Source organism: Carassius gibelio, chromosome B23, assembly GCF_023724105.1.
Source record: "Carassius gibelio isolate Cgi1373 ecotype wild population from Czech Republic chromosome B23, carGib1.2-hapl.c, whole genome shotgun sequence".
In the NCBI taxonomy this organism is placed as follows: Eukaryota; Metazoa; Chordata; class Actinopteri; order Cypriniformes; family Cyprinidae; genus Carassius; species Carassius gibelio.
In genome coordinates, this window is record NC_068418.1 from 5829279 (window position 1) to 5901367 (window position 72089).

The 72089-nt window shown below is 39.0% G+C and overlaps 1 protein-coding gene and 1 long non-coding RNA gene across 2 annotated transcripts; both read right to left on the reverse strand.

The window, feature by feature from the left end:
- Positions 1 to 415: 415 nt before the first annotated feature.
- si:dkey-9l20.3 (uncharacterized) lies at positions 416 to 34790 on the reverse strand. Its single transcript, XM_052594290.1, has 33 exons — positions 34780 to 34790; positions 34605 to 34731; positions 34325 to 34454; positions 34108 to 34235; positions 33648 to 33914; positions 33463 to 33558; positions 33119 to 33248; positions 32443 to 32570; positions 31935 to 32201; positions 31760 to 31855; positions 31480 to 31609; positions 31251 to 31378; positions 27892 to 28158; positions 27707 to 27802; positions 27363 to 27492; positions 26687 to 26814; positions 26147 to 26413; positions 22620 to 22715; positions 22340 to 22469; positions 20720 to 20847; positions 20341 to 20607; positions 20156 to 20251; positions 19833 to 19962; positions 19237 to 19364; positions 18661 to 18933; positions 18457 to 18552; positions 18298 to 18379; positions 13672 to 13773; positions 13378 to 13562; positions 13097 to 13251; positions 1797 to 2039; positions 1305 to 1467; positions 416 to 716 (listed from the first exon to the last, which is right to left on the reverse strand). Exons 1-33 carry the CDS (start codon positions 34788 to 34790, stop codon positions 627 to 629), a joined length of 4890 nt encoding a protein of 1629 aa, XP_052450250.1. The 3' UTR covers positions 416 to 626.
- A 539-nt stretch (positions 34791 to 35329) lies between these two features.
- On the reverse strand, positions 35330 to 36361 carry LOC128011192 (uncharacterized). The gene is made up of 3 exons (XR_008182504.1): positions 36348 to 36361; positions 36004 to 36133; positions 35330 to 35447 (listed from the first exon to the last, which is right to left on the reverse strand). It is a non-coding gene; the product is annotated as an uncharacterized LOC128011192 (long non-coding RNA).
- Positions 36362 to 72089: the final 35728 nt, after the last annotated feature.

Here is a 72089-nt window from a genome sequence, read left to right on the forward strand (position 1 = left end):
GATATGCTGTGTTGTTTTTGTTGTTTAGTAGCAGTAATATGCAGTTATTAGCCGTGTCCACTGTATTTTTTTTTGTTGGTTTTAATGAGAGCCCCCCTTGAAATGACCAGGACCCCCCATTGCCCCAAAAATTGCCCCTCAAAATTGTCTGGAGTCGCCACTGAACATACCTAACGTGCTGGATTTTTCAATAGGGAAACAAATCTTAGAGATTTAGAAATAAACATCTGCAATTTAAAACTCGCCCACCAACATCTCAATCTGAACTCTAAATCAAGCGTTCAGTGTCATTTCCATAGGCATCAGATTTTTTCATTAATATGGTATTTTGAATGGTTGACATACTTTAAATGATTTAATAGCATTATGAATCACATGTACAAAAACAAAACAATAAGTTCAATTGTAACCAGGTTTATTCAAGGTATTATTTAATGAACACCACCAAATATATATATATATATATTTATATATATATAAAATACTTATGATTTAATACAATTTTAGTCCAGTATAGAGTCATAATAGCCCCACCCTAAAAATGTTTACAGTTTTAAATAACACATTTTCAATAGTGACAAAAGTTTTCTTTCTGATATCATTCATCTTTCATCCAGCAGGGTTGCTTAGCTCTGATAAAAACCCATGGTGATCGCTGTAGTGTGATGGAAGTCCACAGATCTGCGCCTTCTGCGTCTACGTCCAGGGTTGCATGACTGAAAATGACAGATGTTTAACATTAATTACACAATTTATACAGTTCAGCACATCCTAAACCGTAGCCTAGGCTGTAGCCTGACGTGCACCTCTAACAGCAAATAAATCTAACAGCACGTCAGTTCTACACGGACCGCAAACGCTGTCATCGGTCTACTAGAATCCCTCCCCCCATATGTACTTGAGTTTTGTGTGTTTATATGCATTTTAATGCATTTTAATGTTACACCTTCTTATATAAAATAAAACAGCAAAGAACAAGTGTCTTATTTATTATACTACATAGCATTATACATCACTAGTTGTCCGCAACAAACAATGTTGATCTGCCGTTATACAAGTCCTTGTGGAGACTGAAAGTAGTTTTAATGACACAGAAGTATAAATGAAAACTGACACATAGCCTGTGGCTACAAAGGCTATGGCGTAGGTCTGACACATAAGTATAAATCAGCCTTTACATGCATCACCTGAGATCTTCTTTTTCAAATTTTTATATTTATACTGTAATTTATTTGAAGGTTACTGTTAAAGCAATGCAAGAAAGGGAAATTATTAAAAGAAGAAGAAAAAAAGGGATATGTTACCTGTGCACATCTGCCATTCCGTACTAGGCAGAGGTGAACTTGACAGTGCAAAAAGATTTGATCGGAACCCCCTGTGAAGGTAAACATCCTGAAGGAGAAACGGCTTGTTGTGTCAATACCATTCTGTAAAACCTCCACTGTACCATCCTCAGGGTTGGGACATCTAGATGGTGGAAATAATATGAATAAAGACTTTTACAAATTGCAGTGTTTCCAGTGCTCTAGCACACAATTCATCCAAAATAGATAGAACAATGTTTAAGCAGATTGTGTTGCTTATTTTCTTGTTCATGACAATCAATTGAGTCTTTGAATATATACATTACCTACGTTCCAAAAAAAGGAAAATTTTATAATACAAACTGCAGCACAACAACACATATGGAATGTTCTTCTCTCCAGATGTACTCTCAATTACACAATTCCCTTTCTAAGATAAGGGAATGGAACAACAAATGTATTCAGCACAGAAAAATCAAGTAAATTACTCACTCTCTAATAATCAGATTCCAGCGAATTTGATGATCAATATCATTAACCGGTGTGGCCCAGCAGTTGTCCAGAACTGTGGCAATCTGACTTCTATCCACTCCTCCCACTTCAACTGCAACATACATCTGCTGATTCACCTGCACTTCCGCATCTCCCTCATATGGGCTGCTAAACTGAGCATCATGGTAAAGAATCATCCGGATCTGGTATGTGCCCTGGCCAGGAAGGTCGATGCTTATCACACTGTGGGGAAAAAATGTAAGATTTAAACATCCCCTTTCTTTAGTGCCTACACAATGGGAAAAAAGAAAATAAAGACAGCAATCGTCACGATTTCCTGTTTTATGCCTTTGTACAGTATACACAGTTGTGTGGAGCAAAGCTGATATCTGCATATGTGTAGATGTTACTCACTGGGCATGGGGTACTATAATCTCCTGCCAGTTTTTTTTTATATTTTTATTTTTTTATTTTATTATTTTTTTATTGCCAGCCACCTCCAGCAATCTTGATAATTTTCACAAAATAAATAAATACATAAATAGATTCATGCCCCTAAGAGTAATTTTGTTGTATATCTTATGTATCTGAACCTGCAATATGCTAAAAGAAAGAGCAGAGTTTACACTTTTAAACAAACCATTTTATTTTAGAGTCATGTATTTTTTTTAACATTTGAATGTGGGCTAGTTTCATAAAAAAGCAATATTTTTAACAAAAAGCTGAGAAAATATTTTTTTTGTAAAAAACCGTGTCTGTATAAGGTTCGGAACAATGATCAAAACATAGATCAGGGGTGTCCAATTCTGCACCTGGACGGCTTTTAGAGTTTAAATCCAACCCCACTCAAACACACCTGAACCAGCTAATCAAGATCTTGCTAGGCATATTATTCTCTGTCCATATGAACCCTTGCTGCTTGACTGTAGGCTTGGAAAGCATCCTGGTATACCAGTTTGGGCTCTGCACACTATAGTATAAGCGTACTCATTTCAGTTCACTTGCTCCAAGGATGTGCTCCGAACTTTGATTCAGGACGATGATGCTCACATTCTCCACTCTGAAAATGCAGTGAATGGGGCCATTCAGGATGCTGAATTTTAAACAGATCCTTACGGACATTTGCCCAAGGGATTTTTTTCTATCAGTCAATCTGAAAGATGCTTACTTTAATAACCAAATAGTCCCTCATTACAGACGGTTATTGAGATTCACATTCGAATGGTGGTGGTTACCAATATACAGTCCTTCAACTTGGACTGTTTCTGGATACACATATTTGTTCTGCTCTGAGAAACATGGGAATCTGCATCATGAATCATGGGTAGAGTAAGATTTAGGGCAAGGGATAAGGTTAGGTCTATGTTGGACAATTATATCAGGCCTTACTTGGCAAAATCACGGTGATCCCCAGTAGTGGTGTGGATTGTCTTGGCTGAAAGCTCCAAAAGAAAGAGACTATTTAGATAGGGAACACTCAGATTACTAATGTATCCTTGGTTCTCTGAGATAACAGGAATGAGATACTATATACATCCATCCATCCATCCATATATGTCCATTCTGCTGTAACGAGCTTGAGAATTTGAAGCGGCAGACACATATGCGCTTAAAATAAACGGATTATATAATTCACTAGTGTAGACGCTAATATCGTTTTCTTTATAGTTGTCTTTCTTCGTGTGAACGGGCCTCTACACCCTTTAAGCATGGAGTTTGACTAGGGTTTTTTTTGTTAGGGCAGTGAAGTGATTCAATGATTTTTAATCTAATAAATGACTTGTTGTGCAGAAAAAATAACTAAATTAAATAATAAAAATAATTTCCACAATTGTGGCCAAGGAATTTCCTCACAAATTTTAATTCTGAGTGCTTTCAGAAATTAGTGAAGGCAGGATCCATATGCAAGTGAACTTTATTTAAATAATAAAAATAACATCCCAAATAAACCAACTGAGAAAACCATGAAGTAGAACATCAGAGAAACATCCAACAAAGGGCAATATCAGACTGTGATATTGTGACATATACAAAACCAGGCCACAAGTACAGGAAGAGCATGACATAAACCCCCATTTAAATAGTGGCTTCCCAATGCTCCACAAAACAAAACAAAAAAAGTCCAGGAGGGTGGTGGAGCAGAAGCAGGGGAACTGGAGAACAGTTCAGAGCCAGATGCCACCACACCAGAGCCGGAGGCCACAGCAGAAACGGAGGCCACAGCAGAGCCGGAGACCACAGTAGAGTTGGAGACAATGGTGGAGCTGGAGACCAAAGCATCGCCCGAGACAATGGCAGAGCTGGAGACCGTTGTGGAGCTGGAACAGAGAGCACAAAGAGTTTACTGACGGCCTCGATGGCCGTGACGGAGTTCGGAGAGTTCAGAGTTGAGCTCTGTGGCCATGACAGAGCTGACACGAAGAAGAAACCGCATTTGTGGAAATAACAGGACACGCAGTGGATTCAGAGATGCCTCCTTGGCCATGGCAAGACACATGGAGGATTCAGAGATGGCCTCCTTGGCCGAATCACTACAGGCTGAGTGTTCAGGCATGGATGCATCCACCTTGGGAGCAGTTATAGCAGTTGCCTCGGGAGGAGCTGTCAACATGTGTGAATCCTAGATACATAAGATTACGGTAGTTATCACTGGCAGCACTGATGATAGTGGAAGGAGTTCCGGGACCACTGGATTTAGGAAGTTTGATTTTGGGACCACCAGACTTGGGATTACCAGGACCACCGGACTTGGGACCAATGAACTTGGGTCCACCTGATTTGGGACCTCTGGGACCAATGGACTTGGGAGTGTTTAAGCTGTTTGCAAGATCTTAATAATAAAATCCAGTAGATCAAGTTCACAGTTCAGTGGTTCAGTCCCTCAAAGTATCCTTAAGACCCATCCAAAAAAAAAAAAATAGTTTGAGGGCATGCTCTTCCCACTGAGTTCTTGAGGCAGCTTCCCAAAACTCTAGACAGTAGAGTAGAATGTGCCGGTATTCGGTAATGCGATATATCATGATAATGATAATGATGACAATAATGATAATGATACCAGATGGTGGTGAAGGAACCACAGAAATGCAGCCGTTACCCTGGAAACCCCGTAAACAAAGTAGCTGTGCTACTATTTAATAACATTTTAAATTATTTAAACAGCCATTCAGATTTCTGTATTTTCTATGGTGTTCATAGTTTGTAAATACATTAGTTAACATAAACTGCCAATGAAAAATTATTCTTAGCATTCATTAATCTTTCAGTATGTAATAATATGTTGTTATAATTAAAAGTTGTTACTGTCACTGTGTTATTTAATGAATCCGAGCTAATATGAACTGTTAGTTGTGTTTTTATATTAAGAAATTCTGTAACATATATATATATATATATATATATATATATATATATATATATATATATATATATATATATATATATATTGCTCATTGTTAATGTTAATGCATTAACTAATGAGAACTTATTGTAAAGTGTTGGTCTTTTTAATTCTTTTGCACTTTAACCGATGTCATTTTTTTTTCTTTATATATTTTTTATGTGTATTGCTTTATTGGATTTAAATGTTCAGTTCTTTTTGTTATAAGAAAAAAGTTATGACCACTTTTTTGCAGCTAAACTTTCAGTTTTCAATATCATGATAATACCATATACCGTGATGAAAGCATTAAAGGGGTCATATGATGCTTTTTTAAAGATCATTATTTTTTTTTTTGTATTTGGTGTAACAGAATATGTTGACATCCTTTAATGTTCAAAAAACACATTATTTTTCAAATAATGTACATTATTGTAGGTCCTCTATGCCCAGCCTCTCTCAAACGCATTGCTTTCTACAAAGTCCATTCTTCCGACAAGCGCAGTCTGCTCTGATTGGCCAACTGACCAAGTGCATTGTGATTGGACAAACACTGCAAGCTCTTGTCGGAAATGCAATGCCTAATTTCCATAATTGCAAGCTTCATCTTTCAAAATAAATGTAAGGACAGTTAATAATGTCCTTAGTTTTACCATCAGTTAAAGCCTGAAAGGAGAACAGAGTGGTGTGATGGACACAGTGATGAAGCTCGTATGTGTTTGCAGTACACAAGCCACGGATGGTTAAAACATCTGACTCCACTGTGTGACACTATTTCTCTCTCACACACATACACAACGTACAAAACTGCGCATTTGAACAGTTAATAGCAAATACTTCAACTAATAACAAAACATACTTACAGTAGCTGATTCAGACGCACCAGATTGCCATAGCAGGGTCAGAATTACCTCCTTTCCCAGGTTGATGGAACGGTCGTCAATAAAATGCGTTGGTGTTCTGTTGAACGTCATCTTAAACATTCCTAAATGCATCTAATTTTGGAAGGCTAAATAAGGTGCTTTTGCTTTCGACACACAGCATCTCCCTGACATGGCTGCTTCAACGCTATCTGTGGTTACTGAAACCATGCCATCCTTCTTTGTGTGAACATTTGGGTGGCATTACACAAATATTTCCACACAGTGACATAGACATGTTTAAACAAGGTGTTTTAGGAGGGCGTGGCAGAGTCTTAACTAGGGCTGCACGATGTGTCATTTAAGCATCGATATCGCATATTGTACGAATCCACGATAGTCACATCGCAGGATGTGCGATGTAGGCTGTCGTAGTTGATCCATAATTAATTAACTGTATGGGCCAGCTGCTCCCCTGCCCTTGACGAATGTGATTCGCGGATTAATTGCACAGCTTAACCATCATAGAGTGAAAGTTTATCATGTTTATCAAACACATTATGCATGTGTTTTTAAGTCCTGTCACTTTAACAGGGCAGAGAGAGAGAGAGAGAGAGAGAGAGCGCGAGAGAGAGAGAGAGACAGAGGGCGAGAGCGAGCGAGCCCCGGCCGCAAGCTCACAGTCTTCAAACAACAGGAGCGCTGTCTTGCTCTCTCTCCCTCGCGCATATTAATCAATTAACACGATGGTGTCAATCATTTAAAATGAGAATGTAAGTGTGCTCACCCCATTTTTGTAAGAAAAAATTAGATTAGATTTCATATCGTAATATATATAGCAGAAAAATAAAATATCGCAAAGTCATTTTTTTCCCAATATCATGCAGCCCTAGTCTTAACTTTGATAAAGTATATCTTTTTGGATTTAATACTTTAGTCTTTGCAACTTTATAGGTGTTCTTCAAGCACCTCTGGATCTGCTAGTGTGGACAGACTGATTATTATTTATTAGGATTATACAACAATGAGTAGGTGGATTTTTACCAGTATGGGCTGGTTGTTTTCACACATTGTGGTCACACAACTGTGTTCAAATACCTTATAAAAACTCGATGATGGCTTATAGTGGGTAAGCAAATACATTAATAATTACATTTTCAAGTGTAGCTTGATTCTAATTGTACTTTTGATTGTATTTTAGGATGTGGCCTATTGTTGTATTTATTATAGATTGTTTGTTTCTAGTGTACATATATTGAACAGTTGATGATGTTAAATCCTTTTACAAGATACATATTTGAGGAATAATGCATTGTTGGTCGGCTTCACCTAGCGTGCGGATGTGAATTAGCAGAAGGCGAACTTTAAAGGGTTCATATGATGAGATTTCAATTTTTCCTTTCTGTTTGGAGTGTAACAAGCTCTTGGTGCATAAAGAAGATTTGTAAAGTTGCAAAGACTAATGTTTCAGATCCAAAGATATATTCTTTATAAAAGTTAAGTCAACCACCGCCACAGCCTCTTAAAATGGCTCAGTCTAACACACCCCCACATGTCTACGTCACAAATATGATACAGGGCAACATCTCCATAAATGCAGTTATGCCCTAAAAAATATGCCCCAAAAATATATTGGGGCAAAAAAAACCCTTTATGGGTTTTTGTCTCACATTTATATCATAAAATAATCAATATCACACCAGCAGTGAGAGCAATATCACAAGTCCTGCTTTTGTCATGTAGAACATGAGTGCAAATGTGATTTTTATACAACAGTTCGGTAAAAAATAAGTTATTTATAATATAATACTTTTTGACCTCTACTGCCCTGAAAGACAGCGGAGACCAGGACAACTAGAGCCCCAGATACAGATCCCCTGTAAAGACCTTGTCTCAGAGGAGCACCAGGACAAGACCACAGGAAACAGATGATTCTTCTGCACAATCTGACTTTGCTGCAGCCTGGAATTGAACTACTGGTTTTCGTCTGGTCAGAGGAGAACTGACCCCCCAACTGAGCCTGGTTTCTCCCAAGGTTTTTTTCTCCATTCTGTCACCGATGGAGTTTCGGTTCCTTGCCGCTGTCGCCTCTGGCTTGCTTAGTTGGGGTCACTTCATCTACAGCGATATCATTGACTTGATTGCAAGTAAAAACAGACACTATTTCAACTGAACAGAGATGACATAACTGAATTCAATGATGAACTGCCTTTAACTATCATTTTGCATTATTGAGACACTGTTTTCCAAATGAATGTTGTTCAGTGCTTTGACGCAATGTATTTTGTTTAAAGCACTATATAAATAAAGGTGACTTTTGGGTATGAGCTTTGCACATCAGCATTTGGAAATAATCTGCAATTCTTCTCGTCACCTCTTCACCTCTCAAACTCTGTCAGGTTGGATGGGGGCAGATGCACATTTTCAGGTTTCACCAGAATTATTTCATTTGATTAAATTCCAGGCTCTGGCTGGGCCACTAATGGACATTCACAGAGTTGTCTACAAGCCTTTCTTACTGTTTGTTTAGGGTCATTGTCCTGTTGGAGGCTCTGGACCAGGTTTTCATTAAGGCGATCTCAATATTTTGGTGCATTAAGCTTTCCTTCTACTCTGCCACTAAAATACAGCACCACAGCATGAGGCTGCTACCACCACACTTTAAGCACCAAAACGTTTTTAGCCAGCTTTTTTCAGTTGAGATTCTGTGGTTTCTATGATACAGAATATCCACACATGGCAAATTAAATGTTTCTCTTAAGCATTATTTTTCATAACAAAATATTTTAGTCCACAAATTCCATCTGTGAAAGACATAACTCAGAGACAAGCAATAAGAACTTCTCTCTTGTTGTTTAGTTGTAGTACAAGCAGGATGTGACAGTCGGTATTGGTCCTGCTCCTATCCACTGTGAGTGCTTAGCTGAACTAAAAGTGATAATGAGAGGCATTGTGTTTTACCCATAGTTGAACATTCTTCAACTCTCGACGCAGAGAGTTGAAGAACCCGACAGGAGCTTTTGGATATCAGTGGGGACTTTTCCAACAGTTTTATCACCAATCTTCGCCTCATCCCTTAGATTGACAGAACACCCAAGGCTACGCACTCTTCTGGCCGGGTGGAAGTGCTTGCAGGCGGTGTCGAGATCATTAACAAAGGCAGGGGGGCATGAAGGTCTAAGAGCTAAGCCAAAGCTAACACCGCTCCGGCTCTCTTTACCCAGCATTTTCCTCGTTAATGTGCGGTCACTGGTGAACAAAATGGATGAGTTACAACTTTGGATCACCCATGTATATATACCACCAGATGCTAATGCCAAGCTTGCTTGGAACGAACTTCATGCAGCCATTAGTAAACAATAGACTCCTCACCCAGAGGCTTTTTTTTTGTTTCTCATCCTTAGGGCCGATTCATAGTCAACTCTAGAAACGCGAGCAAGCAACGCGAGCAAGCAACGCGAGCGACACGCTCCCTTTCATAGTCTAAACAGTGAACGCAAGCGTCACGGGTGATGCGTGTATGCAATACACCGCTCACGCAACAGGGGGTAGTAGAGTCGGGTGATATTAGTAGAGTCTGGTCGCGTGATATTCAGATCACAATGGCATCTGAAGAGGAGTGTATTCTGTTGCTGATGAACTATCGTATAAATGTGGATGAATACGTATAAGTTCGCATAATTTTTCCTCTTCGTCCGCCAATGTATTCAAACCTTCTTCTTCTGTAAACACAATATACTTGAATTAATGTACAATATTTGCAATGTCGCCCCCACTGACAACGCATAGTATTGCGTGAATCGGCGCGTCGCATATCAAAAATTAGGACGACACATTTGGCTACGCACCGACGCATAATGGCGGCCGAAGCGTAATGATGCGTAGTCTCGGGGACGCGTATGCGTACAGATGCGTTGACTATGAAACGGCCCTTAAGCATTCACCCCTCATCAGCCGTGTGAAGCCATCAGTGAGGACCATCAAAGTGTGGCCAACTGGAGCAGACTCTTTACTTCAAGACAGGTTTCAACTCACTGAAGCCCCTTTCACACTGCACGTCGGACCCGGCATATTGCCGGAACATTGCCGGGTCGCCTTCTGTGTGAAAGCAACCACGTCCCAGGATTGATTCCCGCATTGAACCCGGGTCGGGGACCTAGTAACATTGCCAGATTCAACCCGGGATGAGCGCTGTGTAAACAAAAGCCAGATCTAATTCCGTGTCGAAGTGATGACGCACATTATCGCGTGACTCTTTTACCTGCTGTTTTGAATGAAGATCAACGTTCGCAACTAAAAAATATGTGCAAACTGTAATGAAGCAGAGATCAGTTAGTTCCCCACTTTCCGCGCTGATGCCGTGATCGTTCGCTTGCTTCAGTGAAAGTATAATGTGCCTAATGTTTTCAACTCGTACATTACACGTCACGCCATGATGTCACGTGTCATTACAGGATCTTCACGGGTTGTGTGAGAAAGCACGCATATATCCCGGGTCATCACTGGCAGTGTGAAAGTGCAAAATCTAGCGACCCGGGAAAAATTGCCGGAACACTTTACCCCTGTATTTGCCGGAATGGCAGTGTGAAAGGGGCTTGACTGGAGTATGTTTGCTTCTCAGACTGCCTGTGGCTCTCACACGGACATTGACAACTATACCTCCTCTGTACTGAATTACATCAACACCACCATTGACAGAGTTACAACAGAAAAACAGATAACAACATACCCTAATCAGAAGCCATGGATGAACAAGGAGGTTCGACACTGCCTTCAGGTCAGATGACGCACAGGCCTACAGTAAATCCAGGTTTAACCTGAAAAGGGGCATCAAAAAGGCGAAGTACTGCTACAAGCTGAAGGTAGAGGAACACTTTTCCAACTCTGACCCCCAACACATATGGCAGAGCATCCAGATCATCAGTGTCTACAAGTCAAGCAACTCCACTCCAACGGTCACAGACGTCTCCTTTCTTAAAGAGCTAAATTACTTTTATGCTCACTTCAAAAGCAACAGCAAGGAGACGACCACCAAAATCACACACTCAGCAGATCACCAAGCTCTCAAACTCACCTCCACAGATGTCCACATTGCATTAAGCCCTGTAGCACTCACACCCATCATTATGAAGTGCTTTGAGCAACTGGTCCTAGCACACCTCAAAGACTGCCTCCCACCCACACTGGACCCACACCAATTTGCCTACTGCAGCAATAGGAGCACAGAGGAAGCAATATGGCCAGTGCTGCACTCTGCACTCACACACCTGGACCATATCAACACGTATGTTAGGATGTTGTTTGTTGACTTCAGTTCAGCATTTAACACGGTCATTCCCTCCAAGCTGACCACAAAACTTGGAGACCTGGACATTAACACCTCCCTCTGCAGCTGGATTATGGACTTTCTGACCAACGGGCCCCAGCATGTTAGGTCAGGCCACACCCACTCCACCACTGCTTACTGTTCAGTGGCTGACCGCAAAGCACTGCAGAGGGTGGTGAAAACTGCCCAACGCATCACAGGGACACCACTTCCTGCTATTGAGGACATCCAGAGGAAACGCTGTCTACATCGAGCTCACAGCATTCTCAAGGACAACTCTCTGACCACAGCCTGTTTAACCTCCTGCCCTCCGGGAGGCGCTTCAGGAGCCTCTGGACAAGGACCACAAGATTCAGGAACTGCTTTTTCCCTACAACTGTCTCCTTGCTGGGGGTTTTAGGGGAAAACCCCCCACACCATACACACAGACTCCTCCCCCTCTTCATCACTACATCTGACTGATTTATTTATTTGTTTACAACAAGCAAAAAACAGTAAACTTGTTATTACTTGCACAACTGTCTGTTCATCCAGGAACACTGAATAATCCATTTGCACACTGAAATATTTTCTATGCACTTTATTGTCCATTGCAATAGTGTAAATTATGTTCATATGTTCATAGTTCTGCCTATAGTGTACATACACTTTTACATAATCCATCTGTATAGTATGTTCATAGCACACCTATCTGTATATCATGCTAATAGTATTTAATATCTCTAAATTATGTCCATAATACTTATCTGTACAGTTATTGTACATATTGTAGACCTTGTATATGCTGTACTTACTGTTTATTGCACTTCTGGTTAGATGCTAACTGCATTTCGTTGCCTTGTACCTTACATGTGCAGTGACAATGAAATTGAATCTAATCTAATCTAATAAAAAAAATAAAATAAAATAAAATAAAAAAGAAGACGCTCAGTGCTTGGCACGCTCCTGGAATAAAAAAATAAATAAAAAAAAAATACAAAAAACAGCACTCCCATTTTGCTCTGATATGTATTTTCTGCTGTTAGACCTTTTATTAAGATGTGTGTGCCTTTCCAAATCACATCCATTCAATTGAATTTGCCACAGAAGTTCACTCGTAGTGTATCTACAATAAATATAAATGCTCCTGAGGTAAATTTAAACTGTCCCAGTTAAGTGTATGCATACTTATGCAATGGAATAATTATTTTTTTTATTTACATTTTTTTATGTTGAAAACTTGTGTTTTGCTTTGCCATTATAGTGTATAAAGTGTAGACTTAAGTAATATAAAGCAGACCAACATAGGCAGCAACATAAAACGTGGAAAAATGAAGGGGTATAAATACTTTTGGCCGGTACTGTATATTTTGTACTTATAATACAAGCTTGTGAATAGAATTTTTAAGTACTGTATGATAATTTAGTTGCAACAATTCATGAAATGACTCAAGATTTGACTTGGACTTGTGATGAAAATCTTAAGACTTGTCTCAGACCCCAGGTTGACAACTTCAGACATGACTCTTGACTTTAGATGAAATACTTGAAAGACCATGCATGTTATACGGTATTTAAATGTTTTCAAAAAGCCATTTTTATATTCACTATAGTGTTCATCAAAAGACGTCAAATATAAGAGTAAAAGAGAGCTTGTTCCATATTTTTCCTGATATTCACTGTCTGACAATAAACATACTATGGCAGATATGGCAGATTACCAAAAAAGCATTTACAAAATGTTAGATTTAGCTCCTACCTCCATTCAGCTTGGATGTCCTTGGGCATAGAGAGGTTCTGGATCAGAGGGTATGCACAAGAAAATGCAATATTCATCCATCTCTCTCGTGTAATAACACCCACTGACAAGTTAGAATGAATGGCGTTTTGGTAGATGAAGTGAGTGCCATTGCTCTGTGAGGACATCAACAAATATCAACCTCAAGCCAGTTTTCTAATCAGCATAGATAATTAATATAATAATAAAATAAAAAATCAGAAGTGACATTGGTGAGGAAACCTTAATGAACCATGCATTACCATTAAAGTAGTACCACAGACGTGGCCATCATTGTCAAAATGAAATAGAACTCTGCCATTTTCTGAAATTCCTTTGCAACTGGGGTCATTTAGATGCAGGATCTCAGGAGGAAAACCAGATTCAAAGAGTTGGCAGCGTGAAAGAGATAAGGAGCTAGTGCTGCTGTCACAAAACTGCTTTGCATCTGAAAATAACAAAGAATCAGTGAATTATCAGTACCATTTGGAGTAACAGTCGATTTAAGTTATTTTGCTGTGCAGAGCATCTGCAACAGACAATATTGTAACACCTACCAAATGTTTCAGGATTATGTTTTTGTCCTTCCAAGCAACTACAGCCATAGGCATCTCTAAAACTGCAAACTTCTTGTCCAGTGCAGCCTAAGGTATCACAAACTACATGAAAAGAGAGGGAAAGTCAAAATATCATATTAGATGAGGTAAAACAAGACATGATGTGGTGTGCTATCAAATCCTAGTGAAAATCCATGGATCAACCCCCCACAATGTTTTGATGCTAGCGCTTTAAACATGCCAAACAATCATCGTTATAACATTTTTGCAATGTAGATAAAACAAACATAAAATAATGTATTAATACCCCTTGACGTGTTCTCTCCACCAGAATGCGTGTGTATGGAGCCACTTAATGTATGGAGCCACGAATGGAATACATAGTAGCCACGAATGAAATACATACTTAAAATACCTCTCATGTAATGTTGATTCTCTGTAAGATACTGTTTGCTAGCACATGTATGCCATAAGCCATGGCTATAAAAGCATGTTTTTTTTTTTTTTTTTTTTTTTATCAAACCCTGTCCCTGGATGACCTTCCTGCAAACCTTTTCTCCAATTCTAATTAAGCATGTCAAGCTAATCGAGGTTTTCCTGATCACTTTCTATTACAGGGATGTTTGGGAGCAGGGTCAAAACTAAACTCTGTCCCCCAAATGCATCGTTTGGCACACCTAATATCAGCGATCATGACAGCGAGAAAACCAACATAACAGTTTTAACAGTCCTTTCTCTTTTTCATCAAGATCTCCAACAGAAAACTAATATGGGAAAGACATGAGACATGCTGCAAAAAGAAGGTGCATGACATGCTGTGCAAGCTTTAGTTTCTAGTAAGAGATATAACTTTTTAGATTTCCAAATATTCCTTTTGCAAATACTTAATAATCCTAAAAGATGTTTGTGTGAATCTCCTATAACAGAAGCTATGATCCCTTTCTGGAATCCTGCAACAGAAGATATGATCTACAAAAATAGATTTAACTTCACCATCAAAAGCATTTGAGAAAGACCAAATCCATGTGACAACTGTCTATGATGTCTGTGTTTCCTAAGTCATTTTAATTTGGAGTATATTTCTTTTCTATAGATTTTATTTTTTACATTTAGTAATTTTTTCATCTGGTTTAGTTCCTTTATTTTACCAAAAAAGTGCAGTAGAACATGCATCCATAGTTGGCTAATGATGCTTTTGGGAAAGACATCCTGGGTTAATTGAATTTCTAACCCTTACTCCTCGGTGGCGGTCACAATTGAACATCATATTAATATTGTGTTGATTAAACCTCTTAGCCAGCACCCCAACGCCCTCGTCCTGAACGCCCTTCAACTCGCACGTGTCAGTGTTTATGAATAGATTAAATAAAACGGGACAAATTTAATCTTGACAAACTATGTTTCATTATAAAGATCTAAGCCTCAAGCATAAACGACAGATCGCTGTTTTTCAAGGGAAAGCTAATAAAGACACATCAAAACATGAACATTAGAAACGCGGTACATACCAGATCCGTCATAATAAAAGGTTATAAACCCATCCATAGCTGTAAATCCCGGTTTAGTTATAAATTAAGGGTCCACTGAACGACATCTCATGGAGCAGATTTGGTCCAATGAAGCAATAATGTTGTAATATGGATCATAATTCCTTTGTTTACGTTTCAGTTCTTCAGCGACAGAACTGTTTGCGTCCGTTATGGAATAACTCACGGTCGGAAACTGCTTCTTGGTAGTAAAAACACGGCATGGTTTTGCAGCGTACAGTGTCACAAACAGAATGAGACGATCCACCAGAAAAAAAGAATGAATAAAAGATAGGCGAAAGATAGTATATTTGAATTTTGGAGCTCTCGTGACGTGCTCTGACGCACCTGTCAGCTGATGGAGGCGGAACTTACAGCGATCGCCTTTTTCTTTGTTTCTTTTATTTTTCAACAGTTGTTATATATGTGAGAGTGTGTTTTATGTTGAATGTGAATGTATCTGCTAGGGGTGTCCATGGTTAACCGGTTAACCGATTAACCGTTAAAAATTGTGTAACCGAGTGAAACATTTTGCTCGGTTAAGTGACGTCAATGGCGTGCATTGAATTTAGTTGTAATACATTTTTAGCACCACCAGAGACCGCCAGAGCGCTCCCAGACATTTGTAATGTCCACAAGAAGAATTCATTTTTCTAATATGAAGCGGGCTAATACGAGTGACGGGGCAAAATGCAAGTATTGCAAAACAGTGCTAAGATATACTTCAAGTACAACCTCGTTGTTGTAATCTCAACAGCCAACACCCGGGCATCATTAGGCCAGTCAGGACACACTGGATGCGTGGCGAAAGCATCTCAGCTGCGTGGCGTGTCTGTTTTTAATTCGGTTCCCATGTTAACAGGTTAGAGCTTGCCGACTGCCTCCGTGAGACGCGCGGCTCAGGCGCGGCTCGACGCGTGCATGCTAGAAATAGAACCGACGCCTTGTTGGAAGCGTTTCCAGGCAAAGTATAATAGGAAAATATGTTTATATGTCATTTTGTACAAAAATACATATTAATTCATGACTTTTTTTATATTTGAAAGTCTATAGGTTGACATAAATTCAGATATAAATGTAATTTAAATAAATAAGTAAATAATTATCGATTTTCAAATATTGTACGTGTCAAACATAGTCATAGTCATAGCCTTAGCGAGGCGGCCGCGGAGTCTGCTTGTTACCTTTTGCCTTATACATTTTAGGCTTATTCTCAAATTCAGATTGTGTTAATGGGCGGCATTATTAGGCAGTGTTAATAGGACAATTTGACCGGAGAGATTAAATTTTGTCGGACATTCCTTTTTTTTTTTCGGCCAATGTCCGGAAATTACTATGGTTATGGTTACTATGGCACACTATGGTTAACCGAGTATTAACCGTTAAGGGTCTCGGTTAACGGTTAATGAAAAACTTGAGAACGTGCAGCCCTAGTATCTGCATGATTACCATCTGTTTGAGTGCAAATCAGCCCAAATCAGCTCGTTATTACTGTATGATCATGGCTATCAAAGTGAACGCGTCTACATGAATAGAGAGAGTGGATTATTTCCTTTATGGCACATTTGTGTTATTACCATCTGTATAAGTGGCCATCAGCACATCAGCACTTATTTGCATCATAATTCATTGTGCATATCTAGCAATCTCAGGATTTTGTGTAATTGTCAAACAAAGTTACATTTTTTTTTCATACTATTCTTATTTTTCTTACTCAAATTATTCTTATTGTATTTTTGTAGTGCTCAAATAAATCACTTATATGATGTCTAAGTTTCTGTCTAGTGTTTTATAATTGAAAAAAAAAAAAAAAAAACTATGCAGTGGTATGTTTACTGACTAAATAGTTTGTAGAAGCCTTCAATACTATTATGAATATTAGTATTAGTATTTTCTTATATTTGGGGGGTTGGTGTGTAGACATAGTCTCATAAAAATATTTGCAGGAGTCTCATTTTTCATGATATCTTATTCAGATTTGAAATAGAAACTCACGAGACATGTGGCTTTCAACCCATTACTTTTCTAGATTGCTCCAGGAAACATTTCATGTAATTTTACATCAAATAAAAAAATATTTAAGTGTGGCAAAAAAAAAAAAGTCAAGGCACTTCAGTGTCTATAACTTTTAATATTTGTGAGCATTATCAAATCTGGTGGATAAAAGTCCCATAATGGGGGGTGCTGGCTAACAGGTATATACCTTTAATCTTTATTTCTCTCCTGAAATCTGTTTCACCACAGTTGCTTTTAAAAGTTTTCCTCATGTTTACTTTGTTTATTATCTATAAGCAAAATTTACTGTGGGATGGAAACATAACAAAACAGATAAATTATATTCTATCTGTGCTTGATGGAATGTCATGCATTTTGACATTTCTGAGAATGTATTTTAGTTTGTTTTCATTTTTGTCTAAATTCAGCGTCTAACTGTAAATATTTTGATTAATTAAAACAGTAATTAAGTTTCTTTTCTTTTTTTACGATATTGTACCATTTCATATTGTAGTTTTACGGTATGTTGCATTTATTACTTTTGTTTTAATGTTTCATATAATGTTTCAAAAGTATACTGTACATTTCAATATATAAATCAGGTCTGGTTTTATAGAATAAACTTGCAATATTCAGATATTTAATTGTTATTTGAACATTTACAGTGGTAGAAATAAATGATCTAATCTTGGGCATAGAGAGGTTCTGGATCAGAGTGTATGCACGAGAAATCGATGTTAGAAATTGGCAAATATTGACCTATCATTCCAGTTGTTGTTTTGAATATATCTACTCTGTTATCATTATGATATAAACCTCCTGGTGATATTTACAAGTATGGCTCCACAATTATGATTAAGATATGATATTTTATCTCTGTTTGGCAGACCACAATTTTAAAAACAACATCTCAGACTGGGAATTTCGCTATCATATTTATCTAATCGAAAAACAATACATCCAATTGTTCTCCATGTCCATAATTCTATACGTATCAGTCCACAGGTGTAAAAATTAACTGAAAAATTTAAAAAAAGTACTCTTCAATGACCATACAGGGAATGCTGAAACATTATTTAAAAAAGGTGAAAAGATATTACATTACCATCATAAACATGAAAAACCCAGCGACCTTTAACGTTGACATTGCTGTTAGAGTTTGCAAAGTCCACTGTGTCATAGAGAGCCTGCAAACAAAAGACATGTAAACTGGAAGTTTGCAACTTGAATCTCTTTTTAATGCCAACAACACTTTGATTCTTACGAGCCATCGTTGTCTGGTTTCTGCGATGTTTCCGTAGTTAAACAGGATGAAGGAGTGATCAACATTGGAGATTAAGACCACTTGAAAAGTAACTACCTTTAATACACAGATATACAGCATTCAGAAACTTAAAAACAAACAAACAAACAAACACAGCAATGGATAATCAATACTTATAGAGAGCAAACAATCATTAGGACTTACCCCTTCACCAGAGAAGTACGGCACATTATCCCAGGTAGCTACAAACACTGATGTAGCGATGAATGGAAGGGCAAGGTTAGGGAAGTATTGATTAACAGCTGCAGTGACTACTATCAGTACAGAACTATTTGTGTCCTCTCTATAGGAGATAGTTCCACCATGAAGATTGTCAAGATGAGTCCAGAGAGGAGCAACAATGTCTCTTCCAGAATTCAGAAGGGGAATGTAGTCGGACAGCGGCTCAGTAAACGTTAGATGGCCATTGTTGTTGACCTAAAATTTAGAACAAGACATTTGCGCGTGTTGTGAGGAGAATTGTATGGTGAGAAAATGAAGTGGTAGAATTAGGCACCGTTCCTACTCACTAATTCTACAAATCAGCATTCCTCTGAATTTGACATTCACAAAAACTTGTATGGACGAGAAAAAAGATATTGACGTGTGAACAAAGTCAAGCTACTAGTTTTGATCAGATTACTCAAACTACTCTGTTTTTTGAACAGACTTGTTATTTCCAATGCAAGTAGATAATGCAACTTCATATAAATTAGGAGAACAACAACTAAAAATGCTTACAAAGGTCTGGTTGTGTGTGCGTCCAAAAAACTTGAAAGGCTGCAGCAATGTGATGGCTTCAGAGCTTCCATTCTCCAAACGAGGGGTTACTATTTCTCCGTTTCCAAATGGTAGGAAATTAGATGGCACTAGGACAAATGCAAGTCACAAAGAATCCTTTAGTTTATCACAGAAACATGAGCTCACAATCACTACCCTGGTTAATAGTTGGAAAGGGGAATTCACTAAGACTGAATTATGCTCTCTAATGGTATTTATTTTGCCATGAACCACAGTTTTTTTTTTTTCTGACCCGATTCATTGCATAAACTATGCAAAACAGGAAAATGAGCTAGAGTATCATGGCCACAAAATTACAGCTGATCAGAATTTGCCCAAGGCAGTCGCCCAGCTCGAAGGCTGCTTCTGAGTGCAAGGTTCTGGAGAATATTACAAGGCCGAAAGTAAACTCAAAGGGCAACGTGCCAAGTAAAGCTCAAATGAAAATAAGACTGAGGTTTTTGTGTTGAAGCACTACATGCTACAGTGGCACAAAACTTCAGTGAATTAACCTGTGAGAATCTTGTACTAAAGAAAAATACAAATCATGGACTTACAGTTTGGTGACCCATCAACATGGAAAGACCAGCAAGCATTCACATTGATATTACTGCTCGATAAGAGATCAGGGACACGTGCTGCTGGAATTGTGAAAGAGCTTGCAGAGTCCACAGTATTATAGCCAGCCTGTAAGAGTAAAGATAAAATAAAGTCATAAATAAACAAGGAAAGAAAGAAAGAAAATACTCAATGAATTAATGAAATAAAAAATCTGAATAAAAGATAAGAGGGGGAAAAAATCTCTTTCTTTGGGTTGATGAGCAGTTTCTTATAAAATGTTAGCATTGGCGCAATGAACGTGAAGCACAAATTCACTGACCTGCCAAGGTTGTCCTGTTTCTGCAACATCTCCATAATAGATGAGGATGAAAGAGCGATGAACATTGTACACTAAAACCACTTGGAAAGTGACCACCTTCAAAACACCAATAGACAGCATTCAACACCTTCCAAACCAACAAGACAGAAAAATCACTGATAATCAAAGATTATTGTAAGTCTTACCCCTCCACCATTATGGTACGGCACTCTGTCCCAGGTAGCCACAAAAGCTGATGTAGCAGCAAAAGGTATGTTAGGGAAGTACTGCTTAATGGCCGCAGTGACTTGTGCCAGTACAACATTGCTTGTATCCTCTCTGTAGGAGACAGTTCCACCCCGTCGATTGTCAAGGCGAGTCCAAAGTGGAGCAACGATGTCTCTTGCGTTATCCAGAATGGGATTGTAGGCAGACATAGGCTCAGTAAACGTTAGGTAGCCGTTGTTGTTCACCTAAAATTTAGGACCACAGTTAGTCCAAAGTATTTTAAAGATAATTTCCACGAAATTAGGGGTTTGCAAATAACTTGCAGCTTCAGTAGTGTGGAAAATCTGAAATGCTTACGAAGATCTGATTGTATGTACGTCCAAAGTATCTGAAAGGCTGCTGCAAGAAAATGACATCAGAGCTTCCATCCTCAGCAGGGGGGTTCACTGTGTCTCCAGCCCCAGAAGCGAGGAAATGTGTTGGCACTAAGAAAAGGATAAGTGAGGATGAACTCTCTGGTTCTGCTAAAGAAACAAGCTCACAAATGGTCCAGGTTAACCCTCTGGAGTCTAATGGTATTTTTGGGGCCTGGAGAAATTTTGTCATGCCCTGACATTTGTGCTTTTTTCAGTTTCTTATAGACATCTAAATGGCTAAAGTCTTGTCTCACTGTACTCAGCACAAACTGGGCTATAATAATATGTGAGCAGCATGTATGTACATGATTGTGTTTTTGAGAAAAAAAAAAAAATGTTATGTGTGGTTAGTGAAAAAAATAAAAATGTTAAATCACTTGAGTAAGGCAATAAAACACACACAGAACATTGGTTCCCCTGACTTTTGAGAACTGGATCTTGTAGCGTAGAATTTTTGTTTCGAAATTATGTGAAAATCATCTTGTTTACTCACTTACAGAAAACAATATATTGATTTACATTTTCTAAGACACTTTTTGTTGGTAAAAGTCATATGCGAGCACTGTTGGGAACGTTCCTTTAAAAAAGTAATTAGTTATAGTAACTCACTACTTGTTCCAAAATGTAACTGAGTTAGTAATTGAATTACTCTAATAAAAGTAACTTGTTACCAGGGAAAGTAATTATTTGCGTTGCAGTTAAAAAACAAAAAAACAAAGTTGCTATATTTCAAAAATAATAAAAATGTTTGGAGCAGTTTTCACAAGTCAGTTAAAAGGAGTAGAACAGAGAGGTGTTCTTTCATAACTTTCAATATTTATTGCACGTCAACAGACAGCAAGAGTTTTATCCGGCACTTCCAAGTATTATCTTTGTAAGAAAAGTGTTTTCGGCCACTAGCTTTGTAGAAGCGTGTGTCACATATTACATGTACACATTACATGCACGTTCTTGCCTTTGACCAAAATGAATATGAAGTAGTGCTTATATCTCCACCTTGAAAATGCCAATTTTTCATCGGATTACTCCTGACTTGCCATCTCTGCTGCTGGTGCTGCTCTCACGGGCGTGCGTGCATGTGTTTTTGACACAATCATTGGCTCTGATTGGCTACCATGAAACACATGACTGCCTTAGCCAATCATAATCACTTATCTCGTTATTAACCCACCTCCTCACTCGCTGTGTGAGCCAGGGGTGCGTTCGGATTACATAGTTTATTAAATCAATGCAAAGTAACGCACCAGATTTAACGTCCAGTAATGTTAACGGCGTTATAATGACGGGAAAAGTAATTAGTTAGATTACACCGTTACTGAAAAAATAACGTTGTTACCTAACGCTGTTCTTTTAATCTGCGTTATTCCAAACACTGTATGCGAGTAGGCGTCAACTATCCTGAAAATCATTGTGATTTACACCTGAGAAGCAAAGGCCTGCATAATGAGCCTTTCAGCCAGATAATGAAGGGAGACGTGCAAAACGGACATCGCATTGTTTACAAATATGCGTTAATTGACTTCAGAAGGTTAAGCACGAAATTCTGTTTGCATTGGCTTACAGTTCGGTGAACCATCCACTTGGAAAGAGAGGCGACCATTCACTTTGATATTGCTGCTGGATGAGAGTTCTTGGACGCTGGTTACTGGAATTGTGAACGAATGGACAGAGTCCAACGTGCTGTAACCAGCCTGTGGAAGTAAAAATGAATTGATGTTAGGTCCTCAATCTGTTCCAGACATAACTTCCTTTCAGTAATATGTAAGGTATGACGTGAGGCAAGGGAAATGCCTTGTCATTTGTCTCATTTGTCAAGTTTACAAGGACCTGTCACCACTCACCTGCCACTTTTGTTCTGTCTCTGCAATATCTCCATAGTTGATGAGGATGAAAGAGCGATGGACGTTGGAGACTAAAACCACTTGGAACGTGGCCTCCTTCAAAACAGCAACAGAAAGCATGAAAAACCTTTACAGGACAACACTCATGTACTGATAAACATCCATTCGATCTTACCCCTTCACCATTTTGGTATGGCACACTATCCCAGGTAGCCACAAAAGCTGATGTAGCGACAAACGTTATGTTAGGGAAGTATCGGTCAATAGCTGCAGTGACTAGTGCCAGAACAGAACTGCTTCTATCCTGTCTACAGGAGATAGTTCCACCACGTCGATTGTCAAGTTGAGTCCAGAGAGGAGCAATGATGTCTCTTCCAGAATTCAGAAGGGGAATGTAGTAAGACAGTGGCTCAGTAAACGTTAGATGGCCGTTGTTGTTGACCTACAATTAAGGACAAAACATTTGCGTGTGTTGTCAGGTGAAATTTATGGTGAGAGAATGAAGAGGTAGAATGAGGCACATTTCCTACTCACTAATTCTACAAATCAGCATTTCTCTGAATTTCACATTTACAAAAACTCATTACAAAGATGTCGACGTGTGAACAAATTCAAGCTACTAGTTGTACTCTTTTGAACAGACATGTCATTTCAAATCCAAGTAGATAAAGCAACTTCATCTAAATAAGGAAAACTGCAACTAAAAATGCTTACAAATGTCTGGTTATGTGTGCGTCCAAAAAACTTGAAAGGCTGCAGCAATGTAATGGCTTCAGAGCTTCCATTCTCCAAACGGGGGGTTACTATTTCTCCGATTCCAAATGGTAGGAAATTAGATGGCACTAGGACAAATGCAAATCACAAAGAATCCTTTAGTTTAACCCAAAACATGAGCTCACTTTCCCCACCCCTGGTTAATAGTTGGAAAAGGTAATTCACTAAGACTGAATTGTAGTTACTAATAGTGTTGTTTATTTTGCCGTGAACCACTGTTTTTTTTTTTCAGACCAGATTCATTGCATAAACTATGCAAAACAGGCAAACGAGCTAGAGTATCATGGCCACAAAATTACAGCTGATCAGAATTTGCCCAAGTCAGTTGTCCAGCTCAAAGGCTGCTTCTGAGTGCAAGGTTCTGGAAATTATGACAGACCACTAAAATCTGGCAGAATTTTGTGGGATTGCATAGTGTTATTCGCCCACTGCATCCAGCACCTGATTTGACATATTGCAAGGCCGAAAATAACTCAAAGGGCAACGTGCCAGGTAAAGCTCAAATGAAAATTAGACTGAGGTTTTTGTGTTCAAGCACGACATGCTACAGTGGCACAAAACTTAAGTGAATTCACCTGTGAGAATCTTGTACTAAAGAAAAATACAACTCGTGGACTTACGGTTTGGAGACCCATCAACATGGAAAGACCAGCAAGCATTCGCATTGATATTACTGCTCGATAAGAGATCAGGGACACGTGCTGCTGGAATTGTGAAAGAGCTTGCAGAGTCCACAGTATTATAACCAGCCTGTAGGAGTCAAAATAAAACGAAGTCATACATAAGCAAAAGAGAAAACAAGAAAATAATCAATGCATTAAATATTTAATAAAAAAAATTATAAAAGGGAGAAATGGAAAGAATCTCTTCTTTTTCACTGATGATCAGTTTTAATAAAATGCAAGTTTGCATTAATTGTTTGTCATTTGCACAATGAAAATGAGGCAGAACTTCACTGACCTGCCAAAGTTGTCCTGTTTCTGCAACATCTCCATAATAGATGAGGATGAACGAGCGATGAACATTGTACGCTAAAACCACTTGGAAAGTGACCACCTTCAAAACAACAATAGACAGCATTAAACACCTTCCAAACCAGCAAGACATAACAATCACTGATAATGAAAGATTACGGTAAGTCTTACCCCTCCACCGTTATGGTACGGCACTCTGTCCCAGGTAGCCACAAAAGCTGATGTAGCAGCAAAAGGTATGTTAGGAAAGTATTTCTTAACAGCTGCAGTGACTTGTGCCAGTACAACATTGCTTCTATCCTCTCTGTAGGAGACAGTTCCACCTCGTCGATTGTCAAGGCGAGTCCAAAGAGGAGCAACAATGTCTCTTGCGGTATCCAGAACGGGGTTGTAGGCAGACAGCGGCTCAGTAAATGTTAAGTAGCCATTGTTGTTCACCTAGAATTTAGGACCACAGTTATTCCATAGTATTTTAAAGAGAATTTCCACAAAATTAGTGGTTTACAAATAAATTCCAGCTTCAGTGTTGTGGAAAATATGAAATGCTTACGAAGATCTGATTGTATGTTCGTCCAAAGTATCTGAAAGGCTGTTGCAAGAAAATGACATCAGAGCTTCCATCCTCAGCAGGGGGGTTCACTGTGTCTCCAGCCCCAGAAGCGAGGAAATTTGTTGGCACTAAGAAAAGGATGAGTGAGAAGGAACTCTCTGGTTCTGCTAAAGAAACAAGCTCAAAAATGGTCCAGGATAACCCTCTAAGGGTATTTTTCGGGGCTTTTGTGCTTTTTTCAGTTTCTTATTCACATCTAAATGGCTAAAGTCTAGTTTCACTGGAATCAGCACAAACTGGGATATAATAATATGTGAGCAGCATGTATGTACATGATTGTGTTTTTGAGAAAGAAAATGTTATGCGTGGTAAGTGAAGGAACTAAAAATGTTAAATCACTTGAACAAGTCAATAAAACACATACAGAACATTGATTCCCCTGACTTCTGAGAACTGGAGCTTGTAGCCTAAAATTTTTCTTTCGAAAATTATTTGAAAATCATCTTGTTTACTCAATTACAGAATACAATATATTGATTTAAATTTTCTTAGACGCTTTCTGTTGGTAAAAGTCATATGCGAGTAGGCGTCAACCATCATGAAAATCATTGCGATATACACCTGAGAAGAAAAAGGCCTGCATAATGAGCTGCATAATGAGCCTTTCAGTCAGATAATGAAGGGAGACGTAATAAACGTACATCGCATTGTTTTCAAATACGTGTTAATCGACTTCAGAGGGTTAAGCTCGAGATTCTGGTTGCATTGGCTTACAGTTCGGTGAACCATCCACTTGGAAAGAGAGGCGACCATTCACATTGATATTGCTGCTAGATGAGAGTTCCTGGGCGCTGGTTACTGGAACTGTGAACGAACGGACAGAGTCCAACGTGCTGTAACCAGCCTGTGGAAGTAAAAATGAATCGATGTTAGGTCCTCAACCTGTTCCAGACATAACTTCCTTTCAGTAATATGTAAGTTATGACCTGAGGCAAGGGAAATGCCTTGTCATTTGTCTCATTTGTAAAGTTTAGAAGGACCTATCACCACTCACCTGCCACTTTTGTTCTGTCTGTGCAATGTCTCCATAGTTGATGAGGATGAAAGAGCGATGGACGTTGGAGACTAAAACCACTTGGAATGTGGCCTCCTTCAAAACAGCAACAGAAAGCATGAAAAACCTTTACAGGACAACACTCATGTACTGATAAACATCCATTCGATCTTACCCCTTCACCATTTTGGTATGGCACACTATCCCAGGTAGCCACAAAAGCTGATGTAGCAACAAACGTTATGTTAGGGAAGTATTGGTCAATAGCTGCAGTGACTAGTGCCAGAACAGAACTGCTTCTATCCTTTCTACAGGAGATAGTTCCACCACGTCGATTGTCAAGTTGAGTCCAGAGAGGAGCAATGATGTCTCTTCCAGAATTCAGAAGGGGAATGTAGTCGGACAGCGGCTCAGTAAACGTTAGATGGCCATTGTTGTTGACCTAAAATTAAGGACAAAACATTTGCACGTGTTGTGAGGAGAAATGTATGGTGAGAGAATGAAGTGGTAGAATTGCGCACCGTTCCAACTCACTATTTCTACAAATCGGCATTCCTCTGAATTTCACATTTACAAAAACTCCTCGACAAAGATGCCGAAGTGTGAACAAAGTCAAGCTACTAGTTGTAAAATTTTGAATAGACTTGTTATTTCCAATCCAAGTAGATAAAGTGACTTCATCTAAATAAGGAAAACAACAACAAAAAATGCTTACAAAGGTCTGGTTGAGTGTGCGTCCAAAAAACCTGAAAGGCTGCAGCAATGTAATGGCTTCAGAGCTTCCATTCTCCAAACGGGGGGTTACTATTTCTCCGTTTCCAAATGGTAGGAAATTAGATGGCACTAGGACAAATGCAAGTTACAAGGAATCCTTTAGTTTATCCCAGAAACATGAGCTCACAATCATTACCCTTGTTAACAGCTGGAAAGGGGAATTCACTGAGACTGAAATATATACTCTAATAGTGTTTATTTTGCTGTGAACCACAGTTTTTTTCAGACCTGATTCGTTGCATGAACTATGTAAAAGAGGCAAGGGAGCTAGAGAGTCATGGCCACAAAATTACAGCTGATCAGAATTTGCCCAAGGCAGTCGCCCAGCTCGAAAGCTGCTTCTGAGTGCAAGGTTCTGGAGAATACAGTAGACCACTACAATCTGGCAGACATTTGTGGGATTGCATAGTGTGACTCACCCACTCCATCTAGCACCTGAATTGGCTTATTACAAGGCCGAAAATGCACTCAAAGGCGATGTGCCAGGTAAAGCTCAAATGAAAATAAGACTGAGGTTTTTTAAGTTAAAGGAGGATGTGCTAACAGTTAAACAAAACTTTAGCGAATTAACCCATGAGAATCTTGTTTTTAAAGAAAAATACAACTTGTGGCCTTACGGTTTGGTGACCCATCAACATGGAAAGACCAGGAAGCATTCACATTGATATTACTCCTCGATAAGAGCTCAGGGACACGTGCTGCTGGAATTGTGAAAGAGCTTGCAGAGTCCACAGTATTATAGCCAGCCTGTAGGAGTAAAGAAAAAATGAAATCATAACTAAGCAAGGAATGTACGAAAGAAAGTAACCAATGAATTAATTAAATTAACATAAAAAGTGAATAAGAGAGAGAGAAGGAAAGAATCTCTTCTTTTGCATTGATGAGCAGTTTCTTATAAAATGCATGTTCATATTGACTATTTGCCATTTGCACAATAAACAAGAAGCAGAACTTCACTGACCTGCCAAAGTTGTCCTGTTTCTGCAACATCTCCATAATAAATGAGGATGAAAGAGCGATGAACATTGTACGCTAAAACCACTTGGAAAGTGACCACCTTCAAAACACCAATAGACAGCATTCAACACCTTCCAACCCAACAAGACAGAACAATCACTGATAATTAAAGATCACGGTAAGTCTTACCCCTCCACCGTTGTGGTACGGCACACTGTCCCAGGTAGCCACAAAAGCTGATGTAGCAGCAAAAGGTATGTTAGGGAAGTACTGCTTAATGGCCGCAGTGACTTGTGCCAGTACAACATTGCTTGTATCCTCTCTGTAGGAGACAGTTCCACCCCGTCGATTGTCAAGGCGAGTCCAAAGAGGAGCAACGATATCTCTTGCGGTATCCAGAACGGGGTTGTAGGCAGACAGCGGTTCGGTAAACGTCAAGTAGCCATTGTTGTTGACCTAAAATTTAGAACCAGAGTTATTCCAAAGTATTTCCAAGAAATGAAGGGTTTGCAAATAACATGCAGCTTCAGTGGTGTGGTAAACAGTTTATCCCAGAAACATGAGCTCACAATCATTATCCTGGTTAACAGTTGGAAAGGGGAGTTCACTAAGACTGAATTGTAACTGAATTGGAAATATAAAATGCTTACGAAGATCTGATTGTATGTGCGTCCAAAGTATCTGAAAGGCTGCTGCAAGAAAATTACATCAGAGCTTCCATCCTCAGCAGGGGGGTTCACTGTGTCTCCAGCCCCAGAAGCGAGGAAATTTGTTGGCACTAAGAAAAGGATAAGTAGGAATGAACTCTCTGGTTCTGCTAAAGAAACAAGCTCACAAATGGTCCAGGTTAAGCTTGATATTCTGGTTGCATTGGCTTACAATTTGGTGAACCATCCACATGGAAAGAGACGCGACCATTCACATTGATATTGCTGCTAGATGAGAGTTCTTGGACGCTGGTTACTGGAATTGTGAATGAATGGACAGAGTCCAACGTGCTGTAACCAGCCTGCAGAAGTTAAAATGAATCGATGTTAGGTTCTCAACCTGTTCCAGACATAACTGCCTTTCAGTAGCATGTAAGGTATGACATGAGGCAAGGGAAATTCCTTGTCATTTGTCTCATTTGTAAAGTTTACAAGGACCTGTCACCACTCACCTGCCACTTTTGTTCTGTCCGTGCAATGTCTCCATAGTTGATGAGGATGAAAGAGCGATGGACGTTGGAGACTAAAACCACTTGGAATGTGACCTCCTTCAAAGCAGCAACAGAAAGCATGAAAAACCTTTACAGGACAACAATAATGTACTGATAAAAATCCATTTGATCTTACCCCTTGACCATTTTTGTATGGCACACTATCCCAGGTAGCCACAAAAGCTGATGTAGCGACAAACGTTATGTTAGGGAAGTATCGGTCAATAGCTTCAGTGACTAGTGCCAGAACAGAACTGCTTCTATCCTCTCTACAGGAGATAGTTCCACCACGTCGATTGTCAAGTTGAGTCCAGAGAGGAGCAATGATGTCTCTTCCAGAATTCAGAAGGGGAATGTAGTAGGACAGCGGCTCAATAAAAGTTAGATGGCCATTGTTGTTGACCTAATATTAAGGACAAAACATTTGCGTGTGTTGTGAGGAGAAATTTATGTTGAGAGAATGAAGGGGTAGAATGAGACAATTCCTACTCACTAATTCTACAAATCAGCATTCCTCTGAATTTCACATTTACAAAAACTCATCCACAAAGATGTCAATGTGTGAACAAAGTCAAGCTACTGGTTGGACTCTTTTGAACAGACATGTCATTTCCAATACAAGTAGATAAAGCAACTTCATGTAAATAAAGAAAACTGCAACTAAAAATGCTTACAAATGTCTGGTTATGTGTGCGTCCAAAAAACTTGAAAGGCTGCTGCAATGTAATGGCTTCAGAGCTTCCATTCTCCAAACGGGGGGTTACTATTTCTCCGATTCCAAATGGTAGGAAATTAGATGGCACTAGGACAAATGCGAATCACAAAGAATCCTTTAGTTTAACCCAAAACATGAGCTCACTTTCACTACCCTGGTTAATAGTTGGAAAGGGGAATTCACTTAGACTGAATTGTAGTCACTAATAGTGTTGTTTATTTTGCAGTGAATCACTTTTTTTTTTTTTCAGACCAGATTCAGTGCATAAACTATGCAAAACAGGCAAATGAGCTAGAGTATCATGGCTACAAAATTACAGCTGATCAGAATTTGCCCAAGGCAGTTGTCCAGCTTGAAGGCTGCTTCTGAGTGCAAGGTTCTGGAAATTATGACAGACCACTACAATCTGTCAGAATTTTGTGGGATTGCATAGTGTTATTCGCCCACTCCATCCAGCACCTAATTTGACAGATTACAAGGCCGGAAATAACTCAAAGGGCAACGTGCCGGGTAAAGCTCAAAAGAAAATTAGACTGAGGTTTTTGTGTTGAAGCACGACATGCTACAGTGGCACAAAACTTAAGTGAATTCACCTGTGAGAATCTTGTACTAAAGAAAAATACAACTTGTGGACTTACGGTTTGGTGACCCATCAACATGGAAAGACCAGCAAGCATTCGCATTGATATTACTGCTCGATAAGAGATCAGGGACACGTGCTGCTGGAATTGTGAAAGAGCTTGCAGAGTCTACAGTATTATAACCAGCCTGTAGGAGTCAAGATAAAATGAAGTCATATATAAGCAAAAAAGAAAACAAGAAAATAATCAATGAATTAAATATTTAATTAAAATATACATAAAAGACAGAGATGGAAAGAATCTCTTCTTTTTTACTGATGATCAGTTTTTATAAAATGCATGTCTGCATTAATTGTTTGTCATTTGTGCAATGAAAATGAGGCAGAACTTCACTGACCTGCCAGGGTTGTCCTGTTTCTGCAACATCTCCATAATAGATGATGATGAAAGAGCGATGAACATTGTACGCCAAAACCACTTGGAAACTGACCACCTTCAAAACACCAATAGACAGCATTCAACACCTTCCAACCCAACAAGACAGAACAATCATTGATAATTAAAGATCACGGTAAGTCTTACCCCTCCACCATTATGGTATGGCACACTGTCCCAGGTAGCCACAAAAGCTGATGTAGCAGCAAAAGGTATGTTAGGGAAGTACTGCTTAATGGCCGCAGTGACTTGTGCCAGTACAGCATTGCTTGTATCCTCTCTGTAGGAGACAGTTCCACCCCGTCGATTGTCAAGGCGAGTCCAAAGAGGAGCAACTATATCTCTTGCGGTATCCAGAACAGGGTTGTAGGCAGACAGCGGCTCAGTAAATGTTAAGTAGCCATTGTTGTTCACCTAGAATTTAGGAGCACAGTTATTCCAAAGTATTTTAAAGAGAATTTCCAGGAAATTAGGGGTTTACAAATAAATTCCAGCTTCAGTGTTCTGGAAAATAGTTTATCCCAGAAACATGAGCTCACAATCATTACCCTGGTTAACAGTTGGAAGGGGAATTCACTGAGACTGAATTGTAACTGAATTGGAAATCTAAAATGCTTACGAAGATCTGATTGTATGTGCGTCCAAAGTATCTGAAAGGCTGCTGCAAGAAAATGACATCAGAGCTTCCATCCTCAGCAGGGGGGTTCACTGTGTCTCCAGCCCCAGAAGCAAGGAAATTTGTTGGCACTAAGAAAAGCATAAGTGAGAATGAACTCTCTGGTTCTGCTAAAGAAACAAGCTCACAAATGGTCCAGGTTAAGCTCGAGATTCTGGTTGCATTGGCTTACAGTTCGGTGAACCATCCACATGGAAAGAGAGGCGACCATTCACATTGATATTGCTGCTAGATGAGAGTTCTTGGACGCTGGTTACTGGAACTGTGAACGAACGGACAGAGTCCAACGTGCTGTAACCAGCCTGTGGAAGTAAAAATGAATCGATGTTAGGTCCTCAACCTGTTCCAGACATAACTTCCTTTCAGTAATATGTAAGGTATGACGTGAGGCAAGGGAAATGCCTTGTCATTTGTCTCATTTGTAAAGTTTACAAGGACCTTTCACCACTCACCTGCCACTTTTGTTCTGTCCGTGCAATGTCTCCATAGTTGATGAGGATGAAAGAGCGATGGACGTTGGAGACTAAAACCACTTGGAACGTGGCCTCCTTCAAAACAGCAACAGAAAGCATGAAAAACCTTTACAGGACAACACTCATGTACTGATAAACATCCATTCGATCTTACCCCTTCACCATTTTGGTATGGCACACTATCCCAGGTAGCCACAAAAGCGGATGTAGCGACAAACGTTATGTTAGGGAAGTATCGGTCAATAGCTGCAGTGACTAGTGCCAGAACAGAACTGCTTCTATCCTCTCTACAGGAGATAGTTCCACCACGTCGATTGTCAAGTTGAGTCCAGAGAGGAGCAATGATGTCTCTTCCAGAATTCAGAAGGGGAATGTAGTCGGACAGCGGCTCAGTAAACGTTAGGTGGCCGTTGTTGTTGACCTAAAATTAAGGGCAAAACATTTGCGCGTGTTGTGAGGAGAAATGTATGGTGAGAGAATTACGCACCGTTCCTACACACTAATTCTACAAATCGGCATTCCTCTGAATTTCACATTTACAAAAACTCCTCCACAAAGATGCCGACGTGTGAACAAAGTCAATCTACTAGTTGTAACATTTTGAATAGATTTGTTATTTCCAATGAAAGTAAATAAAGTGACTTCATCTCAAAAATGCTTACAAAGGTCTGGTTGAGTGTGCGTCCAAAAAACCTGAAAGGCTGCAGCAATGTAATGGCTTCAGAGCTTCCATTCTCCAAACGGGGGGTTACTATTTCTCCGTTTCCAAATGGTAGGAAATTAGATGGCACTAGGACAAATGCAAGTTACAAGGAATCCTTTAGTTTATCCCAGAAACATGAGCTCACAATCATTACCCTTGTTAAAATCTGGAAAGGGGAATTCACTGAGACTGAAATATACACTCTAATAGTGTTTATTTTGCTGTGAACCACTGTTTTTTTTTTCAGACCTGATTCGTTGCATGAACTATGTAAAAGAGGCAAGGGAGCTAGAGAGTCATGGCCAAAAAATTACAGCTGATCAGAATTTGCCCAAGGCAGTCGCCCAGCTCGAAAGCTGCTTCTGAGTGCAAGGTTCTGGAGAATACAGCAGACCACTACAATTTGGCAGACATTTGTGGGATTGCATAGTGTGACTCGCCCACTCCATCCAGCACCTGAACTGGCTTATTACAAGGCCGAAAGTGCACTCAAAGGCGATGTGCCAGGTAAAGCTCAAATGAAAATAAGACTCAGGTTTAAGTGTCAAAGCACAACATGCTACAGTGGCACAAAACTTTATTGAATTCACCCATGAGAATCTTGTTCTAAAGAAAAATACAACTCGTGGCCTTACGGTTTGGTGACCCATCAACATGGAAAGACCAGGAAGCATTCACATTGATATTACTGCTCGATAAGAGTTCAGGGACACGTGCTGCTGGAATTGTGAAAGAGCTTGCAGAGTCCACAGTATTATAGCCAGCCTGTAGGAGTAAAGAAAAAATGAAATCATTAATAAGCAAGGAATGTACGAAAGAAAGTAACGCATGTATTAATTAAATTAACATAAAAAGTGAATAAGAGAGAGAGAGGGAAAGAATCTCTTCTTTTGCATTGATGAGCAGTTTCTTGTAAAATGCATGTTCACATTGACTGTTTGCCATTTGCACAATAAACGAGAAGCAGAACTTCACCGACCTGCCAAAGTTGTCCTGTTTCTGCAACATCTCCATAATAGATGAGGATGAACGAGCGATGAACATTGTACGCTAAAACCAATTGGAAAGTGACCACCTTCAAAACACCAATAGACAACATTCAACACCTTCCAACCCAACAAGACAGAACAATCATTGATAATTAAAGATCACGGTAAGTCTTACCCCTCCACCGTTGTGGTACGGCACACTGTCCCAGGTAGCCACAAAAGCTGATGTAGCAGCAAAAGGTATGTTAGGGAAGTACTGCTTAATGGCCGCAGTGACTTGTGCCAGTACAGCATTGCTTGTATCCTCTCTGTAGGAGACAGTTCCACCCCGTCGATTGTCAAGGCGGGTCCAAAGAGGAGCAACGATATCTCTTGTGGTATCCAGAACGGGGTTGTAGGCAGACAGCGGCTCAGTAAACGTCAAGTAGCCATTGTTGTTCACCTAAAATTTAGAACCAAAATACTTGCAAAGTATTTCCAAGAAATGAGGGGTTCGCCATTAACATGCAGCTTCAGTGGTGTGGGAAATAGTTTATCCCTGAAACATGAGCTCACAATCATTGCCCTGGTTAACAGTTGGAAGGGGAATTCACTGAGACTGAATTGTAACTGAATTGGAAATCTAAAATGCTTACGAAGATCTGATTGTATGTGCGTCCAAAGTATCTGAAAGGCTGCTGCAAGAAAATGACATCAGAGCTTCCATCCTCAGCAGGGGGCTTCACTGTGTCTCCAGCCCCAGAAGCAAGGAAATTTGTTGGCACTAAGAAAAGCATAAGTGAGAATGAACTCTCTGGTTCTGCTAAAGAAACAAGCTCACAAATGGTCGAGATTCTGGTTGCATTGGCTTACAGTTCGGTGAACCATCCACATGGAAAGAGAGGCGACCATTCACATTGATATTGCTGCTAGATGAGAGTTCTTGGATGCTGGTTACTGGAATTGTGAACGAATGGACAGAGTCCAACGTGCTGTAACCAGCCTGTGGAAGTAAAAATGAATCGATGTTAGGTCCTTAACCTGTTCCAGACATAACTTCCTTTCAGTAATATGTAAGGTATGATGTGAGGCAAGGGAAATGCCTTGTCATTTGTCTCATTTGTAAAGTTTACAAGGACCTTTCACCACTCACCTGCCACTTTTGTTCTGTCTGTGCAATGTCTCCATAGTTGATGAGGATGAAAGAGCGATGGACGTTGGAGACTAAAACCACTTGGAACGTGGCCTCCTTCAAAACAGCAACAGAAAGCATGAAAAACCTTTACAGGACAACACTCATGTACTGATAAACATCCATTCGATCTTACCCCTTCACCATTTTGGTATGGCACACTATCCCAGGTAGCCACAAAAGCTGATGTAGCGACAAACGTTATGTTAGGGAAGTATCGGTGAATAGCTGCAGTGACTAGTGCCAGAACAGAACTGCTTCTATCCTCTCTACAGGAGATAGTTCCACCACGTCGATTGTCAAGTTGAGTCCAGAGAGGAGCAATGATGTCTCTTCCAGAATTCAGAAGGGGAATGTAGTCAGACAGCGGCTCAGTAAACGTTAGGTGGCCGTTGTTGTTGATCTAAAATTAAGGATAAAACATTTGCGCGTGTTGTGAGGAGAAATGTATGGTGAGAGAATGAAGTGGTAGAATTACGCCCCGTTCCTACTCACTAATTCTACAAATTGGTATTCCTCTGAATTTCACATTTACAAAAACTCCTCCACAAAGATGCCGACGTGTGAACAAAGTCAAGCTACTAGTTGTAAAATTTTGAATAGACTTGTTATTTCCAATGCAAGTAGATAAAGTGACTTAATCTAAATAAGAAAAACATCAACTAATAATACTTACAGAGGTCTGGTTGTGTGTGCGTCCAAAAAACCTGAAAGGCTGCAGCAATGTAATGGCTTCAGAGCTTCCATTCTCCAAACGGGGGGTTACTATTTCTCCGTTTCCAAATGGTAGGAAATTAGATGGCACTAGGACAAATGCAAGTTACAAGGAATCCTTTAGTTTATCCCAGAAACATGAGCTCACAATCATTACCCTTGTTAAAATCTGGAAAGGGGAATTCACTGAGACTGAATTGTACTCTCCAATAGTGTTTATTTAGCTGAGAACCACTGTTTTTTTGTTTTTTTTTTCTGACCCGATTCATTGCATGAACTATGTAAAAGAGGCAAGGGAGCAAGACTGTCATGGCCACAAAATTACAGCTGATCAGAATTTGCCCAAGGCAGTCGCCCAGCTCGAAAGCTGCTTCTGAGTGCAAGGTTCTGGAGAATACAGCAGACCACTACAATTTGGCAGACATTTGTGGGATTGCATAGTGTGACTCGCCCACTCCATCCAGCACCTGAACTGGCTTATTACAAGGCCGAAAGTGCACTCAAAGGCGATGTGCCAGGTAAAGCTCAAATGAAAATAAGACTCAGGTTTAAGTGTCAAAGCACAACATGCTACAGTGGCACAAAACTTTAGTGAATTCACCCATGAGAATCTTGTTCTAAAGAAAAATACAACTCGTGGCCTTACGGTTTGGTGACCCATCAACATGGAAAGACCAGGAAGCATTCACATTGATATTACTGCTCGATAAGAGTTCAGGGACACGTGCTGCTGGAATTGTGAAAGAGCTTGCAGAGTCCACAGTATTATAGCCAGCCTGTAGGAGTAAAGAAAAAATGAAATCATAAATAAGCAAGGAATGTACGAAAGAAAGTAACGCATAAATTAATTACATTAACATAAAAAAGTGAATAATAGAGAGAGATGGAAAGAATCTCTTCTTTTGCACTGATGAGCAGTTTCTTATAAAATGCATGTCGCAATGATTGTTTGCCATTTGCACAATATATTAGAAGCAGAACTTCACTGACCTGCCAAAGTTGTCCTGTTTCTGCAACATCTCCATAATAGATGAGGATGAACGAGCGATGAACATTGTACGCTAAAACCACTTGGAAAGTGACAACCTACAAAACACGATTAGATTGCATTTAACACCTTCCAAACAAACAAAACAAAACAAAACAAAGTGTGTAAATAGCAAAACAGGCCAAGTTGATGCTACTGTATTTACACTTACTAAAAATAACATGATATATGCTTCATAAGTGTGAATAGAAATGGATCCTATTTACTCTTTTTGCAAATCACAGTGTATTCTATTTAGACTAAATTCTAATTGCAATGAAATCTATTTACAATGAGTGAAAATAGCTGTATTTTTTAGAGATATACTGTTTACACTAAGTGCAAATAGCTATATTAGATTCTACACTGTAAAAGATGCAATGTGAAATACAATTGTTAACTTTGTGAAATTACGTTCATATATTGTTTTTGATTTATTGGCATTACTCAGCTTCAGTTTCTTTTACTTTAAGCTACTTTTCTGTTACACCTACCCTAACCCTATCCATTTATTTATTTTCAAGTTTTCATTTTGTTTCCTTATTTTGAAAATAACTGCCTTTTGGGTCTGATATGAGCAGTTTATCATATACAGAACTGGTGGTGTTGTCAGACGATAATCTTTTGTAGTGTTGATTAGGTCAATCACACACTGGTGTGCGGAGTTAGTTTAAATAGCCTCTGCCAACAAGGCAGTGTGTAAATAGATGCTCTGAGAAAGACAACAGTAATCACTAATAATCAAAGATCACAGTAAGTCTTACCCCTCCACCATTATAGTATGGCACTCTGTCCCAGGTAGCCACAAAAGCTGATGTAGCAGCAAAAGGTATGTTAGGGAAGTACTGCTTAACAGCTGCAGTGACTTGTGCCAGTACAACATTGCTTGTATCCTCTCTGTAGGAGACAGTTCCACCCCGTCGATTGTCAAGGCGAGTCCAAAGAGGAGCAACGATATCTCTTGCGGTATCCAGAACGGGGTTGTAGGCAGACAGCGGCTCGGTAAACGTCAAGTAGCCATTGTTGTTCACCTAAATTTAAGGATAAATTTTTTTCATTAGGGTTTCAAAGATCATTTTAAATCGTTAAATTGTATAAATAATCACCAAAAGTGGGTGAGGAAGAAATTGTAATGCTTACAAAAATCTGATTGTATGTACGTCCAAAATATTTGAAAGGCTGCTGCAATTGAATGGCTTCAGAGCTTCTGTTATCAGCAATTTGTGTCAATATATTTGCTTGCTCCAAATCTATGAATCTAGTAGGCACTTGGAAAAAAAAGTATATGTGACATTGAATTGTTTAGTTGTGCTAATGAAACTAAAGCTCAGAAATGTTACTTTTGAAATCTTGGCTTACGTTTCGGTGAGCCATCAACATTGAATGACCATTGACCATTCACATTGATATTGCTGCTGGATGAGAGTTCTGAGGCGCTTTTCACTGGAATTGTGAACGAATTGACTGAGTCCAATGTGATATAACCAGCCTACAGAAGTTACATAGAGTTTAGAATTCTCAAATTATCAAGAACAAACCTTTATGTTAGTAGATGAAATTGAATGAGGAGAATAATCATTTATGTCTTTGTTTTAATATATATATATATATTTTTTTTTTAAATTGTAAAATATTTAAAGACCACTCACCAGCCAATTTTGTGTTGTTGTAGGAATATTATCATAGTTGATCAGAATGAAAGAGCGCTGAAAATTGTATGCCAAAACCAGCTGGAAAGTGACCACCTTCACAACATAAATAGACAGCAGTTAAAAAAAAAAAAAAACTCCCGGGTGGGGGCTGGGGGGGGGGGGTATTGTTTGGGATGTATGGTTTACATTGATGAGCACTGTCTTACCCCTCCACCGTTATACAATGGCACTCTGTTCCAGGTAGCGACAAAAGCTGATGTAGCAGTAAAAGGTATGTTAGGGAAGTACTGCTTAACAGCCGCAGTGACTTGTGCCAGTACAGCATTGCTTGTATCCTCTCTGTAGGAGACAGTTCCACCTCGTCGATTGTCAAGGTCAGTCCACAGAGGGGCAATGAGGTCTCTTTCAGACTTCAAAATTGGGTTGTAGGAATACAGTGGTTCGGTAAATGTTAAAAGGCCATTGTTGTTCACCTAAAATTGAGAACAAGTTATCAAATAATAATAATAATAATAATAATAATAATAATAATATATATATGTGTGTGTGTGTGTGTGTCTGTGGGCACTGCATAAATAAATCTGCATTCACGATTGTCAAAAGTTAAATGCTTACAAAGATTTGATTATATGTGCGTCCGAAGTATTTGAAAGGCTGATGTAAGGAAATGGCATTAGAGCTTCCATCATCCGATACAGGGTTCAGTGTGTCTCCAGCCCCAAATGGCAGAAAAGCTGTCATTAAAGGCATGGTAAGTGATGATACATCATGATGATTGCTCAAAGAAACAAAAGTTTTTACATATATTTACAAAGATCCTGGGTCAGAGTTATTTATCGCTGGGATAGCACAGTTCTGAGCACCATCGAATTGATGCATTTCTTTATTTTTTACTTTTAATATTTTTTAAACAAGTTTAAATATGATATATATATATATATATATATATATATATATATATATATATATATATATATATATATATATATATATATATATATATATATATATAACAATGCTGTAAATAAAGGAAAATAGAGAAAGTTATCATGCAAAGCAGTGGTTGTGTGGCATACTTTACATAAGTTTAGAGGATTTAAATTAATCTGTAAACATTATTTCATGTATAAAGTAAAACAATGAGCTATATAATAATAAAAAAGAATCAACCTATTATCTGAGTTAAAAAAAGAAAAAAAAATTACATAAGCAAACAAATTTGCTGGGTAAATCAATTCCAAATGTTTTCTGTCCTATATTTACCCTGCCCTTGTTTTATTATTTATTATTATTATTTACCCCTAATGTTTTATTAGAGGACTAAAAAACCTGTATAGTCTGATTACAATTACAATAGTACTTTATTAAACTGTAGCACATCTATACAGGTAGAGCTGCTGGAGGTGGAGGGTTTCAGATCAACTACAAACTGTTCCATTGACTGCTAAACAGCCATTTAAATAGCAAGCTCACTGGCAGCTTCTCTCTCTCTCTCTCTCTGTAGCAATAGCCCAAAATAAATTGTAGTCTATTCTCTCTGTAGTAATAGCCAAATATACACTGTATGAGTCAAAATTATATACATATATATTTTCTTTTATGTCAAAAATCATAAGGATATTAAGTAAAGATCGTGTTCCATGAAGATATATTGTAAATTTCCTACCTTAAATATATTAAAACTTGATTTTTGATTAGTAGTATGCACTGCTAAGGACTTAATTTGGACAACTTAAAAGGCAAATATCTCTATTTTTTTTATCTTAAATTGTACCCTCAAAACGCCGGTTCTACCGCTGCACGTACCGCCGTCTGCAGAGTGCACTTGCAGCTTTTGACCGCTGAGTGGCGCTTTAACCACAAGTTATCAAACAAGAGCATCAAAGCACATTTTCGCAAATCGACGTAAGCTTTGCCTCACCAATGTGTTATATTTGACAGCTGCACTGCAGTCGGAGAAAATGAAAGAAAAACACTGTAGGCTAGTTAAGGCTATTCACAGATGAAAGTTTAGTCTTTATGAAGTTATGCGCGCTTCTTAGAACGAATTCAAGCAAGATAAATGTCAAGACTGTGCCTGTGAGCCTATATTTTAGATTTGACACATTTAAATAATGTGTAGTATTATTTATATATTATGAATAATGTTTTTTTAATAAAACGTGAGGCACTGTATTTTGCTTCCATTTTGCTTCCATTACTTAGGTCTAATTAAAACAAGAAAAGGATAAATTAAATCTGCACGATTTAACTAAATCATTGGAACTATAAAGAATGGACTGATTAATAAAACGTCTTCACGTATAAACTCAGGTTCTCTCATTATAATCAACAAAATGCACATGGTGTAAAAAAGAGCTTCATTAATTGCCAACTTCAGTGATTTTAAATGGAGTATTATTTACTTGCTTTCATGTCATCGAAGTTAAAAAAAGAAAGTAAATAAATAATTCGCGGCCGTATTTAAATGCAGGTTTGTATAATATTTCTTAAAATATCAGTGCAAGATTTGCCAGGTGCGCTTGATGCTGAGTGCTTGCACAGCATTTATTCTTATTTGTCTACATATTTTATCTTCATTACAAATTTTGTTTGGTTTTATTTTGGATAATTGCATTTAAAAAAAAAAAAATACTTTGTAATGCATTTGCCAATTTTTGTGAATTATTATTATTCATATTCAAGTGTTTATGCGAAAATTATTAATGCACATGCATGGCAGGGAGGCGTCCTCTCGATTACGTGTTTCTTTTTCTTTCTTTTTTTCTGATAATGAAATAATTGAAAATTGAAGTGTCTCAGATACATGAGAAATATATCTACAGAAAGCTTGAAATGTCTTTTAAATGAATCGATTTATTTATTTGATATAATATTATTTCTCTCTATATGCGCGGCGTCCATGTGGAGAGAACTAGCACTGTGAGTTTCAACTAGCAGCCAGCAAGAAAACGTTGGTTTATTAATAAATTAGAATGTCTCCTTTTTCACAATTATTGGGTTACTTCTGCCTGTGCTTTTTGGCAAACTTAATACATGTGCTCGAGCGCAGAATATATTAAGGCTCATTGTGGATTATAGATTTAATTTAATATAAACCTGCGATTAGCTGAGTAATGGAACGAATAACGACAAATGAATGACTAGAAACTAGAAAAATCTTACGTGGGGCAGACCTATTGAATACCCTCTAGACATCTCTGTTAAAGTTTTAAAGCATTTTATATGCGTTTGCATAAATTCTTCTTTCAGAACGGTCCGTAATGGAGATATGTTTATTATTATTATTATGTACATATATAGTTAAGTCAACTTCCTCTGGAATTAAGTTATAATAACTAATAAACTGTTTTGCCTATACAGTAGTCAACATTTGAAGTGGTTTAAACCTTTCTTTTTTCTAAAACCAGTGTCCTAAAACCTGTTCTGCACGTTTGAAACCCTCACAGACACCGTCCATATGAAAAATCAAGAGATTCACACCTTTATTTCGACCCCCACAAGCTGTACAGAACTACTTTGAGTGCTTGAAGTAAATTATCATAAGAACAATGGCAAGATATGAGACTTATAATACATTAAGATGATAATATAATAGCATAACCATGAGAAATATAATTCACTGTAAAAGTGGATGCAACGTGTTCTTTGTGTTATAAATAATCATCCTCTTAAAAGCTGTAACCACATATGTTAATATTATAATATATGAAAACGTATGATTATTCATGAGATGATGCAACATTCTATTTCTTTAATGCAGTATGCATTCATTTTAATGCTTTAAGAATACCCTTGTAATGTATTTTTTACCATTATTCTTTATGATGATACATTGTGCTTCAGGGTTTGTATATGTATATCCAATATATTTGAAATAATATGATTCATCATACTTTAGCACATTTTTGACTGAAACAGTAATAATTTTGCACAAATACAAACAAAAGTAATGTACACGTTGATAACATTAAATTGTCATTACCTTCTGCTTCAGTTAGTTCACCTGGTGAAGTGAAAACAGAACAGATAGATTCAGAGCTATAACCAACTCCCTTGTATAAAAAAAATAAAAATAAAATAAAAAAATTGTATAGGCATTTTATGCTTGACAAAACTGCATTCTATTACTTCTTAAAATAATTTGGTAACACTTTATTTCGATAGTCCACTTTAGATATTCTACTAACAGTAAGTAACTTTGCAACTTCATGTCAACAAGCAGTTAGTAGATTATTAGTAGACTGTCTGCTTAATATCTTCGAACACTTTCTTTGTCTTACACTTAACACTAAACCTAAAGCTACCCTAACAGTCTACTCAGAGTTAATAGACATGTAGTTGCAAATTAATGAGAATAAGTTGACATGTAGATGCAAAGTTATTTATAGTTAATAGAATGTCTAAAGTGGACTATTGAATTAAAGCGTAACCAATAATTGTATTATTTTCATCAGTTGTTGTTATCATTATTGTCATATTTAATATCTGATTTGTGACTCACTGGCAAGAAAAGTCAGCAGTGCAATAACATGTAACGGGACAGGTCTCCCCATCCTTTTGTTGGTCTGTCACAATCTATTCTGCAAAAGACACACACACACACACACGACATAGTTTTTGTCAGCATTACAAGATACATAGATAGATAGATAGATAGATAGAAACTTTTTAAAATCTTACCGAATATCCAAAAATTATTTTTTTGACGTTTCTGAAGAACAAATAGTCTCCTGAAGTTTTTGCAGTACAAATTTTCAATGTTATTGTGTCTGTATTTATACCCCAATGTTTGGGGTGTGGTTTGTTTGTTTGGTGTGTTTTTGACCTTTTGCTTTGAACTATTGCTTTGATCTTTTTTTAAAGTCCTCATAAATTATGATGTCTGTGAGGACTTTGGGGACATTTTTATTATTTTTATTTATTATTGATCTTAAATGTTTATGATGTTATGAATGAATTGGTTATGATGTTAGATTCTAAATTTCAGAAAAAAAAAATATATTTTTAATGAATTTATAAAACAGTGCTTGTTACAAATATTTAATGCAGGTTTGTAAAGTTAAAAATGTGTGAAGACAACAGAAATGTGTATTTATACTGAAATATTTACCTTTTTATGTTACTGATGATAAATACAATCCATACAAAATTTGTTTACACTGTGTGTAACAATCTGTATAAATAAAAAAAAAAAAAAAAAAAAAGGATAAATAAAATAAATGAGAAAAAAAAATACTTTAAGTGTTTCATTTACACAAAACGACAATTTATATAAAATTTGTAGGACCAACAGGATTTTTTTTCTTTCTTTAATTTTTCTTCTCGGTAGTACATCAAACCTGTCCTGTGATGGCCTAATCACCTGTAAAGAGTGTTTCTGTGCCTTGGCACTTAGATGGATGTCTGAACATGGTGAATTGATAACCTTAAAATGCATGGCTTATTATATATATATATATATATATATATATATATATATATATATATATATATATATATATATATATATATATATATATATATATATATATATAGCCTGCAGCTTGAAATATCAGGTTTTGGACATATTTTATAATCCTTATTGGCATGTTTACAGTCTGCTACATCACATTTTTGAGCTGGATTCTTTCATTGTTGGCCTCACAATGCTCCTAACTGGTTTGCTTAAAGATATAGTTAAAAAACAAACAAACAAAAGAAAAAAAACCTTTTCCTTAGGGCATGAATGAAGTTAAACTGGAAATGCAACGTAATTATGTGTATGTATTTGTAAGTGTGGCTCTAACACACGCACGTTTACTTACGTTTGCACAGACACTGAAATGTATATTGACATATGGACAGCAACTAAAAGCACAATACTGATGTAGTAACAGCATCTTATTTACATATGGATTAATCCTTATGAATACTGAAATCGTGGCATTAACATTTTGATTATATTGTAAGTTTTCATATCATGACATTATATTTTCAGTCACATATATTAAATGCATTTTACTTTACTATACTTTATTTAATATGATATAATAACATTACTGTCAGACTCTGTTCCCGTCTTGTGTACTGTTTACCTCCCCTCATGTGCTCCATGACCCAGTTTTCCATCATGTTAAATTATTATTATTTGTTCCAGGTTTGTCTAGTTAATTATCCTTGTTTCCCTGTGTACATAAGTTCTTGTCAGTTCGATTTGTTTCTGTTGGGTCTTAAATTCCATCTCCATGTGATATATTGTGTTGAAAAAATAAAGGGCCCTATTTTAACAATCTAAACACAAAGTGTGTAAAGCGCAAGGCGCAGGTGCACACAGGGCGTGTCCAAATCCACTTTTGCTATTTTAACGACGGAAAAAACCCAGGCGTATGGTCTAAATGGATTGTCCCTATTCATTATCAGAGTCTCATCTTCTATTCCCTTTAAGAGCCAGTTGCACTAGTGCCATGATGGATTTGCTATTAAGAAGGCCGAATTTGGCAAGCTCAAAGAATTATATATCATACAAAAAAATTCTTATGCAATGCAATTAGAGCTGGGATAAACGATTATTTTTTTAAACGATTAATCTAGCGATTATTTTTTCGATGCATCGATTAATCTAACGATTAATTTTTTCAGACCGATTCGATTTCGATTATCTCCCCATTAATTGACTACTAACAATTTATACATGTTGATTTACATATCTGAATAAAAAAAAGGAATTCCTTAACATTGCAATATATGTTTATTTCTCTTAAAATTACAAAATAAAAGACTGACTAAGAATGCATTACTTTGCACTTGTATAGAGATAGCATTCAATAAAACCTTGAAGCCTTGAAAACGCATAGCTTACTGAAACAAGCTTACTGAGAGCGTCTGTGCCAAGGGTGCCCTCGGCCAGGGAATAAAACAACTGGCAGTGGGAATTTTCTGGAGATGCAAACAGGTCTACCCGAGCAGCTCCAAAGCATTCCCAAATCAGCTGAACCGACTGGGGGTGGAGTCTCCATTCCACGGGGCGAGACTGTTGCTCAAAGCTAAAAGCTCATCGGCTGCACAATTGAGCCTGTCTGGCATGTAAATGGCACAAAGCGACCTCAGGTGACTCCACAAGAGGAAATGGTGAGACCAGAATGTGCTTGCCCTTCAGCAGGGCCCTGAAGCGGTGCAGAGCAAGCCATACTGCTAGCAACTTGAGGCAATTGACGTGCCATTGAAGTCAGGGTCCTGTCCAGGAACCTGGCGCAAAATGCCGGTTGCACATGGCACCCCAGCCTGTGGCAGAGGCTTCTGTTGACACCACAACATTGCTGGACACTGGTTCTAGGGCAATGCCAACCCATAGAAACGAGAGGTCTGTGGAGATGGAGAAGATGCGGGGAGACAGGGCCAACCCAAATGGGAGAACCTTGTACTGATACGCTGGCCCTTCGAAAGCAAACCAAAGAAGCGATTAGTGTCGAGGAAGAATGTAGACATGAAAGTACGCATCCTTCAGGTCGATTGCTGCAAACAATCCAACGGACAAATACATCTGAAAATGCGCTTGGGCATAAGCATCTTGAATGGAAGTCTTTGAAGAGCTCTGTTCAAGACATGCAAGTCCAGGATTGGCCTTAACCCACCTGTTTTTCTTGGGTACCATGAAGTAGGGGCTGTAAAAGCCGCACTTCGTGTCAGCTGGAGGGACCGGCTCTACCTTCTTGCGCATGACAGGAGCAATCTTGCCCACCATTGTAATACAAACACCCCAGAAACTGGCAAGGGGAGAGGGGAACAAGCGCGGCGAGGAAGCACGTCGCCAACTGTCGTCATTGGCCTCTTGGGACCAGGAGGTAGAGGAAACAGCTATTTTAGTGAAGATTTGGGTGGAACAATAAGAAAACTAGAGCAAAGGATTCTCCCCTGGCCCTCCTCCGGGGGAAGGATTGGGCTTGCTACCATCTCCTGATGACCTGACATCCCCAACTCCAGGTCGCCCGTCTCAGGAATGGCACTTGGCCTGACGCTTGGCAGGTTTAGGGACAGAGACAAGGGGGAATGCTGCTGTTGTGGCCGAGCGGGAGTGGAGGAGACCACGGAGGGTGCCCTCAGCGATGAGCAGGCTGAGGTGTCTCCGCCAGCAGCAGTGTGGAGGCAGCAGCTGGTTACTGTGGCAGGATGTGTTTGATGGCCCGGGAAAGAATGGCCGTCAGCTCGGGATCAGACTCGGGCAACGCTGGCACTCCCGAGGGAGTCAACGCAGCCAAATCGTCATCTCCTGAGGACTCAAGGCCACCTTGTGATGCGGTGATTGGCATTAATTCTTTTTCTGAGCCCAGAAAGAGATGTCAGGAGCCTGAGAGGATCCAGCAAACTCATCCGGAAACTCAACAGGCTGCAACGTTTGTGAGTGGGGTGTGGCCCTAGGAGGCTGGCTCGTCAGGGGAGACCACACGGTAATCCTTAGATCACCCTGGCCACCAGCCGAAGTAGCCCTCTTATGAGAAGAGGAGCTAGAATGGGGTGTGGCAGAGGGGACTCTATACCTTTTAAGGTAATGGAGTCTCGGTCTTAATGTCGAGATGGCCATGTTCCCGCAATGAGAACGAGTCATCGACTAACGCAGTCTTGGCGTGCTTTCACAAGGTGCCATACAGTATATCGACCACACCCAGAAACACATGGGCAGAATGACATCTTTAAAAAGATGCAAACTCTTACTCTCTTAGAAAAAAGAAAAAGCTCTTTCAGTGGTGCTGAAGCACTCAGGGGAACGTGGGAGCTGAATGGAAGAAGCCCAGATGAACCGCGCCATCACACACAAACACCAGCTGACTCGCTTGATTACACTCAGGTGAAAGCAGCAAGTGTTGTGCTCGGCTCCGAAGCGAAAGCATGAATGCGAGTTGCTCGCGCTGCTCCTTATATACCCACACAGTGTGGCAGAGCTCGCGATGCTAATCCCGCAGACCAAAGTACACTGTGTACCATTGGCTCATTTTGTTACCACTCGAAGGTAATTGAGCTCTCGGGCGAGACCCCATTCATCAGTAGAATGTAAACGACTGAAAGGGAACAAAAAGGAGCCCCTACCAAGTATTGAGTACATATACAGTAAATTAACATACTTTTCAGAAGGCAAACAATTCACTATTTTTTTTTTATTGGTCTTATGAACTATTCTAATTTGTTGTGATAGTGAATTGTTGGGTTTTTGTTAAATGTTACCCAAAATCATCACAATTAAGACGTAAACTACCTCAGTCGGTGACCCATGAGAGTAATAAACAAGATCCATGGATTGACTTCCCACCCACTTAGCAGAACTAGACTGAAATTCCTAAGGGGACTTATCTTTATGTCAGAAAATGGCGCAAGAACTGTCTTTTAATGAACTTAAAAGGACTTATAAATGAATATCAGTCCATTGCTTAACTCCATATTCATTTATATGTAACCCACACATTTGACCATCATGTTTATAATCCCTTATTGTGTATGTCGTTTAATAACTATTGGATAGCTTAGGGTTTCATATTCATGTTTTGTATGTTTGTGTTTCAATCTGCTTGCTTGAAATGTTTCTGACCATGAGTTATTTGTCACATCATATATATCATATTCTTGTTATAGGAATCATGTCTAAAATTATACCCTGTAAGAGCGGGAAAATTCGGACCACATGCTTTAAGTAGAGTTGTTCCGATTCCGATACTAGTATCGGAAATATCTCCGATACCACAACAAATTCTGGCATCGGCATCGGCGAGTACATGAACCCATATACCGATCCGATACCATTTTCTTAAAAAATACCTAGTTATGACCGCAAGCTTTGCCTAACTGCTGCACGGTTCTTCTTCGCTGCTCAAAATGCATTGAAAACACAGGAAGTTGTGCTGTGTTGCCACAAGCAACCCCTGTTTAGAGCAGCGAAGAAGAAATGAAAACGCGTTAGCAGCCCTGATCTATATATGACTGGATCACTCATCACATTCTAAACTGCCAAAAGACAGTGAAGCCGCTTCTATATTATAGATCAGTGGTTAGCAGTATGTCTCTGTAGTACCGGTAGTTACAGACTCTCAAGTATATTCAGTACCGGCAGCTGCGTTCAGTCGCTTCCGTGTAAGTCAAAGCGCAGGGCTCCAGACAGTAGCCGAATATATACTAGTGTCTGTGAATATTAAACTGCAAAATACTATTTAAATATTACTCCCGCAAAATCTACATCTCTGTGGGTGACTGGCACAGATGCGCGAGAGCTCGCTGTTTTGTAGTCTCTGCTGTGTGTCATGAGGACACGAACGCATAAACCGTCACTTCATGAGAATTTACCGTTTCATTTGAGAATACTGTCATATCATAAACACAGACACTCAAAGATCTTCATGGCAGCCCATTAAAATAAATGTTTGGTTTACATGAGTAAATTGACAATATATAAAGCTACTGTTGTAGCCTACAGTAATAATAATACGTCTCTATAATAATAATAATTATGCCTAGATGGTTGCTTGTTTTTTACTTGTTTTGTTGTAAAGAGATTATCTGATTAATAGATCTTTTTTTATATTCCTAGACTTATTTGTTGCAGTTTTTTTATACAGTTATATTGTAAAACTTAAATACCTTTTTTAGTTTGCGGTGTTAGATTTTTGGCTGCATTTGAAGTTCTTTTTTGCATATGAAAATAAATAATACTGTCAAATTCATGTTAGATAATAAAAATACTGTAATAAATACAGTAGTTCACCATGTATTTGTTCATGTTTTATTGAGGGATCTGTCTGAAGCACACCATAAAAAGAATTCTAGCAATTTACACAGGGCTAGTAGTATATACAGCTGTATATACAGATACACACCCAGGTATCGGATCAGTACTCGGTATCGGCCGATACCCTGAGCCCAGGTATCGGAATCGGTATCGGGAAGAGAAAAAGGGTATCGGAACATCTCTAGCTTTAAGATTAGATTTATGATACCCCGAGAAAAGACAATATGTAATTGGTCAAGACAACATTTGAGGTGTGGCCAAAATGCAAGTTTAAATATTTAGGACGCCATCAAATTCTGCTTTTAGCTGTTAGCGTTTGCTTTTCAGCCGCTGCTTTTAGTCATGACTTTTAGCTTTCTTTGAGTGCTGTTCCAGCGTGCTTCAGCCTGCATGCCTGCTGCTACTTAGCCACGATGAGAAGAAACACCACCTAGTCTCATCAAACTTTACTTCTGTTCTTTTACTTTATTTTCTTTTCTTTTACGTTGAGAGTTTCTTGTTCTGAGATAAGTTTTGTAACAACGTGCCTCCGAGTCTGACCTTGAGTGCCCGTTCAACCTCAACCAGCCCACACAGCTCCGCGTCTTCAGCCAACGCCCAACCACGGTCTTCCCAAGACGTCACTTCAACGACTACTGAACTTCCAGCCAATCAGCAACATCGGGAAACCCCCATTCAACGACAACAAAGGGAACCCCTTTACAGAGGCGACAAAAGTATCCTCCAGACTCTGATCTGTGCTGGTGTATCTAATGTAATTTTAACCTCATTGAGGAACTCAGTGCAAGGGTTAATTAAGTGATTGATGGCTGTTCATGTCTATGCAGTGCCCGACAAGTTTGCAACTTTTGTCTGTAAACTCAAATTTACCGATACACACGTGGGCTATCCTCTACACCTACAAATTCTGTTGTCACAGATGCTCAGTTATTTTGCACCAAAGATACCTTCATACATTCTTAAACACTCCTTAATAAAATTATGCGCCTTACACCATAATATAAATTAAAACGTACAATGCCAAAACAAATGCAAGTTAGATTCATGCTATGAAAAAAAAAAATTTGCTGTTCCAGTTTTTATTCACATTTTTTATAGTTTATGACTGCAATGCAAGTGACTGGCTACAATGCCAAATCACGTGCAAACTTTTTACAGACTTCAGACTAAAGAACTTGAACACAAATAAGTATGGGATCATTTGAGTATCATTTGAGTATGAGTCTTGGTCATTAGACCCACAGTGCAGTGCAGAGTAACACAGTGCAGTGCAGAGTAACAAGTTGTTTCAAAAGTTCTAAATGAATAGAAACATTTTTTTAAATTGCTTGAATGTTGGCGCCACAAGTAGGGTAAACTGGATCTAAAAAATTAATGGTCGCAAATATTTTCTTTCTTCTGTAAATGTGTAATAATGTTTACGTTTTAGATGTTTCAATACACTCAAAATGCATGTTTCAGCATCAATAAATTAATATTGGTAGGTGCTAAGCAATAATAGTCATATTAGCAGACCCAGCTGAAATATTTGTATGCACCCCATTTTAGCCTGTAGCCTATTCAACAATTCTATTAAATTAAAGTTTATTTGTATATCGCTTTTTATGACACAAATCATTACAAAGCAACTTTACAAAAAAAAATAAATGTTTCTAAAATAATTCGTAGTAGCTTATAAGTGGCTGCCAGTTTGTGAGCATATGACAGGATTTTTCAGAATAATTAATACAAGATGTAGTCAGCCAGACCATGAACATTATTAACAGCAATTATTATATTATGCAGTCACGCTGGTAGCAACATTTGTTAGTTCTGTTTGTTGAGTCAGGGTTAGCATCATCTGGGGTCAGCATCCTCTCTTCTCAGTTGTTCTGGATCCAGACTGGAGCTTGTGTAAATCCTGTGGCAAAACAGAGAAACAAATAGAGACATCATTAACATAGCTGCTGTTCCAACAAAGTAAAATTAATTAGATTAACCCGAGCTAAAGAATAAGAATGCGAATTTGATCAGATGCAAATGCAGTCACAATTTAAGAGATGCATTATTTGAATGCTTGGTTAAAGAGATGGGTTTTTTTTTTTAGATTTAAACAGAGAGAGTGTGTCTGAACCCTGAACATTAACAGGAAGGTTAATCCTGAGTTTGGGAGCCAAATGGGAAAAAGCTTTACCTCCTTTTGTGGACTTTGTATCTTAGGAATTACCAATAGTCCAGCATTTTTTTTACCTTTATCTTTACCTTTATCTTTATCTTTATCTTTATCATCTTTATCAGTGATACGATGGAGATGCTGTAGAATCTACATCTGCTATTGTATTTCAAATGTTATCTATTTCATCAGTGAAGAAATTCAGTCATTACTATTAAACGTTGATGGAATATTTGAATCAGGTGGCATCTGGTTATTTGTTAATTTAGGCACTGTGCTAAATAAAAACCTTGGACTGTTTTGGATATTTTCAATGAGTTGGTGGATATGCTCTGCCCTGGCAGTTTTTAGAGCCTGTCTATAGTTGGACATACTGTTTTTCCACACATTTTTTTTTTCTCCATAAAGACTACAAGTTTTTTTTTTTTTTTTTTTTTCTTGAAAGAGTGTTATACCATGGCACAGTACGTTTTTCTCTAACCTTTTTTAACTTGATGGGGGCAATGGCTTCTAATGTATTAGAGAAAATAGTGTCCATGTTGCCAGTCAGTTCGTCTAATTCATGTGTATTTTTGGGTACAAAATAGCAGTTGAGATAAATCAGGCAGGTTATTTGCGAATCTTTCTTTGGTGGCTGGAACAATAGTTCTGCCCAGACGGTAACACTGAGCCATATAGTTAATATCAGTTATACGCAGCATGCACGATACAAGGAAATGATCGGTAACATTATCACTTTGAGGTACTATATATATATATATATATATATATATATATATATATATATATATATATATATATATATATATATATATATATCTCAGTAAGATAGATTCCAAGTGATATAATTAAATCTAGTGTATGATTAAAACGATGAATGGGCCCAGTGACATTTTGCTTCACTCCAAAATAGTTTATCAGATAAGTAAATGCAAGTCCTAATGCATCATTTGAATTATCAACATGAATATTAAAATCTCCCATGATTAGCGCTTTATCAACTGTAACTAGAAGGTCTGAGAGGAAATCTGCATATTATTTTAAGAATTCTGTATATGGCCCTGGTGGTCTATACACATTAGCCAGAGCAAGAGATACATTAGATTAATTTTGCAAGCAGAAGTATTTCGAATGAGTGAACCTGTGTCCTGTTTTTTTGGGTAACATTGAGAATATCACTATATATTGTTGCAACACCTCCGCCACGACCAGTCTGATGAACCTTATGCTTATAACAGTAGTTTGGTGGAGTAGACTCATTTAGACCAATATAATAATTTGGTTTCAGCCAGGTTTCAGTCAAGCAGAGTACATCAAAACTGTTATCTGTGATAATTTAATTTACAATAACTGCTTTTGGTGTGAGTGATCTAATATTTATGAGCCCAAACTTTAAAAATAGTTTTTGTTCATTTACTTAATTTTTTTCTGGTTTAATCACGATAAGATTTTTTCTAGATCCTACATTAATATTTTCACCTCATTATTCGGGGAAAAGACACAGTCTTAATAGATTGGAAAGTGCAAGTACTTCTATCATTTGAGCGTGTAGAACAAAAGTCATCATAATAGTTATTTGAGAATTGGCTTACTAGTCATATGGAATGAAGTGTCCTGGAGATGTTGTCAGAGAGCAGCTCCACCTCGACTCTGCTGGAGTGCAAGCAATAAGCGCGAAAAAGCCTAGGATGCTCCCAGAAAAGATTCCAATTATTAACAAATAGCAGTTTCTGTTCTTTACACCATGACAACAACCATTAATTTAAAGCAACAAGTCTACTGAAACTTTCGTGTCCTCGACGATACACGGGCAGTGGTCCTGACACGATGATCATCACCACGGGCATCGTGCTGTGAACAGTGTTGATCAGGTTCCTGAAGTTCCTCTTCAGCATCTCCGTCTGCCGCAGCATGGTGTTGTTAAACCCGGCATGAATCACGACTGCTCTGGGGCTCTCGTCGGCCTTCAGGATTGCAGGTATCTGCGCAGAAAAATCGAGAACACGAGCACCAGGGAAACAGTGAGTGTGCACTTTACCTTCGACTAACGTAGCATGGATGTGTCGGAAGATGGAGGGGACCGAAGCGGTTTCCAGGTGGAGATCTCGAAGACCAGAGGGGGAGAAGTCATTGCCCAGGGTCTGGCTCGCGTAGTTCGCTGCAGATGCCCCCACTTCAGATGAGTGAAGGACATCTGGGAAGATCGTGTCCTGGGTACTTCGGCCTGTGCAGAGAAACACACGGAGTAGATGGTTAGCGGAAACCACACTGCCGATGCTAATGGGCAATAAGCTAATAGTAGTGATAACGAGGCACTCTGATTATTTTTGTTATAGAATATGATATTCACAAGTTATAGAAACATAAATTATGGTGTATAAAATAGATTTTTAAGATAAAAAAAATAATATAGTGACGGAGCTCAAACGCAGTACACACGACAACAACAAACAGAAAGTTACCCGTCTAAGCTGTGTCCACTACACACACACGCACACCCTGGTTTCCAATTTTTGGGAGGACATTTCATAGACATAATGGTTCCCATTCAGGAACTCAAGCTGTGTCGAGACACATTGGGAATGCTCTGGCAAGACCATGTTCTTTAGCACGTTTGAAATCAGTCCAATGAAGTCAGACGTCAAGAGTGGGACGTCAAGAGTGGGGTAACGTGAGCAAAAAGGAAGCATAAAGGTGCATCCAGCAAATGCACATGTTAGCTTTTGCTTGTCAATGAGTGAATCTATGATGTTTGTGAGTGTGTGTCTGCATAAGCAGGAGAAACTCTATTAGAAAGAAAGCAAAATGTCGAAGTATGAAGCTTCCAACCAGGCCAGTAATACTAACATCCAGTCTGGTTGGGAAAGTTTATACAGGAGTGCTTCTCCACATGGTTATCTGCCTTCACTCTGAAGGTTTATGCGGTAGCCATAGCTGCTTACAACACCCTTTTGGTGGTCAGTCTTGGGGAAAATGCTTTGTGAAAATGCTTTTGTGTTTGTTACACATTTCCTCCGAGGTGCCCTCATGGGACCTGGAGGTGGTTCTGGAGTCTTTGTGCAATACTTCTTTCGAACACATTGAAGATATTTCTGATAAGATACTTATGCTGAAGACTATCGCTAGGCGCGTCTTTCTCCTCCTTTCCAAAGCGCTCGGACAGTTGCGCCCCTGAGGCGTCTGCCTTTGTTAAGCAACCATGACCTGCTCTCTCCATGAAGACGCGGAAATTTCAGCTCTAAAAATCGCTTGCAGTAGCTCTGCAACTAAATGGCAATCCATATACAACTATGATCAGCTGTTCCTTCATCTTGGCTGATCTTTCAACGTTGTTACGGGAAAGGATGAAGCTGATTGGTTAGTTCTTGTCACATGACCGCTGTGCGCTTGCAACATTCTGAAAAGTTGAAATGTTTTTAACTCGTTGCGGTGCGGACGCGCCTGGATAAAATCTTAAACAGTGGATTCGGTATTCGGCCGAACCCCAAAAATCTGGATTCGGTGCATCCCTAGAAAAAACAGGTGTTAATTATAGGCCCTAAAAACTCTGAATGTAATAACCTAGAACACTGTCTAATGGTGCATTCACACCAAACGCTTTAGATTACTTGCGGGATGTTTTTCACATTACTTGCGCTAAAAACATCCTTGCGAGTAAACCAACCATGGAGTGGATAAATACGAACGCTGCTTTCTGCCAAAATGCAGATGTTTCTGGGTTCACAGCACCATACAGAGGAGCACACCACTAGGTTCACCATTTTCTCCGGGAACTGCGCCTGGATGACAGCCGCTTTCAGCGCTACTTCAGGATGACGGGTGCCCAGTTTGATAACCTGCTAGCTAGGGTCACTGCTAGAATTTCACTGATGGACACCAACTACAGGCGTTCAGTCTCTGTTGTGGAGGGCCTGTACATCTGTCTCAGATGAGGGGCAGTTTTACAGTGGTTAATTTGCACTTAATTTCGATATGCAATTTCACTTATTAAATTTAATTTAATTATCAAAAGTTTTTCCTTAAAAGCATTTCTAAATTCAAATCATAATTACAACAAATGAAATATCGAGCCAAAATAACGAAGTGGTCAAATAACTGTGGGCTATGGAGTTTGGATCGATAAGCACTGTAGCAGATCAATATAATGCCATTTAACTCAATATTCACATTACTGTTATTTTTAGTGTACTATGCACTGCTCTCAGGGCAGGAGTACTTAATATTACCACAAAGACCAGCTGTTAATGAGCAGTCTGTCACGGACAGCTTGACTTCATGCTTTTTTTTTCTGCTACTAAGTGACTAATAAAATATCGGTCGACCAAGTCTCTTCTGGTCAAATAATGGTAAAAATAGATTCATAAGCTTGTTCCCCGATGAGGATCAAAAAATATCCCCACAAGATTACATTTCCTACACACACACACACACACACACATACACACAGCAATAATAATTATTCTATTCCAAGGATGTTATTTACAAAAAAGAAAAGAAAAAAGATTGAATTTACATTAGAATAACATGTCTATATTGTACAGATTCATGTAATATTTGCCCTCTTACAAACTACATACATGTGTAGCATGTGAGGCTACATTTGTAACTAATTCTTTAAACTGGTTTTGTGAGGTTACTAAATAAGTAAATCTATTTTGCTTAAGGGGGAACATTTGAACTTTATGTCATGTGAACTTGAAATTCTTTTTTGTGCAAGTATGTAAGATTAAGTTGTGAGTCATGTGTTTGTTAAATGTGCACTACGTGATCTATGTCAATTATGCTGGGGAAGCTATCCTAATTTCACTGAACGTGTGTATAATGACAACAAAGGCTTTCTTGACGCACTTGCCTTGCCCCAGACCTGTGTGGATCATCTGCCATTTCAAACAGTAGATTGATGACTAATATGAGGGAGGACAACAACTTACTGCATGATGGAGCCTAGAAAATGTCCCTTCAATTTAAAATATGGGGCAAAACACCCCCATTTGAGATTGTGTCTCATATTTACATCACCTAGAAAAGAAATATCACACGAGCAGTAAGTGCAATATCACATGAGTGCAAATGTGAAACTTCTTATATAGGGTGACCATATGAGCCATTTTCCCAGGACGCGTCCTTGCCAGGATTTCTATATTGCCTAAAACATCCAAAGTAGTTTGACCAATAACATGCAGGTATGGTACATAATCAACCAATCGTGGCATGTGAGAAGGTGAGATCAAAGCAATGCAAATACACGTACATGTTAGGTGTTTTTTTTTTCGTTCATTCAACTTGAAGCGTCGCTGCGCAACGATCATTGTATAACACCATAGTACCAAGAGAGTGATTTTAATCCATAAGGAGCCGTCTGCTCTGCTCTCTATAGCTTTTATGAATGTCATATAATGATGGATCTGGACAGCACAAACAGTCAAAATCTGGATATTTTAGGCAATATAAAAACCCAGCAAGGACACGTCCTGGGAAAATGGCTCATATGGTCACCCTAATCTTATACAACAGTTCATTAAGAAGTTAGTATTGTGTTATATTTGCATCCAAGGAAACGGCACACTGTCTGCTCCAGTTTTCCCTTACACAACATGCTCCGCTTGGGCTGGCTGCCATGGTGCAGAGATGGTCAAGGCTTCATCAGTATGCTTTTCCAACAGTCGCTCTGCTCCCAGAAGTTGTGGAGAGAGTACGGCAGGACAGGGTCTGTCCTCTGTTAGTAACCCCATTCTGGCCAGCCTGAGTATTCTTCTCAGACCTTGTGTTCCTTCTTGACCGCTATTTGGAGGGACCTCCTCTATCAGATAGAGGACACCGTACTTCAACCCTGCCTGGAGTTATGGAAGCTGTGGATGTGGACTCTGAGGGGGCACATCTCGTAGCATCCAGTCTCTTAAGTGATGTTGTTGAGACCATACTGCATTCCAGAGCTCCCGCCACAAGGAAATGTGGCAGCAATAGTACCTTATCATGCCCCTCTAGGTGGTCAGTCATTGGGAAGAACCCCACTCATTCTTTGTTTCCTCTGCAGAATCTTGAGGCTGAGACTAGAGCAGCACATCAAGGTGCACTCTCCATGTCCTGGTGGTGTTTTTGGTTCTATAACCTGGACCTGGCTTTTACCCCAGGATCCCTCTTGTCTTGATGTGCTTGCCAGATACACACCAGACAGGGACTTGGTAATGTGGTGCAGTGGGTATTCTCGTTCTGAAAATGTTTCGATGCAATGTAAAGTTCCCTTTAGGGTCCCACGGTAACACATGTAACACGAGATGTTCTGTAGTAAATTGTAGGTGTTTTATTTTGTTCTTTCTCCAAAATTGAGCAAACTTCAGTGTTTGTAGCTTCAGTCACTCAGCATATCTGTGTACATATATTGAGTCAAGCATATCTGTGACCATTGAATGCACATTGTACGTTTTTTACATAGAGAAAATGGCATACTGTATTTTTTTTTCAACAAATGTTTATTTGCAAACTCTCCATTACATTGCTCAAAAAACAGAAAAAAGAAACATATAATCCAAAGAGGTTGTTTAAACAGGAATTTTCAAAGTAAACATTCTTTCAATCTTCTCTTTTTCTGAGACATGTCCACAAGTCTTTCATCTGAGGTCCAAGTCAAGTCTGAAGTCTTTAAGCTGGAGTCCCGAGTCAAGTCTGGAGTCTTTCGTCATAAGTTAGAGTTGAGTCTGGAGTCATTTCATTAATTGTTCCAAATAAATTATTATGCTTAAAAATATATATTTACAATAATTTCCTTAAAAGACAAAATATGTTTCAGGGATACTACTAAGATTAAAGCTAAACTAGAGGCAAGTCACCTTTATTTATATAGCATTTATACAATACAGATTGTGTTAAAGCAGCTTTACTGTGTTAGTTTGTCAAAGAATTAAGAGGACATTAACAAAGAGTATTTAGCCACGTTATGCCCCTCAGAAAGATCCTGCTGGCGAGGTAGTACTTTTTGAAAGTTCCGGAACTTTCGGGGGCGGGACTTGGGTGCTAAACATGCTGATTGGTTGAGTTCATACACCTTTTATTTGGAAACTTTTTTAAAATATTACTGTTATTGTGTCATGAAATCAAAATTTACAAGTATTTCAGGCAAGAATGTAGTTGTTTAAAACTCCAATCTGTGGTTTATTTATAAAGACAGTGCCTATTTAAAAATGTGTATTGCCGATTTCGAAGACGGTGAGCTCCATGCGATCAGCGGGAGCTCAAAGCTCATGTATCCGCCGAGAGCAGCCTCACCTCGGCTAGTCCTTCTGGTATGTGCCGCTGGCTCTGATGTCTCTGTGTGCCGCTGGCTCACATTTCCCTGAACTCAGTACATTTCTGCAGCTATTATTATGCTCAAATGAAAACGAAAGGAGGCAGTGGTGTTTGATATCCTATTTCTTTTTATTGTAAACATACAGTGAGGAAAATTTCAGTAGCCAAGACGAGCTGACTGATGTTATCAAGTACGCCTGCTGTTTGCAGTATTACCTGATCTGCCCACGGACATCACACTCCAGAGTCAAATGCGCAAATTCCGAACTACCGAAGATGCAAGTCTGAAATCAGTATACTTTGTAGTGATAAACGCGTGCAGACCTACGTCATCAGTCTATTTGCCTAGTCTTCCCAGTACTTTAGACCGTGGTGGAAACGCAGAAAGCAACAGGTCTAGGGAGAAAAGTTCCTGGGAAAAAGTTCCTGGTACAAATGTTCTGGGCAATATCGGTGGAGACACGGCATATGTTAATGTAGTCTCTAGGTGATGATCCACCATCTGTTCTGGATGCAGACTGGATCTGGGTGGCTGCGGGGACCTCGGAATAAGATTAAAAAAAAAAAAACTACATTAGTGTATAAGCCATTCTGCTTGTGATTTAGCGAGTACATCAGGTGTTATAGGAAGTGTTCCTGGTTGATTGTGCTAGGTGGAAGTCCAGCCAGAAGAGCACTGCAGTAGTCCAGCCTAGAAATGACAAGGGCCTGGACAAGAAGTTGTGCAGCATGCTCCATTAGAAAGGGCCTGATCTTTCTGATGTTGTGCAATGCAAACCTGCAGGATTGAGCAGTCTTTGCAGTGTGGTCTTTGAAGGTCAGGGTTTTTTAACACAAGGAAAGTAATGAGAGGAAAGGAAACAGGTGGGGATTAATCAATTAACAAAATGAGGAACGGAACATGACCAGATAGGGATAACACAAAAGGAACAGAATTCCATGACTGTGACAGTATTAAACACAGCATTAAGATCAAGTAGCACTCATAGAGAACTACAACCATGATCGGATGACAAAAGAGGTCATTTGTAACTCTGATGAGAGCAGTCTCAGTACTATGATATGGTCTAAATCCTAACTGGAAATCCTCACAGATACCATTATATCTAAGATGGAACATAGCTGAGAGGATACTGCATTTTCTAGTATTTTTGACAGAAAAGGGAGATTTGATATCAGCCTGTAATTAACTAATTCTCTTGGATCAAGTTGTGTTGTGTTTTATTAGATGTTTAATAACAGCCAGTTTAAATTTTTTAGGGACATATCCTAATGACATTAACAAATTAATAATTTTAAGAAGAGGATCTATGACTTCTGGAAGCATCTATTTTAGAAGCTTAGATGGAAAAGTGTCTTACTCCCATGTTGTAAAGTTGGTTGTATCAGCTTTGTTTGTATGAGTTTTGAGATTTATTAAATAAATTCAATGCACACAGACCGAAGTAATTTAAGTCTTTGGTTCTTTTCATTCTGATGATTTTGCTCCCATTTAGCAAAAAAATCTCAACAAAAAAAAAAAAAAAAAAAAAAAAAATTAAGTGAATTTGGAAAGGGCTTACTGTACATGTACTCAATACTTGATAGGGGCTCCTTTTGCTTTATTTACTGCCTCAATTCGTCATGTCATGGAGGTGATCAGTTTGTGGCACTGCTGAGGTGGTCTGGAAGCCCAGGTTTCTTTGACAGTGACCTTCAGCTCATCTGCATTGTTTGGTCTCTTGTTTCACATTTTCCTCTTGAAATTAGCTCACAGATTCTCTCTGGGGTTCAGGTCTGGTGAGTTTGCTGGCCAGTCAAGCACACCAACACCATGATAATTGAAATGATCAAATGAAATACAAAACTTGCTCTCATCTGAAAAAAGAGGACTTTGGACCACTGGGCAACAGTCCAGTTCTTCTTCTCCTTAGCCCAGGTAAGATGCCTCAGACATTGGCTGTGGTTCAACAAATTACTTGACATGTCTGTGTTTGGTGTCTCTTGATGCCTTGACCCCAGCCTCAGTCCATTCCTTGTGAAGTTCACTCAAATTCATGAATCACTTTTGCTTGACAATCCTCATAAAGCTGTGGTTCTCTTGGTTGGTTGTGCATCTTTTTCTTCCACACTTTTTCCTTCCACTCAACTTTCTGTTAGCATGCTTGGATACAGCACTCTGTGAACAGCCAGCTTCTTTGGCAATTAATATTTGTGTCTTACCCTCCTTGTGAAGGGTGTCAATGATTGTCTTCAGGACAACTGTCAGATCAGTCGTCTTCCCCATCATTGTGTAGCCTAGTGAACCAAACTGAGAGACCATTTTGAAGTCTCAGGAAACTTTTGCGGGTTTTTGAGTTGATTAGCTGATTGGCATGTTACCATATTCTAATTTGTTGAGACTGTATGGTTTTTTGTTAATTGTGAGCCAAAATGATCACAATTAAAAGAAACAAAGACTTAAATGACTTCAGTCTGTGTGCATTTAATTTATTTAATACACAAGTTTTACAATTTGAGTTGAATTACTGAAATAAATTAACTTTTCCACGACATTCTAATTTATTGAGATGCACCTGTAATCTCTAGAACTGCTGAGTCACTTCATGAGCATTTTACTTGTTTTGAGAAAACTATCGTCATATCATATACAAAGAGACGCCAATGTTTCAATAAAACACCAATGTCTCAGGAGTTTAAAACAGAATTGGACACATGCTTATTAGATAACCATATTTGAGGTGATGTATACACTTTTATTTAATATAATTTTTTTAATTACCAATTTTGTTTTTCTAAACCATTTAAATGCAGTGTTTACTGTAGTCATGCAAAGATTTGGTTACAAAAACAGTATCAGTAAACAATTTATTATGATTTTAAATCTGCATTGAACTTCAGATCAATCTCAAAGTAAAAGGCAGTACTAAAGTCTGATTTTGTGGTGGATGTGTTCAAATCTGATCACGTTAATTCAAAAGATGAAGGATTTTGAAAGTCTGACAGTGTTGAGCACTACATTGAGCACTACTGTAATCCCAACACTGACATACAGATGCAGTGAGAATGAATGCTTAAGTGAGGAATATAGAGGTAAAAGTTTGTTTGGATTTATTTTTTTTTTTTTTTTATTTTTTTTGTGTGTGAGTAAAATAAGGAAAGACAAACTTCAGCAATGTTAATCTGACCCAGGAGGAAGGGTGAGGCCTCCGGACAAAGTCTGCATGGCTGAGGTTGGCCTCAGGTGATCTCTTTCATCTTTTTCCTGTGTTCTTCATGGTTGACGGAGATGATGACCTTTAACTTCTACAGAGGTCACAACCTCCGGAAGGTGGCGTGATCAGTGTGAATGCTTAAGTTAGATGATGCAGTAATAATACAGTTTTGTCCTATTGTTAACAAACAATTCATAAAGAAATGCACAATTATTTTCACAATGATAAATACAATCTCAAAACTATAGAACTTGTGCATACTTCCATGTCAAAGTCAAAAATACATTCTCTTTTGTCAGATTTCAACTTTGGCCTCAGATGACACACAAAACTGTAAACAACACACACTATTATCCTGTCTAGAGAACACTAGAGAGATCAAAACACTGTTACAAAACCCCTTTTTTGGAATCAAGAAACATTTAGCAAGTCAATATCTGTCTGATTTATTCTAATGTAATTAAAATGCATTAAAAGTGTTTGATTTAACTGTGGAAAAGTGTTTGTATGCTCAATTGTGCTCTTTCCTCCAATAAATAAATAAACAAATAAAATAAAAAATAAAAAATCTGTATGAAGAATTTCAGTCAGGTTTCAGGCCCCACCATAGCACAGAAACTGCAATTACAAATTACTTCTGTCAGACCAAGCCTGCATCTCTTTGATAGTTTTACTTGATCTTAGTGCAGCGTTAGACACCATAAATTATGGCATACTCATAGATTGATTACAAAACAGGTATTCAAGGGCAGGCTCTAAGATGTTTTAGATCATACCTCACCAATTGCCACAACTTTGTTTATTTAAATGGGGTGTTATCTCATTTATCACCAGTAAAATATGGAGTGCCACAAGGATATGTCCTAGGTACAGTACAGTAAACTACACACAATCTCGTAGATTACAATTTGCAACTAGACAGATGTACTGTTACTTTATTATTAACTAGTTACCAACTATTAAAAATAGTCTAAATAGAATTCTACAATAACTATAATATAAATTTAAATGTACAAAAATGTGTTTACACTTTTGCTACATAACACATTACAGGTGTTCTGTGTTCAAGATTTGTGCAGTAAACTGAGATGGCATCTCTGGTGATTTCCTGTGATTCCAACTTTTCAGAGTTTTGCCAATGGTGCGCATCAAGTATGTGGACTCCTTGCTGGAGGATTCGTCCTGCATCTTCCTGCGCTTATCTTCCTATAGTACGTGCTCAGGACACAGGCGTTTTTTTTTCAGAAGTTATTATACTGTATGTTAATTCCTCTCAACATCTCTACTGTGGAAAGAGTCAGCAGCACTTAATTCCTGGGGGTGCACATCACAGAGGATCTTACCTGGACCACCAACACCATGCCACTCTCCAAGAAGGCACAACAATGCCTACACTTTTTCCGCCGGCTGAAAAGAGCTAGTCTTCCTCCACCAATTTTCACCACATCACCACATTCTACAGAAGAACCATAGAGAGCGTGCTGACCAGCTGCATCACTGTCTGGTACGGGAACTGTAGTGCAGCAGACCACAAGACCCTTAAGTGGACTGTGAACACACCTGCAAAGATCATCGGTGCCCCTCTCCCCTCCATCCTGGACATTTTATCTCAAACAATGCTCCAGCAAAACCAACAGTATCGTGAAGGACTCAACCCATCCATCCCACAGTCTCTTCCAGCTCCTACCATCACAAAAACAGCAGCAGAGTCCGGTCAACCAGACTGCTCAACAGCTTTTTCCCCCAAGATGTGAGAGCTCTGAACTCAAACCACCCCACCCTCCTCTGAATCCCTACACAACCCCCCTACCTCCTGAAACATGGACCATATCCCCATCTCAAAATCTGTCAGTATATATAGTATAGGTCAACTTTTATATTAAGTATTTATAGTCAAAATCATTCAGTAGGTTAGTTGTGTATAGGTTTATACTGTTTTACTTCATTGTTGTATGTCTTTATTTATGTAGCACCGTGGTATTGTTAGGCATGACATTTCGTTCCACTGTATGTCCACACATGTAGCGGAATGACAATTAAGCTCAACATGCACTTGCACTTGCACTTGAACTTGAACTTTATTTCAGAAGAGAACGTTTCTTAATACAGCATATTTTATTCCATTTTAACATGTATACTGCCCATATTTAAACTAATTTAACAAACATTTTATAATCAAAAGTTTAGACATTTAGAATCAAACAAAATGCATATTTCTTTTCCATTACAAGCTAATAAGTGGACTGTAACAGTTGTTACTGTAGTAGTACTTTGTACTTTTCCTTTACTCAAATAATTTTTAAAATTAATAGGCCTCCTTATAATTTTTATATTAAAGGGTTAGTGCGCCCAAAAATGAAAATTATGTCATTAATAACTCACCCTTATTCTGTTCCAAACATGTAAGATCTCCTTTTATCTTCGGAACACAGTTTAAGATATTTTATATCATATAACATCTTAAGTCATTTGTGGATTAATGCGTATTAGAGATGCGAGTTTTTGCTATTTTTGGACCAAAATGTATTTTCGATGCTTCAAAAAATTCCAACTGATCCTCTGATGTCACATGGACTACTTTGATGATGTTTTTATTACCTTACTGGACATGGACAGTATACCGTACACACAGCTTCAATGGAGGGACTGAGAGCTCTCGGACTAAATCTAAAATATCTTAAACTGTGTTCCGAAGATAAAAGGAGGCCTTACATGTTTGGAACAGCATAAGGGTGAGTTATTAATGACATCATTTTAATTTTTGGGCGAACTAACCCTTTAAGTAATATTTTATTGTGGTATCTGTTCTTTTACTCAAGTACTTGATTTGTGGGCCGCAGCCTGATTATTATAGTGAATATTTGCGTAGTAGTTATTTCGTAGTTATTTTTCTTGAACCTTAACTAGTAGATAATTAATAGTACTTCTTCAGGAGGTATGACAGAATATATTAGTTATTGATTAACTAATTGTTACTTAACACAATCATAAAATTGTATTATATACTGATTAGTGAACCCATCTTCCTTAGTAATTAACAGTAGTGAGTTAAGTGTTAACAGAGGCGGATCTACGGGGTGGCAAAGGGTGGCAGCTGCCACCCCTTGAATACAGTCTTGTCACCCCTGTTGCACCCAATTTATAAATCAGATAATATTTTTTTAAGTATATTTTATGATCATAGCCTACACGTTGAAGGCCAAGGAGACCCGCACCAAACTCCTCTCAAACAGAAATCGCCGATTTAGAATCCCCTCCCCCTCACAGACACCATGGTTTCACCCATCACCAGCACGGCAGCGACCACCGCAAAATTTCACCAGTCAGTGGCAGCAGAGCAGCATGGGCAGAATGCACAGTAGAGCTGTAGTCAAGTCCAGTTTTGTCGAGTCCAAGTCCAAGTCCAGGACTAGACGAGACAGAGTCAAGACCGAAGTCCAAGTCAAGACTGAGTCCAAATGAGAGAAAAAGGATCCTCTTCAAGACCACATACTTAACTGCTGATAATGTATGTGATGCGAGAGACAGCATATCTCCTATTCTAAGAAAAGAATTGTACATTATTATTTGTAATGATCAAAAAAGCATGTGCAAAGTAACAACATTGTAGGACAGGGGTCTCCAAACTAAATCCTGGAGGGCCAATGCCCTGAAAAGTTTAGCTCTAATTTAGCTTAGTATGTGTAGTCCTATCTGGAAGTTTCTAGTGTGTCTAGCTAGAGCCCGATTAGCTGGTTCAAGTGTGTTTAGAGTTGGAGCTAATCTCTAATGGACACTGGGCCTTTAGAACCAAGTTTGGAGCTGTAGGGTCAAATTATTTTTATGTACTTTATTTACATTTTGTTTACTTTCTAATGCTGCAAGTACGACGTGAATTTTAGGATTACAATATTGTGTGGAGCCGTTACTTTCTATGATCTTATCTATGTTGCATGTAAAAATAAAATATGTAATGTAATAATTAGGGTTGTGCCTGAAGCCGAATACCTTATTCGGAATTGTACAGATAACGTCACAGTGTCTGGGTTGTATTCCCTGGGAATCCACTAGGTGTCCTCCTTCCCCACGATGTCTGTCACTTTATGAATCACATTCCTCAAGTCCTCTGCTTAATTTGTACCCAGCTGTCACTAGTTACTAATCATTACACTCTGTCTAATTCCCATTAGCGTTTGTCTCTCCTTGTGTATCTAACCTGGTCTGTCTTAGTATGTGTAGTCCTTGTTTAATTCATGTCCGTCAGTTCGTGCCCTTGCCTTGTGTTCATGGTTTGTTTATGTTTGGATTGATGTTTTGGTTTCGACTCATTCCTGGACTGTTTATTTCCTTGGATTACCCCTTAATAAAAACATACTTGCAATTGGTTCTCTCTCCGTGAATCCTTGTATCCCGGTCGTGACAGAAGCATTCCGTCACTGCAAGAACCAGCGGTATGACTTTTTCCCGTAGGAGCAAAGCATCTCCTCTTGACCGCCCTCCGCCAACAGGGCAATGAGGTGGGTGCCCTGGCACAGGTGTTCTGGTCCCTGGCCGAGGGTATGGGATACAATGATGCGGCCCTGAGGGATTATTTCAACAGCGGGCTGGATGATCCAGTTTCTCAGGAGGAGATGGCGCATTTAGAAAAACTTGAGTTCTGGGAGTTTGTGTACTATTTGCAGCATAGGCTTCCGTGGGATGCCCCAGCCACTCCTGTCACTTCCGGTAGGACAGGCGGCAGCCCAGCGCCACTGCCCAAGAAGTCGGCCAGCTCAGAGCCACAGTCCAGGATGGCCGCCGGTCCAGCGCCACTGCCCAAAATGGCCACCGGTCCAGCGCCACAGTCCAAGATGGCCGCCTGTCCAGAATCATGGCTCAAGATGGCTGCCAATCCAGCGCCACAGCACAAGATGGCTGCCAGCCCAGCGCTACAGCACAAGATGGCCGCTAACCCAACGCCAATGCCCAATTTGGCCACTGATCCAGCGCCACAGCACAAGATGGTCGCCAGCGCAGCACCACAGCACAAGAAGGCCGCTAACCCAGTGCCAATGCCCAAGTTGGCCACCGATCCAGCGCCACAGCACAAGATGGTCCCCAGCCCAGCACCACAGCACAATATGGCCGCCTGTCCAGAGTCATGGCCCAAGATGGCTGCTTGCCCAGCGCTGCTGCACAGGATGACAGTCACAGCTGACCCTCCGGAGTCGAGTCAGGTTCCTGTTGACCCTCCAGAGTCGAATCAGGTTCCAGTTGACCCTCCAGAGTCAAATCAGGTTCCAGTGGACCCTCCAGAGTCGAGTCAGGTTCCTGTTGACCCCCCAGAGTCGAGTCAGGTTCCAGTGAACTCTCTAGAGTCGAGTCAGGTTCTAGTGAACTCTCCAGAGTCATGGCCCAAGATGGCTGCTTGCCCAGCGCTGCTGCACAGGATGACAGTCACAGCTGACCCTCCGGAGTCGAGTCAGGTTCCTGTTGACCCTCCAGAGTCAAGTCAGGTTCCTGTTGACCCCCCAGAGTCGAGTAAGGTTCCTGTTGACCCCCCAGAGTTGAGTAAGGTTCCAGTGAACTCTCCAGAGTTGAGTCAGGTGTTTGTGGACCCTTCAGAGTCAGGGCTAGTCACCGATGACCCTCCAGAGTCAGGGCTAGTCACCGATGACCCTCCAGAGTCAGGGCTAGTCACCGATGACCCTCCAGAGTCAGGGCTAGTCACTGATGACCCTCCAGAGTCAGGGCTAGTCACTGCTGACCTTCCAGAGTCAGGGCTAGTAACCGCTGACCTTCCAGAGTCAGGGTTAGTCACTGATGACCTTCCAGAGCCAGAGCTAGGTACCATGGACTAGGCTAGTCACCGTTGACCTTTCAGAGTCAAGTCAAGTCACTGGTGATCTTCAAGGACTAAGTCAAGTCACTGGTGATCTTCAAGGACTGAGTCAAGTCACTGGTGATTTTCAAGGACAGAGTCAAGTCACTGGTGATCTTCAAGGACTGAGTCAAGTCACCGGTGATCTTCATGAACAAAGGCAAGTAACCACTGATCTCCATGAACAAAGGCAAGTAACCAATGACCTTCATGTACAAATACAAGTCACCAATGATCTTCATGTACAAATGCAAGTCACCAATAATCTTCATGAGCAGTGTCAAGTCAGCACCGATCTTCTGGAATCCAGTATAAACACCATGGGATTACCAGAGTTTCGTCCTCCCGTTGGTCCGACCACACGGTTGTGGTGGTCTTCTGCTCCACCCTGGGGGCCTTCGGCCTCAACCACAAGGATGTGGTGGTCTTCTGCTCCACCCTGGGGGGCGCCACGTGTTGTCCTTCATGGACTTAAGTTTTGTGTTTTTCGTGTTCTGTTGTGTTTCCTGTCGGTTCCCCTCTGTTAGCCTGGCCATCCATCCCTCCCTCTGATCCTCCTCCAGTCCACCTCCCTCCTGGTCTCCCTGTTTTGTGTTTACACTTCTGGTGTCTGTTTCCCATGTTTCTTTTCCCATGTTTCTCTACGGAGAGTGGGGGGGGGGGGTCTGTCTTAGTATGTGTGAAGGAGTCCTTGTTTAGTTCATGTCAGTCAGTTCGTGCCCTTGCCTTGTGTTCATGTTTTGTTTATGTTTGGATTGATGTTTTGGTTTCGACTCATGCCTGGACTGTTTATTCTCCTTGGATTACCCCTTAATAAAAACATACTCGCAATTGGTTCTTTCTCCGTGAATCCTTGTATCCCAGTCGTGACAGATAATGGCTTCAAAAACAAATAACGGACTAATAACGGAATAATAAGGAATAATTCTGCCTGATTAATCGACTGAAGCTGGCACAGTCTGGTGTTTGTTAGATAACAGTTGAGCGAGGGGATCAGCGCAATATTATACACAGACCTCTAAAGTCATGAGTGTGAAGTGAATGAATGTAAACTTTATAAATGAAGAGTGCAAATCAAACACAGACCACTGCTGCCTCTCCATGCCTCTCAGAAATCAGAGCTTTGCAAGAGTAATTTAATCCGCTCTTGTGAGGCCTATAAGGAAGTGACTAAAACTGTAATTTATAGACTGGCTGCTTGAGGCTTGCTGCAAAAGGGTGTCAATCCCATTGACTCCCCATGGTAAAATGCCCCACTTTACAGCAGAAAAAACATGTTTACAGCCTGGTCCAAAAAAATTATTTTGGTCTAAATAGCTAATTTTGCCCTTCATGACAACTGTGAGGGGGGTGAATTTTTTTATAACTTATCCGATTAAATTATATTAAGACTTAAGTTCTGCATAATTAAGGGCGTGGTCACTTGAGTGACAGATGGATTGCCGCTGATGAAATTTCTGTTGCGCAAGGTGGGCGTGGCTTCAGCAAGTAGCTCCCACCCTTTTTGCCCATTTTTGATTGTCCGGGAGAGTCTCGCGGTGACGCACTGCCAAGATGGCGACGCCCCGCTCTGCACACTTTAGGCTTCAAAAACAGACTTCAGTCACGGACACTACTTCCACTTTTTTATAGTCTATGGTTTTCAGCCAAAGCAGCATGCAAATGTGGTTTTGTTTGAAGAAGAATTATTATAATAATAATTATTATTATTATTTATTTTATTTTTTTTGCTAGACTCGGTCGAGACCAACGAGAACATTTGGTGAGTCCAGTGGCCAAGTCCGAGACAAGTCAGAGTGCAAACGCAACGTGCCAAATTAAAGACATATATGAGATATCTAAGCAGTGTCATGAGCTGGTGATGGACAAGCACTGCACGTTTGACTCACATTGACCTGTTATAAACAACGTGACTGCTTTCTGTCTGATTGACCACGCATTTTGCAGTTATCCCTACATGACTGAAATTCTACTCAATCACAACAAGTAAAAGTAGCCCACTACTTTCAAATCCTACTCAGAGTAGGCTACTAGTGTAGACATTTGAAGCAGTTGATAGTGATAGTATTGTTGATAGTGTTGATAGTGATTACACAGAGAAAAGGTCCACAATTCACAAATTAAGACCCACACCATCCAAAAACCCAGCTACGTCTCTGATTTAACTCTCACTCCATGTAATGTAGTGTAGAGAACAAAACACATTCAATGAAAACCAAAGCATTTTAAATTATGAATAATGTCCATGGCCCGCCTCCTGAAACCTCATGCCACCCCTTTGCCACCCCAGGAAAAAATCTCTAGATCCGCCACTGAGTGTTAATGAATAATCACCTGTTAGTTCTCTTTATTTGTTATGCAGTAAGTAAGAAACGGTATTCTAAATTGTTACCCTTTTTTAAATTTTAGATGTGTTTTGTGTGTTCTGTCGCAACATTCACGCCGAAAATCAGTGCTGCCACTCAGTGGGCAGAGCTGCACTCAGTCCAGCTGACGGTGACATCACATGTGTATATGAAGGTTTCAGGAAGGTGATTCAGAGGTGTAGCAATGGGGCAAGCAAGGCAGGCATTTCAAGGGGGCCCCCAATGGCTGACCATAACACGCAGCCACATCTCTCCATCCCCCCTATGGGGCCCCCTCTCTCGTTACACTGGTTATGCTCAGCTGCCTTTTTCTTACAGGTGCAGCGGGTCCTCCTGGTAATGTAGATTAGAAAATGCATGATCTGGAGTAGAGAAGAGTTTTTAATCCATTCCATAAATCCGCACACACAAAATAACACACACGTTAAACATAAAGAAGAGGACAAATCTGCCCGGATAGCCTAATTAATAGAAAAAATAGAAATATATTTTTCTCCTTTCGATGTTGTGCTTGAATTCGTTAGGTTAAACAAAATATATTATTTGTCTTGTGAAGAGAAATGCACAGACTGCAAATACACTACTAAACAAAACATTCTTTTCATAAGCTTCACCACGACTCGTCCACTTGCTGATATACATCACATAATTCAATAAATACCTATTAGAATACACACTTAATTCAAATTAGGCTAAATAATAAAATAAATAAGAATTTACTGACCAATATCAGATTGAAAATGCTAACAAAGATGGATCCTTAATTTCTTTACAATTGAAAGGTACAACATTAATTCCATGAAAGAAGACAGTTCTATAGTCTTGAATGCACAGGTTTGAGCGTGCACATCTGAGTGAGAGAGAGATCTTGCTTTGTGCATTATGTTGTATAATTATAACTCTAAGTAACAAAGATACTCCCAACTCCCTAAAATCTAAGCTGTTGAAAAGGAACATCTAGTACTGTTAATGAATATTTTCTATTGTATGTGAATAGTTTGCCCAATGGATGCAAAAATGTTGACACGAATATACGTTGATACGTATGCTGATGATACGGTGATTTTTACACATGCCAAAAGTGCTGAGGATGCAGCCCATCAGCTTTCATTCGCTTTAGATGATTTGCAAAAATGGCTGAATGATTCATGCTTGTGTCTTAATGTTAAAAAGACTATATCAATGTTTTTTAGTAAACCTAAAACAACTGTGGCCACAGTAAAAGTTTGCTTGGGTGGACAAGAATTAACTAATGTTGAGGAATTTAGGTATCTGGGAGTTCTGATAAACTCGAAATTATCTTTTAAAAAACATATCAAAAAAGTTGTGAATACTGTAAATTTTAATTTACGGAACTTTAAACAAATTCGTACCTCATTATCGGATACAGCGGCGATTACGTTCTTGCACTCTATGATACTGGCTCATATTGAGTACTGTATCAAGTTAGTTGGTTTTACGAGTTATGCTGCTATCGGGCCAATTGAGGTATGCTACGAAAGAGCATTTAAAATATTAGATAAGAAACCTTCATCATATCATCATTGTAATATTTTAGATAAATATAAGTTTTTAAATTTTGCGAATTTCAAATTATTAAAATCAGCCTGTTTAATCCATAAAGTTATACATGGTCTGGCGCCTCAGTGATTTTATTAAACAAAAGTCTGTCAGTGCTGTCGGGTCTCGAGTGACTAGAGCCAATATGAGAGGTGACTGTGTCTTGGCGTTTAGGCGGACATCCTTTTCACAGAACGCTCTATCATATCAGGGGGTGAGCTTTTGGAATAGTATCCCTCAGTCAGTGAGGGAAAGCACAAGTTTGCCTATTTTTAGGAATCGTTTAAAAGTATGGTTGAGGAACACACAAATATGTGAGCATGTTTAGTAATCATTAATATATATACTAGATGTAAAATAGAGTTAGTGTTTTGTAAAAATAAAGGGGATAGAACTATCAGTGTGATATGGGTTGTGTAATAGTGTATGGGTTGAGTTAGTGTAGCATGGATATAGTGTATTATGGACATGTATGTTGTGATCACTGTTATTGTACTTGCTTCTCTGTATATAGCCTGTGCATAGTGTGTCTGTATGTAGTTATGTGTATTTATGTGTAACATCTACCTGTTTGGGGGTCTGCAGATGGAAATTAGCCTTTGGCTATAATCTGGCATATTTACATTTGTGAAAAATGTTAATTAATATGTATTGTCCCTTATTTCTACAAATAATAAAAAAATAATAATAATAAAAAAGAATGTAAAAATTATTACTCAGTTAGTAGTTAAAAGATGTCCAATATTTAAAAAAATAATAAATAAATAAATAAACACCAGTAAAGACATATCTGTCTGCCACATATGTTAGTACCCCAGACAGCAACATAGTGTTGGCCCAGATCCGGCCCACATCTGGCCCGCGTGAAATCCATGCGGGCCAGAGGTGGGCTGGATCTGGGCCGAAAC

Coding starts and splice junctions, on each gene's coding strand:
- si:dkey-9l20.3 (XM_052594290.1), bottom strand. Junction 31,379..31,479: donor TGTGGATGGTTCACCGAACT/GTAAGCCAATGC, acceptor TGCTTTTCTTAG/TGCCAACAAATTTCCTTGCT. Junction 2,040..13,096: donor GACATCCAAGCTGAATGGAG/GTAGGAGCTAAA, acceptor TTTTCCCCACAG/TGTGATAAGCATCGACCTTC.